Source organism: Leucoraja erinacea, chromosome 35 (assembly GCF_028641065.1).
Source record: "Leucoraja erinacea ecotype New England chromosome 35, Leri_hhj_1, whole genome shotgun sequence".
Classification (NCBI taxonomy): domain Eukaryota; kingdom Metazoa; phylum Chordata; class Chondrichthyes; order Rajiformes; family Rajidae; genus Leucoraja; species Leucoraja erinaceus.
The window spans coordinates 15,104,577-15,176,665 of NC_073411.1; the positions used below are offsets into that span (position 1 = coordinate 15,104,577).

The window sequence follows — 72,089 nt, forward strand, 5'->3', positions numbered from 1 at the left end:
AAAAGAGTAACTGTTGGGTCTGTATTCCTGCGACTAATGTTTATTTTATTTAACAAAACAAAATGAGGCAAATATGTGAAAACATAAAAGCATCTGTTTAGGAATTGATTAGTCCCATACCCTTACTTCAACACAAATATCTGCTGGTAATCCCATTCTACAGGGTCAGGTGGTAGCACATGGTGGAAACACAAGTGCAGCCATTCAGATGTTAGTATCTATGTGGAGAGAAACCCAGGCTGATCAAAAAGTATTATTTATTTCCTAGGAAGAGGATAATCTTCTCCAGGGGCAGCGATGCTATCAGTAAACTGATGTGACCATGATGCCATGTGCCATGTGACTGAGATGCCATGTGACTGAGATGTCATGTGACCATGATGTCATGTGACCATGATGCCATGTGACCATGATGTCATGTGACTGAGATGCCATGTGACCATGATGTCATGTGACCACGATGCCATGTGACCATGATGCCATGTGACCATGATGCCATGTGACCATGATGCCATGTGACCATGATGTCATGTGACTGAGATGCCATGTAACCATGATGTCATGTGACCATGATGCCATGTGACCATGACCATGATGCCATGTGACCATGATGCCATGACCATGATGTCATGTGACTGAGATGCCATGTAACCATGATGTCATGTGACCATGATGCCATGTGACCATGATGCCATGTGACCATGATGCCATGTGACCATGATGACATGTAACCATGATGTCATGTAACCATGATGCCATGTGACCATGATGACATGTAACCATGATGTCATGTGACCATGATGACATGTGATTGAGATGCCATGTAACCATGATGTCATGTGACCATGATGACATGTGATTGAGATGCCAGGACAGGTGACGGTTGAATAACAGAGACTCTTCGAATCAACATCATCTATTTTTAATTGGAAATGTTGTGAAAAATCATATTGAGTAGATAGACATCATTAAGTTTCTGTTCCATAATACGATATCCCAATTGGAAATGCCTGATCCAATTTCCAGAGTGGCAAGCAAGAAAGAGGCAATGCCACAACACTCCTGGTTAAACCCATTTTCAGTCACAAGGAGCTGCGTCTGCGTGCAATCTAATTTTTGGGCCATTATGGATAAATTCCTCTCTAAATTCTGAAGGAAAGAAATGAAAAATCTTGGGAAAAATCTATAGGTTTTAAGCCTCCCACCTAGCTATTATTATTCCAGTTGGGTTCTGAAAGTAAATTCAAACTGCTGCTAACGTTTGTTGACTTGTGAATTCCTCTTTGTTAATTAAGTTAAAAAATCATTGTCACTTTTCATTAGCTAAGCTGCGTCAAGTAACATGACAGACCTCCCATGCCTTGTTTTATTTGAAACCTGATTTTTTAATGACATGTGATGCAATATATTGTTCCTCATACCTAATTAGTCTGCAAACACAAAGGACAAACACAGTAATATCAGTGGTGTGTAACATGGCTCAGAGCAATTGCTTAGTGGTCCTTAGAAAAGGTAACTATTAAAAGGACAGGAAAAAAACTTGTTGTTTAGAATCCTGACTGCCTGTGTGTAGGAGCTGGACAAAGAAATCAATGTGGCATCACCAACTTGTCTAAATGTTTATGGCATTTGTATAAAACGCTGTCTCTGCATCAGCAGAATGTACCCAAACTGCTCCTAATTAGGAATGGGAGTATGCTTTCCAAGTCTAATGGCCATCCCATTAATCTACAGAATGTGTGTGTATACATCATTATTGGTCTATGGCCTTACCAATTATAGACTTACAATAACCAATCAAATAATGATTTCTGGGATATAATAATATTGTAAATATATTTCTACCAGTCTTTCATCAAGCGCAACTACACATTTGATAATTTCATTGCATTTTTGAAGACTCCTACACCCATTTTTAAAATGATATTTCTCATTTCATTAAGTCCTTCACAACAATTCAATGAACATGAGAACAGACAGATGAATGTTCAGTATTGGTACTCATTGCCCATGAATAAAGTTTACACACCATTTTGATTGAACTGTCTGACAGGTTTTCTTCTTTCCTTAAAGAGAAATATCCTGAGTTTAGACAAAAGTGCTGGAGAAACTCAGCGGGTGCAGCAGCATCTATGGAGCGAAGGAAAATAGGCAACGTTTTGGGCCGAAACCCTTCTTCAGAATATCCTGAGTTTGTTCACTGGCACTCTTTAATGGATCAGCCAAATAGGGATCATTATTTCAAAAAATCATTAGCATGATGCCATTACTCTTTGTTTTTTTAAATATTTAATACTGGCAGCCCCTTAAACTATCGGGTACATCACAATCAAGTCTAATGGCATTACCTTGTGACCTCTTCCCAACGTTATCTCAGCAATGGGACTATTGTTTGATCTCTCCACTCTCACAGCCATGAACACTAAAGAAGACTGTGGTTTCCTTTCCACCAATGTGGATGAGTACAGTTGACAATGTGGGCTCAAAGTAAAAACTGGGAGTTTGGTGACCTGGATGAATTCAACGATTCACAGGATTTTACTAAATAAAATATTCCTTTCAAAGATGTAGCATCAATGAAAGGCCACCATTCATTTTCCTTGAACTGAGTAGCTTGCTGGGACTTTTTGGAGGGCAATTAAGGGACAAGCATTTGCAATTCTTCTGTGACATTGCACCTTGCAAATCAATTCATAAGCTATTTCACAATTACTTTATGAACTAATAAAAGGTGCAACGTATTACAACACCAGGCAAAATGGAATGGAATTGTGTTTTATCTGCTTTATCAATTATGGCTAAAAATTATAATCACAAAAATGGGGCAAATCAAGTAGTTTTGGAAGCTTACACATTGGAAAGCACCTGGAAGTTGTTATCCTTGATCAAAATGATGAAAAAACAGAAGCTTATCAAAACCTCTGCATAAACAGATTATTTTTGCATTGCCCTGAGTAGTTAGTGGTACACTGTAAAGGACACGGGTAACATTTATATTGTGAAATATTTGTAAAGAAATGACATTGCGTGATTAGGTTAGACCCTTGAAGAACAAAGAGAGAATGGAAGGGATCAAGAGGTGGCAGAAACCTGTGAAATGTGTGGACCGTTGAAGATTCTAACACAAATAGTTAAAAATGGAATGCAGCCAAAAATGTAATCACAACAAACAGCTGAAGGGGTGGCTTGTAGTGTGACTGGAAACGGGTAGGACTAATTGGAGAATGCATTCACAGAGCCAGCTAAATATGATGAACTGAATAGCCTCCTCTGTGCTGTACCATTCACCAAAGAAATAGGGAACTAAACTCCAATTAAATGTTCAAAATAAAGTTGAGGATTTTTGTTATAAAAGTAGTTCCTAACAAAATATTTTTCAGGCAATTATACCATCAAACCAAAGGACAATAATGCTTCTCATAGAGTGTCATCTGTGGGTCAATCCTAGCCTGAGTCAGTAGATTACAGCTTTGACCCACTTGGGAGACTAGAGAACATCTAGACTGTACTCCAATGCAGTACATCATCAGAGGGGTTTGTTTTGAATAAGAAACTAAACCAAAGCCCTTTCTGATGATCTCAGAAAATGTCATGGCATTTGGAAGTGCGGGATATCTAGTCAACAGACTATTTGGTCATTCTCACGCAGTTATACCAACTTGCTGCCATGTTTACTATAAGGCTCTTTCATTGTCCTGAAGAGAATGTGACATGTACCATTTGTAAGGTGCTATGTAAAACCACAAACAGAAGTGCGTTCTCTCATTGTGCAGGTGATTAGTAAGAGCAATCCCAGTTAGCTAGTTCCGACACTTTCCCTGTAGGCATGTTATTCTTTTTAAGTACTTACCCAATCCCTAATATAAGTCATGGTTCAATCTGCTTCCACCAGTACATTTTACTAATTAAGAACCTGTCATGAAAAGGAAAATACTCACATCTTATTTGACCTCTTTGCCAATCACCTTAAATATGTGTGGCCAGGTTCTAACCCTTCCCCAATGGGAACAGTTTCTTTACCTTGTCTTGAATGTTTCTACCGTATCTTCCCACAGTCTTCTATGATCTAGCTTTTTAATTGAACTCTCTTGACCTTGTTGCCAAACAGGTACATTTTTCTGCGCCCATTCTAAGGCTCCTGCATCTTCCTAAAGTACATTCACTTGCTGAACTTTCCTAAAGAGGAAGAGAACATTGCCAAGCTTAAATAAAACTATAAAATGCTGAAAATATTCAACTGGTTAGGCAGCATGAAGAAAGAAGAAAGAGTAATGTAGGTCATTTGGTCACTGAGCCAGTTGCTATGAATCCTATAATCCTATACTTCATGTTCAGTCTTATTCCTACAGTTTAAATTGTTCCCATTCAGAGCTCAGGAGGTTCACATTTATCACAGTGGTCGTGGGGTTCCATTCTTGGGGAATATCGTAGCTGGACTAGATACCCTGCATCATGAGATCTCACACCAGTTTAGCCAAACAGCAAAATGTAACCAACATTTCCACGCTCAGTTCCGATATGTTTAGCGGTGATGTTGTATTTCATATTTTACAGAATTGGCTATTTGTACTTTTATTTAGGGAGATTCTATCGGAAATCTTGAGTTACAGAAGTCTCTGCTGGATGATGTCCAGTCTCCATGGATTCTCCCATGAGGCACTCTGCTTCATAAGTATCCAATCAAAAGTGACAGAAAACAAATGTGGCTTGACCCACACACTCCAGGAGGGCGGTTATGTCAGGACATCACGCAGATGAGATGACAACCGTTGTTTTGACACTTTCTTTGGGCTGTCTTAGATCCACATCAGACAACACAGTGTTACACAGGGTCTGAATAAATCAACAATCCTATCGTTCAGTGTCCGCATCAAATATTCTCCCTCGGCCCCTCAACCATCTTACTGGGCGTCGTGTATTACAGCCAATCCCTGTTTGCTCTCATCACCTGTCAGTTTTGTTCGATATTTTGCTCAAATGTTAAATGTGAGGTCGTTAGTCTTTGCTTCCTGCAGCGTAGGTAACAATGCACCCTGCACAAAACATTTAGTTTTAATTAAATCACATAGCAAAGATTGGAGTCTTAACAGGTGAATAATTTTAAATAAACCTTCATGATAATTTTGAGTTATGCTTATTGATGGTCACGTCTAACCTTGCTTTTCCATTAATGTTTTTATTATAAAAATATAAAAATTAGAAATAAGGATGACGTTGCATTGAACCATAAAGAGAAGAAGATCTCAGTCGTGTCAGCTGTAAGACCAAAGTTTAGGAAGTCACTACCATATAGAATGGTTAATTTGTGGAATTCCCTGCCACAGAGGGCAGTGGAGGCCAAGTCACTGGATGGATTTAAGAGAGAGTTAGATAGAGCTCTAGGAACTAGTGGAGTCAAGGGATATGGGGAGAAGGCAGGCACGGGTTATTGATAGGGGAGGATCAGCCGTGATCCCTATGAATGGCGGTGCTGGCTCGAAGGGTCGAATGGCCTCCTCCTGCACCTATTTTCTATGTTAACACAAATAGCAGAGAAATGTTGAAGGAACAGTTAGAACAGCAGAAATAGTCAAAGCAATAGTAAGATATGGAGATACAAGGAACTGCAGATGCTGGTTTACAAAAAAAAGGCATGATGCTGGAGTAACTCAGTATGGAATGGAAGTTGAGTTTGGTTATTTTGAATGGGATCAGGCTTATGTGAAAACCAACTAGCGGCATGGTTGAATCATATAGATGATTTCTATTCTGTATGCAAGATAGGCGACATCAGTAATGAGAAAGACAGAATTAAAGATTCAGGTTAACGTCAGGTCAGCAAAACTGACTTTTGATTTTCAACTATCTCTCTCTGTTAGCTGTGCACCATCAGTTGTCTCTGTAATTCAGCCAGAGTTTGGGGACTCGGGCATTTTTACACAGTTAAACACGACAGAGTTGAGCAACACTAGTAAGTTTCCACCAGTCCTGTAGCCAAAGTTGCAACCATCAAGGCTTTGGTTACACTCCTTTAAAGAGTGAGACCATGAAGTGTCGTGAAGTATTAGACCCACGTGACTCAGGCATAACATACTCACTCACTGGGCAGAATGTTTTCCTAATGATAGGACAGATCTTGTTGTCTGCATAACTCCAGTGCACTGATTGTTTCATTTTCCACTCCTTTGCTTCCTTAAGGAGGCTCCAAGTGTTATTTTCCTGTGGGTCAGGAGTACGTACTTGTTAACTCACTTAGCATCTGAAATAAAGGCTATGCTTCTGGTGTTCAGACCAGCTCAACCTTATAAAAACTCTCTTCTTTGAAAATGTCACCTGCATCTTGAACTGCCAGGCATGAAAGGGTAAGTGTAGCAACTTTTATAAACACAAAAATGAAGGGAAAGTTACTGTTTTTACATTGCAAGTAGTCAAAGGATTAACTGATCATTCACTTCATCAGGGAAACTCCTGTGATAAATAATAGGGCATCTCCCTTTGACAATAAATGTATTTCAGAGATCAGATCAGATCAAATTTATTTCAGCTCAGATTAGTTTGTTATCAGATATACCAAGGTGCAATTAAATTCATGTGTTGCACACAATAAACAGGCATACAGTATTGATAAATACATGGGTGTACAGGGGGCAGGGCAAGGGGTTGAGCAAACAACCGTGACAGGTGGCTGTGTTGAGGGTCAGGGTGGAGGAAACATTGTGGGCAATTCTAATCAACTGAGGTCTGTCAGTCAGGAAGTTCAGAAGCCAATTGCAGTACATGGATAGGACAAGTTTGCAGGGATATGGACCAAACACAGGCAGGTGGGACTAGTGTAGCTGGGTCATGTTGGCCAGTGTGGGCAAGTTGGACCAAAGGGCCTGTTTCCACACTGTATCACTCTAACTCTGTGGATACTCCCTTTGATTCCCCCCCCAAGGTTCAGAGGTTTAGAGATGAGTTTGTCAGTTATATGATGTTGAACGCTGAGCTGAAGTCATGTTGACGTAGCTGTTCTTGTTGTCAAGATGATCCAGAGCGGAATGTAGTGCAAGAGAGATGGCATCTCCCATTCCCTATTCTTCCTCTAGGCAAATCACAGGGGAATTAGACTAGTGTTCGATGGTCAACATGAACTCAGTGAGCCGAAGGGCCTGTTTCCACGCTGTATCTCTAAAACTAAACCTAATGCAAGGTTTCTGATTAGTTTTGGCCTTTATTGTCTTTGTTGGAATGTAGCGATCACTGCAGTTCTTGATGAAACTGGTTACTGGCGAGGTATAGCGTACTCATTCAGGCTGGATGAGGTTCTCTTGAACATGTTTCATTCCACCGACTCAAGGCAGTCCCGAAGTGGAGCCTCGTTCTCCTCAGACCACTGAGTTAATACTCTTTTTTTCTGCAAAGGTATTATAAAATGGTGTATAAATATAAATGTTATGCTTTGCCTGCATGAGCTCAAATGGGACAAAAGACTTCCTCCAAACTGATGTTTCTAGCAGCTGTTTGTAGACATGAAACATGTTTGTGAATCACAGCATGGTGGGAGACATTTGGCCCATTGTGTGTATTCCAGCAACTGCAAGGCAGTCTAATGGTCCCATTCCCCCATCCTCTCTTCATAATCTAGCATGTTAACAAACTTATTCAAGTACTTAAGTTATTTTTAGTTTAGTTTAGTTTAGAGATACAGCGCGTAAACAGGCCCTTCGGCCCACCGAGTCCGCGCCGACCAGCGATCCCCGCACACTAACAATATCCTGCACACACTAGGGACAATTTACAATTTTACCAAAGCCAATTAACCTACAAACCCACACGTTTTTGAACTGTGGGAGGAAACTGGAGCACCCGGAGAAAACTCCCGCAGGTCACGGGAGAATGTGCAAACTCCGTACAGACAGCACCCGTGGTCAGGATTGAACCCGGGTCTCTGGCGCTGTAAGGCAGCAGCTCTACCCGCTGTTGCCACCAAGTTCCTGTCGTGATAATCTGCCTCATGCTCTTCCTTCCTCTGGTAGTTCATGCCATATTGTCACCATACAAATATTTGTTTTGTGCCACCACTGGTTCTTTTGGCAATTACCTGGTCCTTGGCTCCTCCACCAAATGTTTGTGTCCAGTTGCTCCATCCATGTCCTTCAGGATTGTAAATACCTCTCACGTGCTTGAAATCTCTGCTCTGGGAAGAAGAACAACCCTGCATCTCTATTCTGTTCTCAGTCCAGAATTAAAATCCTTCATCCCTGGAATCAATGCTACTCATCATTTTCTGAAAATAGACACTAAATGCTGGAGTAACTCAGCAAGACAGGCAGCATCTCTGGAGAGAAAGAATGGGTGGCGTTTCGGGTTGAGACCTTTCTTCAGACTGAGTTTTTCTGTATCCTTTTCTAAACTGTGGTGCCCAGAATTGGACTTGTGCTGTGGCTGAAGCAGTGTTTTATAAAGGTTCCTCATTACTTCCTTGATCTTGTACTCTCTGTCTTTGTAACAAAGCCAGGATTTCACATACCCATTTTAGCCGGCATATTTTAGGAGCATTTTCTTTGAATTGTTCATGATGACATGGTATTGGTTTGAATGGCTAGTTCCACATTGTATGATTTATGTGAAACAGTTTGGAGGAAATAATTTAGTTTAGGCTGCAATCATTCCTGGTAGTTCTGAAAATGATCCAGATATGGACCAATATGCTGTCTGGACTGGAGTCAGTCCCATGTTCATACTTGTATAAGTGCTGCTACTCCAATCACTTCATTAATAGTTTTCACAGTATGACCAGCCAGCGTGACTTAAAATCCTGCAAAAAGTGCTGCTGTGTGTATTCGATGGCTTTTAAGTGATTGTTCACTTTATTCACCTAACCATTACTTTGTGCAGCGAGAATGAGCACGCAAACTGCTGACAAAAGTTCTAAATCCCTTTTTAAGAGTTTCTAGCTGTCTCCTTTTGAGTATCTCTGAAGCTAATCTTTGAATAAGAGAGAGTGGAGTGGAGCCTGGAGTGTTACTCCTGCCGGGTTAATAGGGGCTAATGAAGTTTGGGTTCCACTGTTTGTTTTCTTAATGAGTCTAACGCAGAAACAAAGGTTACCGGGAAGCACAGTGCTGAAGTGATGGGCCCCTGTTGTGAATGCATTTTGTATTGCTTTGGTTGATGGGTTTATATCACTAACTATAATAGATGTTTTGAGTTTGTATATCAGTGAAATGATCTTTAAAATATTGTCTCACTTCCTATTAAAATGTATTGTCCACATGGGGTTTTAATAGTGCTCTGTGATGGTATGTGATCTACAGACTTCAAAATATTCCTGATAGACTCATCTTTCTGGCCCTTTTCACCCATTGTTGTCCTGCACAGATTATAAAGAATGTGAAGAAGGGTCTCGAACAGAAACGTCACCCATTCCTTCTCTCCAGAGATGCTGCCTGTCCTGCTGAGTTACTCCAGCATTTTGTTTCTATCTTCACAATGTGTTGAGTAACAATTTGGCATGAGAAATGAAGGAGTAGAAAATCTTATCACATTCTGAGCCATCATACATTAAACATAACAGTGGTTTAGATACAGTCATCTAACAGTTAATTAGTATTTCCAAGATTTTGATTTAGGGAAGAATGTTTGTCAAGGCCCCAGGAGAGGTTTCATAAAACATGGAGACTTTAACATAAATTAATCTAATATGGAAAAGGACATGAGATGACTTGAAAATAAAACATGGCAGTAATATTAAAAGGAGTTTCATCCAAGGATTGAAAATATAGAATCAATGTGTGCGTACAAAGTAATAAAGGGCTGTTGTAAGATTCTCTCGCGGAATAAAGATAAAAGACAAAAAGTGGTGAAGTGGTGGCTCACTGGAGCAGTTAATGATGACGGAGATTCAAAGGAAACTCTTAGATCTGATCTAGAGCTACTTAAAATCTACATTGATTATTTTATTGAGGGCAATGTTAAATTCACCCATTCTGATATTGATTTGATGCTAGCCGAGATGTTAAGGTGTGAGAAAAACGTAAAGATCTGCAAAGAGTTAAAATTGGTTATGTGCTTGTCTAAGTAAATGCCAAATGAAGGATAATGTGGGTACGTGTGAAATGATGCTGTGATATGGAGAATGGAACAGTTGAATAATGTTAGAAGATGCTTGGGCAGGATTTCAGCATCAGCAAAGGGTAACCAGGAACTGAATAAGGAGATAGTTATGCATGAGAAGAAATATTAAACCCAATTGCAAAAGACGACACATGTGGAAAGGAAGAGATTACTGAAAGTAAACTGGGTTCCCATAGAATCTAGTAAGAAGAAAAATAAACTACAATGAAGATTCAAGAAAGGATAGAGATAGATCTACTTTCAGAGAAGATAACAACAAAGGAGGAATTGTGGGAACCAAGTGTATACGAGAGTGAGGAAGTAGTGTACATTAGTTAAAAAAATACTTGAGCTAAAAGCTGGTAACCGCAGACTTAACGGCCCCTCACTATCGTTTTAAATGAGAGTCTGCAGTCAGGGTTAGTAAAGGATTTCATCTTTCTAAACCCTCTTGATTCTAGAGTGGACCTCACGTATTGAAAGATAGGAAGTGTAACCTTGCTAAATAAGATCAAAGAGAGTGATGGAATATAACTAAAATAAGTTTGACCAAAAGGAAGAAAAATGTCAAAATGTTTTATTAAGGACATAGTAACAGGCCCGGGAAAGGTCAGGTAGGTCAGTATGGTTTTGTGAAAGGAAAATTGGCGAGGGAAAAATCTAATAGAGATTTTACTGGCTAAAGATCGTAGAGTAATAAGCCGTAGATACAGCGGCTTGCAAAAGTATTCATACCCCTTGAACATTTCCACATTTTGTCACGTTACAACCACAAACGTAAATGTATTTTATTGGGATTTTATGTGATAGACCAACACAAAGTGGTGCATAATTGTGAAGTGGAAGGAAAATGATACATGGTTTTCATTTTTTTACAAATAAAAAACTGAAAAGTGTGGCGTGCAAAAGTATTCAGCCCCCCTGAGTCAATACTTTGTAGAACCACCTTTCGCTGCAATTACAGCTGCAAGTCTTTTGGGGGTATGTCTCTACCAGCTTTGCACATCTAGAGACTGAAATATTTGCCCATTCTTCTTTGCAAAATAGCTCAAGCTCAGTCAGATTGGATGGAGAGCGTCTGTGAACAGCAATTTTCAAGTCTTGCCAGAGATTCTCAATTGGATTTAGGTCTGGACTTTGACTGGGCCATTCTAACACATGAATATGCTTTGATCTAAACCATTCCATTGTAGCTCTGGCTGTATGTTTAGGGTCGTTGTCCTGCTGGAAGGTGAACCTCTGCCCCAGTCTCAAGTCTTTTGCAGACTCTAACAGGTTTTCTTCCAAGATTGCCGTGTATTTGGCTCCATCCATCTTCCCATCAACTCTGACCAGCTTCCCTGTCCCTGCTGAAGAAAAGCATCCCCACAGCATGATGCTGCCACCACCATGTTTCACAGTGGGGGTGGTGTGTTCAGGGTGATGTGCAGTGTTAGTTTTCCGCCACACATAGCGTTTTGCATTTAGGCCAAAAACTTCAATTTTGGTCTCAATTGACCAGAGTACCTTCCTCCACATGTTTGCTGTGTCCCCCACATGGCTTGTGGCAAACTGCAAACGGGACTTCTTAAAGCTTTTTTTCAACAATGGCTTTCTTCTTGCCACTCTTCCATAAAGGCCCGATTTGTGGAGTGCATGACTAATAGTTGTCCTGTGGACAGATTCTCCCACCTGAGCTGTGGATCTCTGCAGCTCCTCCAGAGTTACCATGGGCCTCTTGGCTGCTTCTCTGATCAATGCTCTCCTTGCCCGGCCTGTCAGTTTAGGTGGACGGCCATGTCTTGGTAGGTTTGCAGTTGTGCCATACTCTTTCCATTTTCGGATGATGGATTGAACAGTGCTCCGTGAGATGTTCAAAGCTTGGGATATTTTTTTATAACCTAACCCGGCTTTAAACTTCTCCACAACTTTATCCCTGACCTGTCTGGTGTGTTCCTTGGGCTTCATGATGCTGTTTGTTCACTAATGTTCTCTAACAAACCTCTGAGGCCTTCACAGAACAGCTGTATTTATACTGAGATTAGATTACACACAAGTGGGTAATTAAGTGACTTCTGAAGGCAATTGGTTGCACTGGATTTTATTTAGGGGTATCAGAGTAAAGGGGGCTGAATACTTTTGCAAGCCACTGTAAGTAGGAACTAGTGAATATTGACTATTTGTATTTTTAGAAAGAATCTGATGAGTAATCATAACAGGATGAAATTGTATGATTTTATAGAACAGTACAGCACAAGAACAGGCCCTTCAGCCCACAATGTCTGTGCCAAACATGATGCCATGACCATATCTTGTCTATCTGCACATAATCCATATCCCTCCATTCCCTGCATATCCATGTGCCGATCCAAACGTTTCTTAAATTGTTAAAAGGGTCATGCCATTATTGTATACTTTTCCTTATATTTGACCTCCTAAATTACGACACCTCACACTTGCACAGATTAAACTCCATCTGCCATTTATCTACCTGTTTCTGCAGCTGATCTATATCTCACTGGTCCATTGACCCCAGCAATCTTGGTGTTGTCTGCAAACTTTAAAAGATTACATATGGAAGTTGTACACAGGTTAGGTCTTATCTAAAAGAAGATATTTATCTTTAGAAGTGTTGGAAATAGGAGGTTATACTGGATTGAATCTTATGGTGAGAGGGCAATTTGGAAAGTCTATATTTTTTTCAGTTTAGAAAAATGAATAATAATGATATTGTAGACACAAAAAGCTGGAGTATCTCAGCGGGACAGGCAGCATCTGTGGAGAGAAGGATTGGGTGACGTTTCGGGTCATTACCCTTTTTGGCTATCTTCTGTTTAAACCAGCAGCTTGCAGCTCCTTCTTACACAATAAACATATTGAATTATATATTTTAAAATCCATTTTGACAGGGTGGATCATGATACTGACTCCCTTGACTGGAAAGTCCAAGAGTAGGAACTATGATATCAGATTGAAGGTTTGGTCATATAGATTAGAAGTACATAATAGCAACAACATTATGCTTGACCATGAAGTGTTTGATGCATGTATTGAAAACTGGGATTAATAGAGCGTGTGATCACATGATGCAGGAAGAGGATGGGAATGTGGAGTTGATGAAGAGCCTTTCCCATATTGGAATTGTGGAGTAGGATAAGAGATGAATGAATGGTCTTCTATTATCGGGAACCAAGAGAGCTCTCTTGGCAATATCACATCTTCATACTGAACCGCAATGCTGACACACATTTCACATTCCTAGAGACGCAAGAAACTGGAGATACTGGAATCTTGAGCAATACACAAAGTACTTTGGAACTCAGCAGGACAGGCAGCATCTGTGGAAATAATGGACAGATTCGGTTTGGGACTCTTCTTCAAAATGATTTAATATTGCTAAGTGTTTACTGCGGAAAGAAAAAACAATTGGCAAGACAGATCTACGGAAATGTTTATGCTTCACGTAAGCTTTCTCCAATCCTTCTTCACTAGCGTTCTCTTTGATCCTCTGCAAAACTGAAAAGGGAAGTAAGTGCAGGGCCATTTAAAATCACCCTTGGCACCACTTCAACCATTTAGGTTTTAATTAAAACAGTTCATATTTGCAGCCATGGAACTTGAGTTGTATAAATCCTCAATGTAGAAAGGCTTTATACTTTTTAAAGTAAGATCCATTATGTCAGGTATACCTACAATACAGGCTGAAGTAAAAATGTTGCCAGGCTATGGTTAACCTTTAAATCAGCAATTGTCACAATGCCACACTACCGTCTGCATTGAATCCCATCGTGGCAGAAAGAGAAATAGTGAGATCTTCAAAGACTCAGTGTTAACTGGTCTCCAATTTCTTTCATGTACAGAAATGTTTTTGTACATAACATAAATTACATTTTAAAATGCAATCACTAAATGGGATTGAATCTTTTGTTACCTAAATTAGCTCTGGGCCCTAACATATATGTGTACAGTGATGATAAACAACATGGTTTGAGGCTCTGTACAAAATTCTTCAGTGCATTCGAAGTCTGTGAATAATTATAACTCTTGTTAATTAAGGCTTTAAGCAGACAATTGAGGCTGGCTTTACGTTGTGTGATACAGTGTGGAAACAGGCCCTTCGGCCCAACTCGCCCACACCGACCAACAATGTCCCAGTTACACTAGTCCCACCTGCCTGCGCTTGGTCCATATCCCTCCAAACCTGTTCTATCCTTGTACCTGTCTAACTGTTTCTTAAACAATGGGATAGTCCCAGCCTCAACTACCTCCTCTGGCAGCTTGTTCCATACACTCACCACCCTCTGTGTGAAAAAGTTACCCGTCAGATTCCTATTGAATCTTTTCCCCTTCACCTTAAACCTATGTCCTCTGGTCCTCAATTCCCCTACTCTGGGCAAGAGACTCTGTGCATCTACCCGATCTATTCCTCTCATGATTTTATACACCTCAATAAGATCTCCCCTCATCCTCCTGCGCTCCATGGAATACAGACCCGAGCTACTCAACGTCTCCCTATAGCTCACACCCTCTAGTCCTGGCAACATCCTCATAAATCTTTTCTGAACCCTTTCAAGCTTGACAATATCTTTCCTATAATACGGTGAACTGAACACAATATTCTAACCGAGGTCTCACCGACGTCTTATACAACTGCAAGATGACCTCCCAACTTACTATACTCAAAAGGCTTGAGTAACCCAGCGGGACAGGCAGCATCTCTGGAGAAAAGGAATAGGTTGCAATTTGGGTCGAGACCCTTCCTCAGTTCTTTCTCCTTTCTACTCTCAGTCTGAGGAAGGGTCTTGACCCAAACGTCACCTATTCCTTTTCTCCAGAGACGCTGCCTGTCCAGCTGAGTAACTCCAGCACTTTGTGTCTATCTTTGGTTTAAACAAGCACCTGCAGTTCCTCACGACACTTCCTTTCCCTTCATGTTGCTGTGGAGTCTGAGGCATCCGTTGACTTAGGGAGCCGCACAGTCATATAGCATCAAAACAGGCCCATGCTGATTTGTGGGTAGATTTTCCTTTAACTGTGTTTCTTAATGTTCATCCCATCCATCCCCACCTCACTCCCACACAGCTGCTCACCACCTTACTCCACCACCTCACTCCCACACAGCTGCTCACCACCTTACTCCACCACCTCACTCCCACACAACAGCTCACCACCTGCTCACCACCTTACTCCACCACCACCACCACCTCACTCCCATCCCACACAGCTGCTCACCACCTTACTCCACCACCTCACTCCCACACAGCTGCTCACCACCTTACTCCACCACCTTACTCCCACACAGCTGCTCACCACCTTACTCCACCACCTCACTCCCATACAGCTGCTCACCACCTTACTCCACCACCTCACTCCCACACAGCTGCTCACCTTACTCCACCACCTCACTCCCACACAACAGCTCACCACCTTACTCCAACATCTTACTCCCACACAGCTGCTCACCACCTTACTCCACCACCTCACTCCCACACAGCTGCTCACCACCTTACTCCACCACCTTACTCCCACACAGCTGCTCACCACCTTACTCCACCACCTCACTCCCACACAGCTGCTCACCACCTTACTCCACCACCTCACTCCCACACAGCTGCTCACCTTACTCCACCACCTCACTCCCACACAACAGCTCACCACCTTACTCCAACATCTTACTCCAACACAGCTGCTCACCACCTTACTCCAACATCTTACTCCAACACAGCTGCTCACCACCTTACTCCACCACCTCACTCCCATACAGCTGCTCACCACCTCACTCCACCACCTCACTCCCATACAGCTGCTCACCTCACTCCACCACCTCACTCCAACACAGCTGCTCACCACCTTACTCCCACACAACAGCTCACCACCTTACTCCACCACCTCACTCCAACACAGCTGCTCACCACCTCACTCCAACATCTTACTCCAACACAGCTGCTCTTTGCATATCAAGGATCTTCAAACTAACCAGTTCATTTTGTTTATATTATTTTGGAAAAATGATGTTTGCCACGCAAAGGTTGCATTGTCCAACTGCTTGGCTGGAATTTAAAGATTTACAAATAATATACCAGTCTTTTATGAAAATACACAAATGTAGAAATCATTTCAATTTATTTAACAGCTTTAGGCTACAAAAACAGCTTTAAAAACAATTAATATTATATAGACATCTTGTTAAAGAACTCTCATATAACACCTTAAGGCACAATTATTTACTAAAATAGCACACAATTATTTTTCGCTCAATTGAAAAAATAGACCTTTTTTAGAAATGTTATATCACAGCTCTATGTTCTGTATATTACATAGGGCATTATATATTCAGCATTCCTTGACCTGAGTTGCAGATATGCACAATAAAACAAGAACATGCTCACATGACAGTGATTTACCGAGTTAACACACACATCAGATTTTCTCTCAGTGCTAGAAATCAGTTTCCAATTCTGATGTAAGATCTGCAGATAAATATTCATTGGATTTTTTTTTAAAGTGTACTTCCAGCATTTTCTGTCCCTATTTCAGATTTCTAGGGACATTTGAATTTAAGAGTGGCATCATCTGAACAGACTAACAGGCAGAGGCTGCCCCCTGGTGGCTTTGTTAACCAAGGATTGTTTTTGAGATTACTGTATAGTGCCAATGTACAGATATCACAATATAACTGCTTTGATTCAGCAGTTCTGCAGCCAAGCTCACCTTACGCCCTGCAAATGGACAACATCAAAATCCCCTAATTTCAAAATACGATTTGCTCCTTTATTTTCACCATCTTTCTACTAGATAGATAATGAGTTGAGAAAAAAAGTTGTTGAATAGTCATTGTTTGACCAAAAACAACCTCATTAATTGCAGTTAAACCTGTGGAAGTGAACAAGTTGAGATCTGTTAAAAAATATTCACCCAAAAATATTCACTGCTGCTGCCGTATCTAGGTATCTAGCTCCTGTATGTATCTAGCTCCTGTATGTATCTAGCACTATAGGTATCTAGCACTATAGGTATCTAGCTCCTGTATGTATCTAGCACTATAGGTATCTAGCACTATAGGTATCTAGCACTATAGGTATCTAGCTACTACAGGATGGGTGACACTGGCCATCCTGTGAAATCATTCTAACTGTGTTTGGGATCGATTGGGTTCATTTGTCAATAGCAGATTTGGGGCAATATTTGGGTTTTAAAAGGGAAATGTGAGGAAATAAACATAACCCTCATTATAACGGGATAAAGTGCCATAATAACTATAAGCTTTCACTGTTTTATTATCTGATACTGGCTAAGTGAGGAGAGTTGGATCGATGTGTCTGTACAATCAATATGTTGGCTTTCATTGCAAGAACATTTGCGTTCATTTGAGGCATCTTGCTCTAATTAGCTAGAGTCCGAGTGCAGCTAGACCTTGTGTTTAAGTCTGATGTCCTTACTTAAGGAAGGATAAACCTACCAGATTGATGCCTGGGATAAGCAGACTGAGCCCCACTGCAACTCTGTGCATTTCATTTAGATTACCTCTCGCAGTTGCAGTGGGGCAACAGGGTAGATATGTGGCTGTGATGATCAAGAACCAGAGGTCACAGTCTAAAGGGATCGGCCATTTGGGTCATAAATGTCTTCATGCAGAGGTGAATTAATCTTTGGAATTTGCTACACAATGGGCTCAATTTGTTTTCTGTAGCTGTTACACCATATTCTGTACTGTTAATTTTCCCTTTTGCACTACCTGTTGTACTCATCATGTATGGCATGAGCTGCCTGGGCAACATACAAAACAATGTTTTTCACTGTATTTTGGTACATGTGACACAATAAATCAAATAGCAATTCCAATTGTTAGGTATATTTAGAGCAGAGAGATGACATTATCATCATCAATGACCCACACTACCCTAGTCATGCTCTCATTTCACTCCTGCCATTGGGTAGAAGGTACAGGAGTCTGAAAACCATGAGTTCCAGGTTCAGGAACAGCTTCTTCTCAACAACCATCTGGCTATTGAACACGACAACTAAACATCAACTAAACATCAAACTATGAACTGTCTTGGTTGCACTCGAGACTTCTGGCCTTTGTTTTGTTTTACACTGATATTGGGTCTTTTTTAAGTTATTGAACATTATTTGCCTGTTTATCGTATTATCTATTAAATACTGTGTTTACAGACCTGTTATGCAGCTGCAAGTAAAAAAATCCATTGTGCTGTTTTGGTACATATGACAATCAAACACTCTTTCTCTCTCTCTGTCTCTTGAGATGGGATATGGGCTTTTTTTTTTAGGACAGGCATTTCACAGGGTATTTCTCATCATAAAAAATCTTTAAAGAACTTGAAACTGCAGAAATAATTCCAGTTTTGAAATGAAATCCTCTGTGTGGTTAACGCTTAGAGTAATTCACATATTCACTTTAGCTTTTTATTTCTCTTTGTTCTAGTTTGTGGAGTGATGTCCAGTAACACACCAATAAAAACCTGCTAATTTCTGCCCAAACTTATGTGGCAATAACTACAGTGCATTTCCTGAGAAATTCTGAAATCTATTTCATTTTGCTAACAGTGAATATTTCATTAAAATTAATGATAGGTTTTGGTTCCAGTGCAAACACTTACATTCCATCGCTGGAGTGATACACTCATTGTAATCAGATTACAATTTGGTTCCAGTGCAAAAGCTGTCCTACTCTCAGTCAGCCTGTCAATGCAAAGTTGATGGAGAAGTTATGATTGGTCTAAAAGTTGGGAACTCCCTATTTGCACTCCCATTATGAGTGACCACATTAATCCCCATCGTTACTTTGAATCACCAACTAAATGCCTTAAAATAAATCTCCACACAGCTTCCTTCTGTGTGTACATTAGCTCCAATTGACAGACTAACAAGGCTTGTCAGAGGCTCATTGGCCTTATCCATTCAGTAGCTACATCATTTAGACGATGATAACCTCTGGTTTCTGCCTTAAATAAAAAGGAAAGAAAGTAAAAATGCAGCATGTGCAGGGATTGTTTGGATTTTATGCAGTCGTATAAAACAGATGTTGAATTTGCAGCCCATTTTACATCATTCCTATAATTATTTCCATGGAAGTTGTTGAGTATAAAATGGGCTGTTGACTAACATTATTGTGCAAAGTTGAGATATCTCTTCTGACCTGCTTTTGATAAAATGCAAGCATCACAAAGAGTAATTGTAAAATAATGGAGAACTGGACCAAAAGCAAAGAAAAAGCACAACCTGCTTTGTTATTGCATTGTTCCTTTTCCATTCTAATAATGATCTTTAAACCCAGTGGAGGTCTATGAAAAGGAGCCAATTTATGACAATATTTCAACTGTAGTCCTGTGCTCTGCCTTGCAACATCTGCTTGGCTTTTCATAGCGGTTTATTTTTAATTTAGATTTTCTTCCTCTTTTTTTACTCTTTATGCAAATATTCACTAGAGTGGAGATTGTAGTTGACTACAGTTGCTTTTCATAATGACTAAATCTTTGGAGGTCTGCTAATATGTCAAAATATAGAGGGTTTACCCAAAGCCTGTCTATAGATGGAACTTCCAGCACAGAAACAGGCCATTTGCTTCAACTCATCTGTGATATTTATGCTCAACAGGAATTGTCTTCCATCTGACTTTGTCTAGACACATATATGACCAGAGCAGGGGTGGTCTTTCATCAATTTCTCATCATAGTTTGCCACAAAAAAAACATACATTTTCCAGCAGGTTTGTAACCAACAATCACCAGCTGAAATCCTTGCTACATTAGTTCGATACTTCCATTCATTCCATACAGATCATGATGCACTAGGCAGTGTATCGCTAGGCAGTGTTTTCACCCTAAACCTCTGCTGAATTATGAAGAAGTTTCTTTTGAAGTCTTCTACTTAGATTGTGGACGCAGCCAGATCATCACTCAGACCAACCCCCCTTCCAATGACCATCTACACTTCACAAGGCTAAAAGCATCATCAAGGACCAATCTCACCTCGGTCACTCCCTCTTCTCCCCTCTCTGATCGGGCAAGAGGTACAAAAGTGTGAAAACGCACACCTCCAGATTCAGGGACGTTTCTTCCCAGCTGTTATCAGCAACTGAATCATCCTCTCACCAACTAGAGAGCGGTCGGTCCTGACCAACTCTCTGCCTCACTGGAGACTATCGGACTCTATTTAATCGGACTTTACCATGCACTAAATGTTATTTATTCATCATGTATCTGTACACAATGGATATTGTAATCATGTACAGTCTTTCCGCTGACTAGTTAGCACACAACAAAAGCTTTTCACTGTACCTCGGTACACGTGACAATAATAAACTAACACATGACTGAGCCAGGAGGCTCCAAATGTGGAATGTGCAACATAATAAAATGACCTTTAAAATTCATAAAAGAGATTACAAAAATAAAATACCTCCCCGCCCCCACCCCCCATCTCCCCATGTTGGTTCCTACCATTTTACCTCATATTTTCTTGACCATTTTCTTCATGTATTTGCTTACCGGAGTCAGATTTCCACAGGTCACTCAATCCTTTTATATCAATGTATTTTATATACGATAATTTTTATATTAATTTTCTATGCCTGCTCGGAATAATTTTCCTGTAGGTCCTTCGCTCTGATACATTTCTCTTCACTTTGACAACCGGTACCTGTTCTTGGTTGAGAGATGGACTGGAATATGATTTTTTTAAGTTGCATCCTTCTCCTTCCAAGGTGTTAAACAGCTGTGCTTCCAATTTGTCCAGATCGTCAGTGCCTTCATTCAGCTTAATTTTTAAAAGCTTCACATAAGTTTCAATTCGACACTTCTGCAAAAATTAAATGGATTTAAATCATCAAGCGTAGGTTGGTGGATCAAAGCACATTGTGCATCACACAAGAGTAGCCAAAACACCATGTACAGTTTGATTTCCACATTGGACGATGGTTAGATAACGCTGAAGAGGGTGCAGAAAAGATTTGAGGATTCAAAAGCTTCCCGCTATTAAAAACTACCCCTAAAACAGCTCTTCCATTTTTCCCTATCCAATTCTCTCCATTCCTCTTTTCCTGAAGTTAAACACTCTAATATTAATTTCACTATCAATGCAAGTTGCAGATTAACCAGATGATGTAATTCTGATGTAAAATCCCACACCTGTTTTTTACTCTCTCCTGATGCGACATGATCTGCTCAGTATTATCACCAACTGCTCCCTTTGGCATCTCACAGTCACCAACTGTTCTCATTCATCTCCCTCTATTTACAGTACCCAGGTCAGATCAGCAATTCTGATCAGCAATCCAGGACAAGAAGGCTCTGCAGAGAGTAGTGCGTTCAGCTGAATGCACTATGGGAACTTCACTCGCCCCCCTGCAGGAACTATACATCAGGAGGTGCAACTCCAGAGCAAACAAAATCATGGGAGACCCCTTCCACCCCTGCAACGGACTGTTCCAGCTGCTACGGTCAGGCAAATGCCTCCGTTGCCATGCGGTGAGAACGGAGAGGTTGAGAAGGAGTTTCTTCCCAGAAGCCATTCGGACTGTAAATCTCACCAGGGACTAACTTTACTGAACGTTTTTCCTTCCAATATTTAATATGTAAAATAATATGTGTGTTATGATTGTGTTTATAGTTTGTTTGGTTGTTTGTCTGTTTGTCTTTTTGCACAAAGTCCGCGAGCATCGCCACTTTTAATTTCACTGCACATCTCGTATGTGCATGTGACGAATAAACTTGACTTGACAATGATGAAACATCTCTCGCTCTCTCTCACGTGGAGAATTCAATGTTCATACTTTTAGTTTGTAAATGCATCTGCCATTTCTCTGCCCGTATTTGTAACTGATCTATATCCTGCTTATCCTGTGACAGCCTTCTTCAGTGTCCACGACTCCACCAGGTTTTGTGTTGTCTGCCCAACCAATCCGTCATTGTTATGGATCACAAACCCAGCTCATGCCCACATTTTAAAACCTTACCTCATATTCAAAATATTCCTGCTTCATTTTGTACTCCTCAAACTCCTTTGCTTTGCTTTTCTTGTCTGGAACATTCAGCTGGTGATCATCAAGATCGTCCAATATCGACTGCAACATGGAGTCATGAGATTCAAGCTGTGCCTCCTGAAACAAAGCATGAAGTTCATCGATGAGACAAGTGGGTGCCTCGGGATACAGGGAGGACAACCAGGGTGGGGGCAGGAGGGGGGAGAGAGGGCTTATTTGAAATTAGGGAAATCAATGTTCATACTGCTGGGCTGTAAGTTGCCCAAACGAAATATGAGATGTTCCTCCAATTTGTGTGTGTCCTGAGCCCAGGACAGAAAGCTCAGTATGGGAATGTTTGGCAACCGGGAGATTGAGTGGGCCAAGGCGGACTGAGTGTAAGTGTTCAGCCAAACGATCGCCCAACCGAAGCTTGGTCTCTCTGAAATAAAGGAGCCCATTCTACGGGCAGGGTAGATGAGGATACTGTCAACTTTCGGAGTGCTTTGTCGTCTTTAACTGTATTAGTTTAGTTTATTTTATTGTCACGTGTACCGAAGTACAGCTTTTTGTTGCATGCTAAGCAGTCAGTGGACTCTACATGATCACAATTGAGCCATCCGCATACATGTACATGATAGAGGGAATAATGCTTTGTGCAAGATAACATCCAGTAAAGTACGATTAAAGATAGTCCAAGGGTCTTCAATGAGGTAGATAACAGCTCAGGACCGCTCTCTAGTTGGTGAGAGGACGGTTCAGTTGCCTGATAACAGCTGGGAAGAAAATGTCCCTGAATCTGGAGTTGTGCGTTTTCATACTTCCGTACCTCTTGCCTGAGGGGAGAGGGGGGAAGAGGGAGTGAGACTGGTCCTTGATGATGCTGCTGGCCTTGCCGAGGCAGCTTATTAAAAGTAGTAATACTGATGTTGTAGAGATTTTTGACTTCTGTGTGATCCCAGTACCGGTAATCCTTGTGTTGTGAGTGTTCAGGTAGCGAAAATTCACCCTTGCAGAATTCACTAACTCAGATTCCTACAGAATTTATTTGATAAAAAGTAATTAAGTAAATACCAAATTTATTTTATTCAGCTTGCATTTCTTGATGCACATGCCGAAGACGTGACTTTGCGTTGTGGAAATTCATGATCCAAACCATCCATAATGCTGGGGGCACCTGCAAATGAGCTAACCCGTACAATAGGTTTGCTGAAGATTGCTTCAGCTCCACTCACAAAGCATCAACAAGAATGAAGCCAAATTATGGAAGAAGAATTTGTATACTAGTGATCCTAACTCATTAATGTCAGAAGCTGAAACATTTTTACTACAGGTACCTGTGTTTGAAGAATAAATATCGACCAGGATATTGGGGATAACTCCCCAAATACTATCTCAAAAGTGGTGTTGGATCTTTTTACATCCAACTGTCGGATTTTAATCTCAGCACCATGATGGTCCCCGAAAGTGATCTCCTTAATTTACACTAGCTTATGATTCAGAGTTCAGATTCTGCCTGGCTCTGGAGCCAGAAACAGGAAGACAACTAAACAAAGAACGGAAGAGGGCGATCTGTAGTGACCAAGAGCAATGCAATATGTCAAAAGCATACACATAAAAAATAAACTAACCTAAGGGAAGAAATAATTGAGGGTCAAAGATATATCTATTAATAGCAAGCATCTTGTAATGGATGATAAAAAAAAGTGGGAAAGGTGACATTTTACAGAGAGATGTCCTCTAGGAGGGAAAGTCAACATGTTTGTACCCGACCAATGTTACCCAATTGACCAGTTATTACCAGATCTCAGTGGATTTTTATAGCTACTATTATTGTTTTGGAAGGAGATATTTTGGTAGAAATAACACAGTGGAACTAAAATACGTCAATGTACCTCTTTCTGTTTAGAGACAGTGGCTGGGTATATTGGTCGACTAAACTTCCTCTTTGAACCAATAGCTGCTGGGAATGGAGGTGAAGAAAACATGGCGGCCACGAGATTGACCCGGGTGATCCACGAGTTCATCTGTTCCGCACTTCTGTTGGAGTTAAGAAACAGCATTATTGATGTACTTTGAGGAACTGAAGTCTGATTACTTTCAAATTATTGTTGCCTAGCTGCTTGGTTGGGGAGCAAACACTAAGTGAGAGGATCGAACTGGTGCAATGACTTTATTCAGGAAGTCCACAATGATAAGGTAGCAGGACATGTTATTTTTCTCAGTTTAAGGAAGTCTGGATAGGCTGGGTTTGTTTTCCTTAGAGTGGAGAAGACCAATGGGGACTGATGAAGAGGTAACATGAGGGGCATAGTGGGGTGGGGACAGACGTGAACTTTTTGCCAGATAAATGGTGCAACGAGAAAGACACAGATTTAAGGTAAAGTTTAGAGGAGGTCAAATTAAGCATTTTTTGCACCCGGGGGCATAATTCTTGGCACATTTAAAACTGAGATGAAGAGAAAGTTATTATTTCCAGATGAGGTAACTCTCCACCCTTGAGGCCCGTGGAGACCCAGTCATCGAGCAGATTGAAGGTAGGTTGTTAAACGTTTTGGGCACGGAATCAAAGGATGTGGATATGAGGAAGGTGAACCTGATGTAGTGGAACAGTCATGCTATTCCTGAATGACGGAGACTCAAGCATTAGATTTGAAGCTTTTGGCATTGTTACAGAGCTCTAGGGGCATCTGGTGGATGTGAGAATATGGCAACATAGTGCTTAATTTACCAGATTAGCATCCAGAGTTCTAGACGCTAATTTTGAGACATAGAAATATGAATCTCACCGTGTCATAGAACGTAGAACATGTCAGCTGGGAAATTTAAATTCAAGCAGTTAACTTAGCCAGCGATAAAAACTAATCCCAATTAAGAACTGTGATTCTGTTTACAGTAGAATATTTTTACTGTCACCAGTTTGTCATAAAATCCCATCTTGTACTGTTGGTACTATTTGTCATTCTAAGTTTTTATTACAGTAAAGTTTAGATGATACTTACTGAGCCTGGAATAAAAAGATTCGCCAGTCAGCAGTCTGTAGACGGAAAACGTGAGGGCGTTTGTTATATTCAGCAGCTTTGGTTGCCAGTGAGTGGTGAACGCTGATCGCCTCCTCTGACGACTGTTTATCAGGCATGTATTCATCCTAGGAAGAGTAATGACATATTACATTTCATTGCTTCTTGAATGACTAGCTGGTTATTTCGACTTTAAAGATACAGCCTGGAAACAGACCACGCCCACCAGTCCACTAGCACTTTCCTACACACTGGGGGCAATTTACAATTTACACAAGCCAAATAACCAACAAACCTGAATGTCTTTGGAGTGTGGAAGGAAACTGGAGCACTTGGGGAAAACCCATGCACACAGGGAATATGTAAAACTCTGTACAGACAGCACCCATAGTCAGCATTGACCCGGGTCTCTGATGCTGTAAGGCAGCAACTCTACAGCTGCGCCACCGTGTGGCCCTTTCCCATTGCCAGACGATGGTACTGGGATAGGGATGAGATGAGAGCACCTTGTCAACAGAACAAAGTAGATGCAAATTGTATCTAATGACTCAGAGGCATGTTACCTGAACTTATAGGTGTGAGTTATAGCGAGAGGCTGAATAGGCTGGTATCTTTTTGCCAGCTGGTGCATAGTTGGCTGAGGGATGACCTTGTTGAGGTGTACAAGATCATAATGGGCATGGATCAAGTGAATGCTCAAGGTCCTTTTCCCACTGCAGAGGATTTTAAGCAAAGGCTTAAGATGAGACGGGTGAGATTTAAGAGGGACCTCGGGCAACTTTTTCACTCATATCTGGAATGAGCTGCCAGAGAAAGCTATAGAAATGGAAACATTTATGACTTTCAAAATACATTTAGAAAGCTTTATTGAAAGGAAGGGTTTTGAGAAATCAAACCAAATGTGGGCAAATGGGACTAGCCCAGAATGGCAATTCGACTGGCATGGACAGAGGGTGCTGAAGGGCCTGTTTCCATGTTGTATAGTTCTTTGACTTTAAACCCCTTGGATCAAGTATGGTTGAAAATAACATTATTTAGTCTACCGTTTTTAAATGTTCATTCTCGTTTATTATTGATTAGTTTAAGTACACTACAAAATGGTGTTAGTGAGTGTGATGTGTGTAAGATCTATGTCTGCTGAAACGTCACCGATTCCTTCTCTCCTGAGATGCTGTCTGACCCGCTAAGTTACTCCACCATTTTGTGTCTATCTTTAATTAACCTTGGGTCCAGTCAGAAAATCATACCAGCCCCTGTTCAATTCTCAAATATTACCTGTACAATAGAACTTGTTTTAAAATAACAATAGTGGAGAAGTTTATAGATCTGTGAGCTCCTCCTAATGATCCAACTGTATGTTGAAAGGATTTGCAGTTATAATATAGTTTTCTGTTGGTCCCAAAAAGACACTAGGTGGTGCTCATGGAACGCTAGAATGCCAAGGGCTGTCTATTTCACATCAGGCAGCAAAATGAGGACATGTTTAGTTAAGACCACTAGAGACCATACAGATTTGGAGTTTGCTCGGGTGCAAGAGTTGCCAAAAAGTTTCCTCCTCCTTTCTCTTTACATCCCTTCAAGGTTTTAGAGTTACCGTGATGTCATCCATTGACTTTAAATCCGATGCAAACTTTTCTGTCAAGTAGTACTCAGGCCTCAGTTCAAACTGTATCAAAGTCTTGATGTAATAGGATCCAATTAACATAAATCTTCAGGTCTTATTTCAGGCGATTGCACCAGCTGTCTACAAAAACCCCGAATAGCACTTGAAATCAGGGGCGGAAAACCCGGGGGGGGCCAGAGAGGACACGTACCAATATCAGAGTTTCTGACGTTCCCAAATTAATTTGTTCCTGTTGATTGGGATTTATTTTATTGAATAGATGGAACAAATTACTTTCTTAGATTAAGGTATTTTAGGGGATGATTGATTTTATCCGTATAGATTTGTAGAAAGAAAACTAGCAGAGAGCAGCATTATTTGAGCACCATTACTCCATGTTGATATATTTATTTTCCTCTTGCATGAGATTTGTCATCCCAACTGGCCAGAGAATGTACACTAAATCTGAATGGCTAGAACCTAGATATAATCAATATGATTTGGATCATTCATAACTAACAATTCAAATATACCAACAACTTGCAATTGAATTTTGTATTTAATCTATGTTTTTGGATTGATTTATACGTTGCTTACTCCTTGAGAAAGATAGACACGACTTGTCTTTTCCTTGCTTTAAGTACAGATTTTAACAATTATGGCAAGAAGGAGCAGGAGAAGATAAAGAGTTTTATGGATGAAACTAAGAAGGAATGTTAGGAGCAAATGTGGTGATTTGAACATTTAGAATACAGAAAAGCGGAATATTAATGAAATGCTCAAGGCCAGATTTGTGAGTTTACCTTCAGCAGATAGATGATAGTTCCCTTTAACACAGCGTAAAAGGTTTTCCAGCTTCTCTTTCCCCATGGTGCTATGGAACATAGGAAAGCAAGAATTAGAAATAGCTACTGCACTGGAACAAATGTTACTGTACTAGAAATTGCATAGGATCTAAAAAAGGCATGTTAAAATGGTGCTGCTCTCTAACACACTAGTTTTACAGAGGCCCTGTGGAATACAAACCAAGGCTCAGCCTTTGGCCATAAAAAGGCATTACTTCAGCTACCCCTGCCATCGTCGCATTAGTGGCAGAATTCAGTTGGGTGTGGGGATGCATGATCAGGTTTGAGGACATTAATGATTAGACAAAAGACAATAGGTACAGGAGTAGGCCATTCGGCCCTTCGAGCCAGCACCACCATTCAATGTGATCATGGCTGATCATCCATGAAGATGGGTAAGGAATTCTAAATATATATATCCATATACGAAAAGTCCTTTTTAACACCACCTTCCTATCTCCATCAGAAAACCCCTCTCATACGCTGCTGTGTCACAATTGCCTTTGACTAACTTTGTGCAAGCAATCATTCTCTGACTGCAAGCTCCCTGAGAGGGAGTCAAATTGTCACCGTGCATGCAACCACCCATTAACCCACATCCTTCCTCTATAACTTGTAGATTCTTAATGTTGCCATGCCAAGGACTTGGAGAACTCAGAGGTAAATTTGTTTGGCTATCTGCAACTATAGTTCTCAAATTGTTATTAAAAGTAATTGTTGATTGCTAATATTTCTGCAGACGGCACAGTGGCAACTAATTATGTAAGTCCTGGGATGTTTAAATTATGATAGTAATTTGATCCAACTCAAGAGGTTGATTAAAATAACCCATAAGTGCTGGAATAACCCAGCGGGTCAGGCAGCATCGCTGGAAAAGATTGACAGATGATGTTTTGAGTGGGTTGATCAGCTAGGTTATTATGCCGAGAAGTGGCAAATGGTGTTCAATTGGGATAAGTGTGAGTATTGTATTTCAGCAAGTCAAAGCTTGGTGCAAGGCTCACAGCGAACAGATGGGGCATAGAGTATGTTGCAGAACAGAGAACAAATATATAGCTCCCTGAAAGCTACGTCACAGGTAGACAGGGTGGTGAAGAATGCATTTGGCAGGCTGGCCTTCATCGGTTAGGGCAATGAGCAAAGGAGTTGGGATGTTATGTGGCAGTTGTACAAGATCTTGGTGAGGGAGCATTTGTAGAATTTAGTTTTGGTTACTCTGCTATAGGAAAGATGGCATTAGACTGGAAAGGTGAGATGGGAACATTTTAAAAGGGACCTGTGTGACAAGTCTTTAACAGAGGATATTTGGAATGAGCTGCCAGAAGAAATGTTTGAGCAGGTACAATAACAACATGTAAAAGACTTTTGGGCGGTACATGGATAAGATAGGTCTAAGGGATATGGGTCAAACACAGGCAAATGGGAACAGTGTAGATGGGGCATCTTGGATGACATGGGGGTGAATTGGGCTGGTGCCTGTTTCTCAGCTGTAATACTCAATGACTCTAGTACATTACACCTGACCTATACTATAACAACTGTGTTGTACTCTGGTGCCACTTATAGTAGAGCATGCATCATTCTTTCCTCTCTGCCCATTGCCCCATTTTAATCTCTGTGATTTGCTTAACTAAGACCTTGCCCCATCATGCACAAAGTTTTGTCTCCTTCATAAACCTTGGGATTTATGTGTTTGCTTTCTCTCCCTCACAGCTATCAGGTGTAGCACACTGATTCCAACTTTATGTTGTAGGTTGAGACATGAGCACAAAGTATGGACTATCACCAGTGCAGTACAGACACACATGTCACAATGTTAACTGAAGCATCTTTCTGATTTCTCCCTCTGTTTTGTTTTCCCTTTCTTTTTTATTTTTTCCTTATTCTCCCTTCACTCTGTTCTCTGAAAGAGAGAATGTGATAGTCCATAGTCCCAGGATGCCTGCAATTGGAAATGCAGTGGGAGAGATAACTAACTTTTTTTGCCATCAATGTCAGCGTGGAATTTGCGACTAAGAAATCCTTGCTTGTAGGTGGGGGCTTTGTGATCATGCAGAACCTCCAGGAAAGGGCTGCCTTTGTCCGTCGTGCCTGATATGTTGATGGTATCTTCAGACATTGGCATGATAGATCTCTGCAGCTCTTCATCATCCCTGGAATAATTAATAGCAAAGAGGATGGATATTAATCTAATTTCTGTTTTAAGTTAGATTTTTAATATTAATTAGTGTGGCTTGTTATCATTCAGACCCACCAGGATGCTGCCATATTAACTAGCATGAAGATATGTTCTGCATAATTCCAATGGTGGTCGGACTGCACTATTCCTCCTGTCCCCAAGTCCGCAGGCTAGAAGTTTCTCACTAGATTCTGGATACATTTTTAAAACTTTACTGGGTGGATTTTGTATTAACTGGATATCCCTTACTGCATTCTCTCTAGACTCATGGCTCAATACTGAGTTCTACATAAATGTGATGTCCAACACCATGTAGACGGAGCTTGATGGAGACATAATGTTCCAATCTAGGCTCGCTATGGCCCTGATGCCCAACATCAGATTCTCTGTGAACCTGATCCCCTCTTGGCCCCAATATGGATCAATTGCCCCTTTGTTCTGTATTGATACAAGTGGAGTGACTGTCCAGATCTCATGTCCACATGAACCCCACTATCTGATGTTCCCCATTGGCTCCTGTATACAACTCATGTTTCCCAGTATTTCCTGATTGATCTGATGTCCTTCTTTTCACTTTCTCCATGTATCCAGTCAGACAAGGAAGCTTTTATTATGAAATAAGTAACACAATTGCTGGGGTTAAGTGTTAGGTACTTACACGGCCCATTCGAGCTTCTTACTTTTTATTGAATGGTACAGAGCCTGGAAACCAGAAACAGGGAATGCTTTGAATGTTCAATAAAGACAGCCAGTGAACAGATAGTTTGGAATGAATACAGCATTGACTATGGTTTATTCATAAGCAGCAGTTACAAGTCCAGTTTGCATTGTTAGCCAGTACATTTATTTGATATTTACTTTGTTTATGGTTTCAATGGAAAATTTACTTCAAGGTCAGGTTAACTTAGATATCAGTTATTCAAGATATTATACATGGTGCATGTAGATTTTTGTTACAGAGTTTTTCTTCATACCCCGGAGTGGCAAGGATCAAATCAGGCGAGGTTTACCATCACTGTCCCGTTACCTTTGCTGGAAAGAACTTTTATTGGATAAGTACTTGCTACCTTGAGTTCATACACACAAAATATTTGCCAGAAGATGATTGTAATACAAATCGTATCCCAACAGGGTCAAGATCATCAATTAAAGGGAAGAAAAGATTGTTGAAGGGGAAAAGTAATTTAAATTGGTACCTTTAGAAAGTCTTTTGGAAAATCCTTCCCATCATTCATGCCTTCCAAGTTAGTTATGAAATCTTGACTAGACATACTTTTCCCAATGTTCTAAAGTGCCAAAATAAACAACGATGAAAAAGTACAGTAATAAGGAAATTGGGGTAAGGATGAATTCACATGTTGATTTTCACAGGTACAATGTGAGCACACATTTCAAGTAAAGCCAAGACTAAACATAGCTGAATATATTATGGCTATGCACACACTTCAGTTTTCCATGTGTTTAGTGGTCTGTGAATGCCAAGCACAGCAAACAGCATCTAATTGAGTTCCTACTATGTCTCAATGCATTGTGGTAGCTAATCATCACAATAAAACAGCAGAAAGGCTGTAATGGTTCCTACTCACTCTGGACTTGCCAGAATCAAATAGAGAAAGCTGCCTGGGTCAGATTACTGTTGGTTACACAAAAAAGCTGGAGAAACTCAGCGGGTGCAGCAGCATCTATGGAGCGAAGGAGATAGGCAACGTTTCGGGCCGAAACCCTTCTTCAGAGGTCAGATTACTGTCGGGTGTCTGTTTATGCAAATGTCCGGAAAGATCAGGATTGTTCTCTTAAAACGTCTGACATTGTCAAAGTAAAAAGCGGAATACTATCAACAGGATGACTTGCATTTAGCTAGTTAGCTACTTGTATTATTCAAGCTTAAAGGAAGTACACACTACTCGGTAGTGTATGAATCATCATCACAGGCATCATTATGTTGTCTTCCACTTTCAGGATCATTTATCATACTTTTCAATACCACACCTTTGATTAATGTACACATCAATCTAACTCGTTTTGTAATAAGAGTGAATTCTTAAGTCACCCAATGACATGTCAGAAACCCAGCAAAGGTTCTGAAAAGGTTGTGAGTTTGTGTGAGAACAAATGCAACACAACATGAACAAAATTGGTTCTTCATGCAAATAGAAAATAGCTTTGCTTGTACATAGGCAGATTGCTCTAACTTCTGTGGCCTGCTGACAAATTTTGCATTTTGCAGCAAATTCCAGTCTGTTGTCTGATTGTACATGTACAGCACTCAAATTCTCATATAGTAAGTTACGTACACTTCTAGTGCTTGTAAAGTGTACTATTATTTGTTTAAGTATCGATAATATAGTTATGTTTAATTGAATTATTTAGGATTAACTGTTCATGAATTGATTCTCATCAGATTGATGATTATTCTGTTAAAATCAGTCACTAAACAAAATGGCCAGATTACAACTTGCTTCTCAGTAGGTGGGCACCATACTACATTTTTGATATATATTTGATGACTTTGGTTTCCATTATCCACAGGCAGTTTGCAGAACCAGTGGCAGCCTCAGTATGTTTATGCCATTAGACACCTTGGGAAAGATTAAAAACTATTTCAACACTTCCTGCAAAGACTTGGGGCACCGGTCGTGTGAGATTCTTTACAGATATCTGTTTAGTGGAAACGTCTGATTTTTGAACAATGTTGTGAACTTTCCGCAAACGGCAGTCTATATTTTAAACTGCCATAGCTATGTTGTACTTATTATCATAAAAGTAGCCAGCCATCATATTTATATATTACACGTTTAATTCACCTTGTTTCTAACTTCAGCCAGGATCCGAGGAAACTTACCTTGCCATGAAGATCTGAATTTAAAAGCATAATTGCACAGATGAGGGTGTGGACAGCATCTACAGAGAATAAGGAGCAAACGTTATAAGATCAGACAAGTTCTTTTCTTTGTTTTAACTATCATTGTCCTTTTTAATTTCAAGTTAAAATGCAATATAATTGGAAACCGAAACAACAATTAACAACTGATCAATTGTTTATATTGCTGGCATTGCCTTGTCACATCTAGAATATACAGGGATTAAATGGAACTACAATCCCAGACTGCTGAAACTACACGGATATGGAGATGGTTTTGCACCATAATGCTCAGTAAAACTGGACATGGAAAGCATCGTGTGTACTTTCATCGTCAGACTCAATTAATAATGGGTCTTAGCTGGGTCATAAACTCAAGGTCTCCAGACTTGTATAGTTGTCCATGGACTGCTTTGTCTAGTGCTGGAGAAGCAGCTGTAAAGGCCCATGGTGTTCCTGCTGAGGAAGCAGTTCTATTCCTTCTGACTGCAGATTAAACAATGTTCATTGTTACCTTGTCATTGACAGTTTTCAGTGGGTATATAATGACAAAATAAAATTTGAATAGGACAAATTACAAAAAGGATATTGAAACTGGCAATTGGGCCTTTTTGTCATTTTGACGGATCTTGTTTTATTTTATTGTCAAAAACACCTGTATAATGTGAGCACATGTTGAATGTTTTCCAAGTGGGGCGGGTCCGAGCCCTAGACTGACCACTGGCCCTATTTTCTATCTAGATACCAGTCATAGATATGTGCTAATTTTACCTTCATGTTTCTTATTGATAGATTAGGTTTAAAAGAATGACTGCTCTTTTTGTCCACTACAAAGTAAACAAAAACAAGATACACTTGCCTGCTGTTTTTAAATTAGATGGGAATAAATTACATATAATACAAATAATAGATGATAACCTTCTGTTAAGTTATTGGAAAGTATATTTATTGGACAGACACGTGATCTCATTCTGGGCCCATATGGATAACATAGTAAAGCTGGTGTGCAGTGAGGCTGCTCCAGATAGTTGCTCGTACCTCGACTGTGAACAATGTCCGGATTACAATGCTGGAAACGATTGGAGAAGCAATGCAACACTCGCTCCCGTTCCTGCGTCTCTCCCGTCAGTGCTAAGGACAACAGGAATTTTCTGTGGACAAAATCAGAAAAGAACCTCACAAAAGATGCACATTAATATTGTCATTAATAGCTTATTAAATATTTTTTTACAAAATAATATTCGACCCATAACAAATTCAAAAGATATCCAAGACTACCTTAGTGCCTGATCAAGGGTCATCTCTCGGAAGTCAAATAGTTGCAGATATTCCTCAGCTACCATCTGACTGAATTCATTACTAAAGGATAAAAAAGGAGAGAAATCTGAAAAGATTGCTTCTGCTTCTTCCGAGAAGGGTTAGTTTGGCAAATAGTCTTAATAGTTTTGTTAATTTAGCCAAAGAATATTTATGCAGACCAACATTGTCAATGATGGTAGAGTAGTGAATATATTTCTGCAATTCCATCAGACATATTAATAGAAACATTAGCTGACATTTTAAAGGAGATCAATTCAATGAAATTCAACCAAACTTGCAGAAAAAAAGAGTAAACATGAAAATGTTAAGAATCTGACCCTAAATGTGGCTTTTTATATGTTTCAATAACTTTGAGTTTAAACTGACATTAGGGACAGAAACGGGCATTTGACCCACCGCGTCCATGCCAACCATTTTGCCCATTTACATCAATCCCATTTGCCAGTATTATGTAGTGTCTTTCTATGTCTTGTCTACTTGGGTATCTGTCTAAATAATTACAGGTAGTAGGTGAATCTGATTCCATACATCCTCTGGCAGCATGTTCCAGATATCAGCTGCCTTCTGTTTAAAAAATGACTGCCCCTACACCCCCCCCCCCCCTTTAAATCTCCTACTTTCCACCTTAAAACGATGTTCCCTTGTGTTTAAGGACCCCCACTGTGGAATAAAGATTTATGACCATCTAGTCTCTTTCTGGCACATATAATCGTATGTACTTCTATCATGTCACCTCTCAGCTTCCTGCACTCCATGGGAAAACAAACCCAATCATCCCTGTAACTAAAGTCCCACAGTTTAGGCAACACCCTAATAATCCATCGAGAGCCTGCTGACATACTGCATTACAGCATGGTATGGCAGCTGCACCATGGCAGACAGGGAGAGGCTTCAGAGGGTAACCAGGACAGCGCAGAGGATCATTGGCTGCCCTCTCCCCTCCCTGATGGACATCTACACCTCCCGCTGCCTTAGCAGGGCAAAGAAGATCATCAAAGACAGCTCCCATCCTGCGTTTGGACTGTTCGACCTGCTGCCCTCTGGAAGGCGCTATAGGTGCATCAAATCCAGGACAAACAGACTCAAGAATAGTTGCTTTCCGAGAATTATATCTACTATAAATTCAAATTCACACATGCACTGACTACACCGCCCAACATGGACTTCCATCTGTATATATGTATATATGTATGTAGCGCCGCAGAATTTGTGCACCTATTCCCCCCCCCATCTCCTTTCTGTTTTTTTGTTTTTTCTGTTTCTTGTTTTTTGTGCTAAATTGTATGTATGCACTGAGTACGAGCAGCTTTCAGTTTCACTGTACATGTATAGTGACAATAAATGGCATATCTATTCTCTATACTGCGTCCCAGGGCTGTCAGACTATAGTTCGGCAATTAGTTGTGAAGACATTGTGATTCACGGGACCTGGCTGTGATCAGGCATGGTCTCTGAATTGCAATATTGTACTTGGGAGCATATCACAAGAATTTGGTGCATGATTCGGACGACTACACTAAATCAGTTTGTAATTGTTATCAGTGTCATTGCTAACAGTCTGCATCTTATAATTTTATTTAAGCTTTAAATGAGCAGATTTGAGAACTAATTATTTACCAGCCTGGCTATAAACCATGTCTTCAGCAGAAGTAATGGCATGTCTTGTAAAACTGAAAAATGTGCAAGACAGACGAGGTCAGACACGTGGAGTGAGGAGGCCACTGCTGAGGGAATGAACAAAGGAGGATCCGGTGTAGGGAGACCAGCGTGAGGTTGGGGGAGAACAATGGACAATGGAGACCTGGTGTGTGGGATTGGTGTGGGTGGGTGGGGGAAGGGGAGAACAAAGGGGGACCTGCCACAGATACTGTGTATAGTTTGTAACTTTGCCAGCACCCTTATATGGCGACTTTTGCATACCTTGCGTATGCAAGGAAAGAATTTCACTGACTTCACTAAACATTATTGTGGAAATGATTGTGTAACGGACGTACTTCTTTTCTATGTAGGGTGCAATATCCGTCTTCTTAAATCCATCCAGATGGTAGAGTTTGTAAGCCAAGCTAATGGCAACTTCTTGGTCTGGTTTATCCCCATTAGCCAGTAGAGCTTCAAAGTCCATTGGCTTACTTGTGATGCTTGTTTCTGGCAGAATTTGAGGTTGTTGCTTGCTCTGAATGACATCACTGTATCAAGGCAAATAAAATAACAGTCTGTTAAGAATACAAAGCGCTGTAATCACGTGGTATTCTCCTCTTCCACCATCATTTCAGCACGGGACTGGAATAACCCCACAACACTTCAGGCCCTGAACATTCTAGGAATAGGAAACATCTTTTAGGCCTAACAAACCTATCCTTTTGAAATATCAGCTGCATATTCTGTAATTCCTTTCTTCCCACAATAAGATCACTAAGGTTGCTTTAAGCCACCCCCTTCATTACCTTCTCATCAGTATCCTTACTTCCCATCTGCAGATTGGATCTGATGTGAATGGATCACAGCTCGTCATTCTCCCACTCAATATTCATGCAGAAAATAGACACAAAAAGCTGGAGTAACTCAGCGGACAGGTAGTATCTCTGGAGAGAAGGAATGGGTGACATTTCGGGTCGAGACTCTAATTCAGACTGAGTCTGAAAAGGGATCTCGACCCACAATGTCATCCATTCCTTCTTTCCAGAAATGCTGCCCGTTCACTGAGTTACTCCAGCTTTTTGTGTCTAGCTTTGGTTTAAACCAACATCTGCAGTTCCTTCTTACACAGTATTCATGCAGAATAACTAGCAGTAAGTAGCCTTGCATTGGCTCCAATGGGCTAGCATATAAGTAGCTGAGACTATTTGATTATTATTAAGGTTTTGACATGATCCTTACTTTGGTTTCTGACTCTGACACGAAGGCTAGTCCTGAAGCACCGTGCTGAAAGAACAGCTGCCCAGAGCAGAGTGAAGCAACTGCTTTAATTGCTGTTTTTGTAAATCGCTGCTGTATTATACGTTAAAAGTAACATCTATGACGACTATTTTATTGATACAAAATAGCATTGTAATTAGATCATCAAATATTTTAAGATTAAAAACGGAATGACTACACACTGAGTCACATATCCTTGCATGACATCTGGCATCATGTGCCAAATACTATTAACAGGAATACCACAGCTTTATTTAATGTGAGTAGATGTAACAGAAGTCCAAGCAGTTGTAGAAGCTTGGACCTTTGCAGCTTTGTGGTTGGCAACCTATTGATTGCACTAGATGCAGTCAAGCAAATTAATAGGAAACCTCACTGTTTGTCTTCAAATGGCCCTCTGGCAGCAAGATCAATGAGAGCAAGATAAATGGCACAACACCAACATGAGAACAGTGCCCAAAAGCTTCCATATAAAGGTTGTGGAAGCCGCTGCTATGATCTTAAGATTTCTATGCCCAAGAAAAAAGTAATGACTTCAAAGCTGTTGGGGGGGGGGGGGGGGAGAGGTGGGGGGGGGGCAGTAAGGCTAGAAAGCACCAATTGGACAAGCAGCTGAGCATATAGGTGCCAGCAGAGCAATAGATAGATAGGACATTGCATACTGTAATTGCTTCAGATTTAGGAAATCCTGGCTGTTTTAAATGCAAAGCCAGATAATTCAATGTGCAACTTGGAGCATTGCTGAGGACATTTTGTTTAGTGAAGAATGGGTGGTAGCCAAATGGCCTTAAAAATAAAACACAACCTAATTTTTCATGAAGCTCAATTAAAGATAAATCATAAAAGTAACTTTTAAGAATAAAACAAAACTAAAAGATATCATTGGTCTATTTGCATCGATAAATAGGAGTACCCCTGTACTGAATATTATTTGAGGTAAAGATTTTTCCTTTCGTTGGACATGTATGAATTGGACTAATGCCAATGTCTATATGCCTATCCTATTATCCTTGAGAACATGACGTTGAGCCACTTTCTTCAACACTGTGATGAAGATATTATAGACAATAGACAATAGGTGCAGGAGTAGGCCATTCGGCCCTTCGAGCCAGCAACGCCATTTAATGTGATCATGGCTGATCATCCACAATCAGTACCCCCTTCCTGCTTTCTCTCCATATCCCCTGACTCCGCTATCTTTAAGAGCTATTCCCGCTATGTTGTGAACTCAACCTTTGGTCTAAATGATGGTGAAGGGATGGCATTGTATTCCTGGTCACACTGATATGTGATGTGGGAAGCTGCAATGCTGCAGGTGTTATAATTTGTCTTCTGTGTCATAGAGGTTGGACATTTATTGTGTGGCATCCATCAAGCTTTGGTGAGCTGCTGCAGTTTAATTTGTGGAAATTGCACACTGCAGTTCATGGTACAACAGTGATAGATAGATTGATTGTTTGAAATAGTGGATGGGGTGCTAATCAACTGGACTCTTTTTTCTAGATGTTGCCAGACTTGAGTGCTGCCAATTGGAGAGTATTCCATAACATAGTATATCAATGGTTGACAAACATTGCCAAGTTAGGAGATGAATCATTCACTGTAGAACACCTGCCCCAACCTGCTCTTATAACCACACTGCGTGTGCCTTTTCTGATCAGTGATGCAAGAATGTTAATAGAGGAGATGGTACCTCCTCTTGTCCGTATCCCATCAGTCAAGATGATGGAGGAGTTCGAGGCTTTGGCTGATCATTGTGCTTTTGAGCGCATGGCTATGTCAGCAGATTTGTACTTGTCTGAGGAATAACTAGTTCCATTTTTGGACAAGTCCTTATCTAACAGAACTATAAACTTGTCAGGAAACTCTTCTGCAACAAGTTAGAATCCAATATCAAATAGGTTGATGGACTCGGATTCAGTGAAGCCCACAATATACATTTAGATTGATATTTAATGGAGAAAAATAAAGTGCAATTACATGAATCTAACTCACAAAGAGCTGGGATAGACCCAGTGGGTGAAATGATTTCCATCTATTATGTGTAGGAAGGAACTGCAGATGCCCTTATGGCTAAAGGGATCGGGGGTATGGAGAGAAGGCAGGTACAGGATACCGAGTTGGATGATCAGCCATGATCATATTGAATGGCAAATGGTGCAGGCTCGAAGGACCGAATGGCCTACTCCTGCACCTATTTTCTATGTTTCTATGTTGGTTTAAACCAAAGGTATACACAACATTCTGGAGTAACTCAGCGGGACAGGCAGCATCTTTGTGAAAAGGAATGGGTGACGTTTTGGGTTGAGTAATTATAAGTTCTATGAAGAAGAGTCTCGACCCGAAACGTCACCCATTCCTTCTCTCCAGAGATGCTGCCTGTCTGTCCCACTCAGTTACTCCAGCACTTTGTGAAACGTCACCCATTCCTTCTCTCCAGAGATGCTGCCTGCCTGTCCCACTGAGTTACTCCAGCACTTTGTGAAACGTCACCCATTCCTTCTCTCCAGAGATGCTGCCTGCCTGTGCCACTGAGTTACTCCAGCACTCTGTGAAACGTCACCCATTCCTTCTCTCCAGAGATGCTGCCTGCCTGCCTGTCCCACAGAGTTACTCCAGCACTCTGTGAAACGTCACCCATTCCTTCTCTCCAGAGATGCTGCCTGCCTGCCTGTCCCACTGAGTTACTCCAGCATCTTGTATCCTCCTTCTATTATGTACTGTTCTACATTCTCAATTTATGGTTATAATTTATGTTAAATTATTCATACCTTCAGACATATATTGTTTGTTACTCAGCTCATTTCACAATAGTAAAAGGTAATTATTTTGTGCTGATCACTAATTATCCAGCATTGCTAAGTGCTACCATGCTAAACAAGTCAGCTTGAGTGAGAACATACTTACTTTTCAATGATCAGGTCTGTGATTTCTTCATTCTCATCTTTCTCCTGTTGTCGAGGTGAGTCACTCAGTTCCATCCCTTCAACGTTTGGATCAACATTATCATAGATGTTATTAATTGGTCCTTTCTTTCCAGTTATTGTGCATTCCAAATGTTTTTGGTCTATGTGCAACACTGTATGATTGTTCATGGTTTTGTTCCATATCTCCCGATCGGCCATAGGAGCTGCTTGGTTTATTACCTGGCAATCGCGGAATGATGATTTGGTATTCACTGAGTTCTCCGTCTGGCTGGCTTTTTCTGTCTCAGTAGAAGCTTCTTGTTCTTGGTAGACATCATCTATGTGATCCCTGAAAGTTTCTATCATTGATGTATGCTGATTGTCAGAGAAAAGCACTGCTTCAGAGATCGCTGTGATGCAGCTGGTCCCAATAGTCTCTTTTATATCTGGAGAGAACAAAGAAATAATTACAGGCTGCTGGGAAGAACAAGGAGTATGAAAATAGTTCAGATGAAAAAATAAGAACCAGCGGGGTGGGATGCAAATACTTACCAGGAAAGAATGCTTCCTTGGCATTGAAATAATTGGGCAAGGATTCTTCATTGCTTGTTATTTTCAGCTGTTTGGAGGGCGATTGATTTCCAAATGAAAGGTAGCTGGAGTCCTACAACAAGAGAAAAGGCCATCAGTTACATGTGACCAAGTTGTATCTGTGAATTAACAAGCTCCAGAATCCTGTGCTGTACATGTTCTCTTTATGGACAATCGATCAACTGTTGTAAAAGAGTAAGGTGTCAATTGACATAAATATTTAGAGAAGGCTCTGATAATTTAGTGAACTGAACCACAAAGACCTGGAATGACCCAGGTGGATCATCTATCTGTGCTGTTGTACAGGGCCGACTCTGGCCATTAAGTGGGGGGAGGACCTTTGATTGTTTTCCTTTATCTCCTGGTGAAACGAGTTTCCACCAGGACACTTGCAGATACATTTCACTTAATCGTCTAGTTTCATGATCCATACTTAGCTAAGACACAAAATAAGAATTGGTTCTAAGAATGGGCAGATTGGGATTATTGACTCAAGGCGAGTTTCCGTTAGAGAATGGCACAGATGAGTTGATTTCCTGCCTGAGCAGGTGGAAGGTGGGGGGAATTTTAATCACTGACTGATTCACGTCTTGGACGGCATGGAGAATCAATAGGATAAATAACATTATTTGTGAGGAAATTAGAGTTTGTAACATTTCCAACCATGTTTGAAATTATTCTGTTCTTCCTGAAGACCTGCAATCATGCAAGTGATGGCCTATCTTAAACCCAGAAACATATTTGCTTCTGACTAGTTCGAGAGCCATCTGGTCTCACCTTAATAGAAATATTTCCTTCATTCTATCCATCTCTCTTCCACCTTTTCAGCTACGTAAAAATAAAGTTTTCTCTCTCCCTAGTTCTGATAAAACTTTAACTGGTTCCCTCTTTACAGATGCTGCCCAACGTGCTGAGCATTTCCCTTTTGTTAAATAAATGTAATTTGCTACTTTATGCTTTAATTGTTATTTTCTGACGCATATTATCTCTTAAATAGGAAAACAGGCCAATCGAGGTTTTCATTACATGAAATATGTGCTTTTAAAGTATATTTTGGCAACAAAAGCAGAAATGTTCAGGCATAACCCTCCCGCCATATGGTCTGCCTGTTCCCGTTTCTCGTATCTCATTGGCTTTAATTGGTCACGTTCTGTGCAAACAAACACTTACCCCATGGTGTATTTTACCAACAAGGTCTTTATGTAAAATGAACCATGATGATTTGTGTTTGATCAAATGTTACATTTTGTCACTTCTTTACAAATATAGTTAAAGAACAAAACACTGAATGCTGAGGTACTGAGAGGCCCAAGGGTGAAATCTCACTCCAACCTGTTTACCTACAATGTTGAGCAAGACTGCTCTAAACTGTGGTTATGGTGCTTAGTGGTTTCTGGATCACAGTTACACAATTCCTTTCATTCCTTCATATACATCCTTCACGATGATAACATTCTAAGCCCAGCACATTTATTTGGCACAAATTACACACAACACTGATTTAGACACAAAATGCTGGAGTAACTCAGTGGGACAGGCAGCATCTCTGGAGAGAAGGAATGGGTGACGTTTCGAGTCCAGACCCATCTTCAGACTGAATCTTTCCCATTCTTTTTTTTAATATAGGACCACCTATAATCATAATACACAAATTAAAAATAGCTGATCCAGTTCCTGAAATGTCTCACTCCAAACTGCTTTTTTTGTAGTTGATCTATCTTGTGAGGATGTGAAATTTGTCTGTGATGGAATGAGTGAGGATTCTCGAGTCTGGAGGAGATGCTGGGGCCACTTCCTACAGGGGCCCCAGTGGATTTCCTGTCCCTCCATTCCCCTAGTGAACAGGGCTGCCACCCTGGTGTTTCTCCCAGCGATCAAACGCTCACCAAAGTTTATATTTCACTAAAGGGGCCAGCTAGAACAAAGTGGGACCCGGCATGAGGGACTGGGGGGTGGGAGGAGGAAGAGTAATTTTTGAATACTTTAGTAACTTAGTAGGCGCTCCTTACGTGACAACTCTTGCCTACTTGTTCTGTGTGCAAACAAAGAATCTCACTGTACCAAGTACACATGACAATAAAGTATCAATCAATCAAATCTGGGGACCCTCTCCATCTCTCCTGGATCCTCTTTCTCCTACACACTGGTGTCAGGTTGCCACATAGAATGTGCTTTAAAACTAACTTATTATAAACTGCATGCAATTGAGTCTATTCCTGTTAACAACGCCACAGATCCTATTTTTAACAAGCACATTGTAAATGTAACTCTCTCGCCACTTTTCAACGTATTTTGGCCAAATAAATTACTTTTTGTGAAGGATCAGATTGCGTGACAATGCTGCAAGCACATGTTCAGGATTAAGTCTGATTTCTAGTCAGTGGTTTATAAACCTCACGCCTCGTAGACCTCTGCTGTAAATATTCTCATTGACAAACCACAACATGAAGAACTATTTGTTTTAATCATCTGCTTCCTTCAGAATAATCTCAGAATATTCAACGTTTTTGCAACATTAAAAGCTCTTTAGCCAGAAACAGATTGGGAGCAGCTTGATGTTATTTTTGACCACAATGAGCTTTGATCAAACTCTGTGCCTTCACTCAACCACCTGTAGACTGGGGAGGCCCGACAGGAGTGGAGAAACATTTATGGTACAGGGAGGGGGTACTTTTAAATTAAATTAGGAGGCAAAGAGGGTCATGGATTATCACTGGCAGACAAGATTAGGGAAAATATGCAAGTATTTTACGTACATTAAGAGAAAGAGACTAACCATGAAAAGAGTAAGAGCTACGTTGACAAAGGAACAAACGACATGGAGCCAGAGAGTGCATGTGAATACTTCACATCTGCTGAGCAGCTTTGCAACATTAAAAACTCTATACAAATGGAAATAGTCATTGTAACGTGACTATAGTGAAATAGAAATAGTCAGCCTATTTACAAAGAAGCTGAAAGTTTTAAAATAACAAAAACAGGTTACCCAGTCCATTAAGTCTTGGATGATGTTTTACAAGTTGGAGATCTAATTCTATCACCCATTCTTCAACCCATTTTACTTCATGGCTACCTATGATCTATTCAGTTCATCCTTAGATACTGATATCTCTGCTTCAAACACAAAATATGTATTCAAGACCTCACACCTTTGTGAAGAGGTTTCTGCAGTTCTGATTCATCTATTATTTTTGTTCCCGATCCCCCAGCCTCAACAGTCTATATCTATCGCCCCTTCATTATTTCAAAATTCTTCTTTCATAATCTTTCACTACTTGAACTCCCCATAATCTGTGTCAGTGATGATCACCCAAGGTTTCAAGGTTTTCGTTGCATTAATCTTTCCTCAGTATTATCTCTGTTCTGTGTTCTCGATAACACCTCAACATCCTTCCTATGATGTTGAGACTAAAATGCACTGCCTCTGTGGTTTTACATTGATGTAGGTTCACCGTTGCATCTCGATTCTCAATCATTTCCTGCATCTATTTCTCCATTTTGCTTTTGGCTGGCAAATAAGAACTGAAGAAGTAAGGAAGTAAAGAATTGAACATGAGCAATGTGGTTAGAATATTACAAAATGGAAACTATCAAGGGGGTGAAATCAACCAAACCTGCTCGACCAGTCTGTAGGGTTTACCACTACATTTTCCAAGACATAAGCTGATCAGAACACTTTAAATGATTTGTTTAACAAAATGTTCCATTCTGAATTATCAATAAAGAGATAAATAATGAACAATTCACTAACTGGAGTTCATGCTGAGCAGGTTTGGGGTATTGGTCAGCAAATCTAAAATCTTCCCTCCAAATGGGTGCCAGCTACCTCTGCAACAGCAGGGTCCAAAGCAAAAGCATATTATCATCTTAACAAAGTTGCATAAAATTCAGTAAGTGCAGTTTAAAGTTCTATAAATGTGTAAGAGTAACGCATAGCCAGTAACAGAAAGCAGTGAAAATACCCCCAGGGACTGGGTAGTCTGGGACTTCCCGAATGGTAAGAAACTCACAATTATGAATCTTTGACAGCTTGTTCATTAGGGATTATGTGCCTGTTTAATTCAGAAGCTGCTGGTGTGAGAATCATGTCCATATTTACTCTTGCTGCGTTGGATTATGTTTCTGACAGATGGTGTCCAGGTTCATGTTGTGGTCTTGGGGCTTTTGCAGTTTATTGGGGAGATTATTCAAGTGGCTGTTGTCAAATGCTAGTCCCACTATCAGGCTACCGCAAAACCGTGCAACACTGGCTGCTGCCTGAACCCAGTACAGACCGCTTTGTGCTGCTACAAATCCACACTAACATCAGCTTGTAGCCCCAAACACACGCTGCCAGAAATTAGCACCAATTTTTGTTTTCTGACAAATAAGTACAGCATTGTTCAGATGTCACAGAACCCCAACACTGACAGATGCTCCCAGCACCAACCCTTGGTACAGTTTCTCGCTGCATGCCCACTGGTACAGTTTCTCCCTGCATGCCCCCTGGTACAGTTTCTCGAAGCATGCCCACTGGTGCAGTTTCTCCCTGCATGCCCCCTGGTACAGTTTCTCCCTGCATGCCCACTGGTGCAGTTTCTCCCTGCATGCCCCCTGGTACAGTTTCTCGAAGCATGCCCACTGGTGCAGTTTCTCCCAGGACTGACCCCTGGTGCAGTTTCTCCCTGCATGCCCACTGGTACAGTTTCTCCCTGCATGCCCCTGGTACAGTTTCTCCCTGCATGCCCACTGGTACAGTTTCTCCCTGCATGTCCACTGGTACAGTTTCTCCCTGCATGCCCACTGGTACAGTTTCTCCCTGCATGCCCACTGGTACAGTTTCTCCCTGCATGCCCCCTGGTACAGTTTCTCCCTGCATGCCCACTGGTACAGTTTCTCCCAGGACTGATCCCTGGTGCAGGACTGACCCCTGGTGCAGTTTCTCCCTGCATGCCCACTGGTACAGTTTCTCCCAGGACTGACCCCTGGTACAGTTTCTCCCTGCATGTCCACTGGTGCAGTTTCTCCCTGCATGCCCACTGGTACAGTTTCTCCCAGGACTGACCCCTGGTACAGTTTCTCCCTGCATGTCCACTGGTGCAGTTTCTCCCTGCATGCCCACTGGTACAGTTTCTCCCTGCATGCCCACTGGTACAGTTTCTCCCAGGACTGACCCCTGGTACAGTTTCTCCCTGCATGCCCACTGGTACAGTTTCTCCCAGGACTGACCCCTGGTACAGTTTCTCCCTGCATGCCCACTGGTGCAGTTTCTCCCTGCATGCCCACTGGTACAGTTTCTCCCTGCATGCCCACTGGTACAGTTTCTCCCAGGACTGACCCCTGGTACAGTTTCTCCCTGCATGCCCACTGGTACAGTTTCTCCCTGCATGCCCACTGGTACAGTTTCTCCCTGCATGCCCACTGGTACGGTTGAATTGAATTGAATACTTTATTGTCATGTCACAAGTCACAGTGAAATTGTTTGCTAAGTTTGCATTACCAAGGTATGCAAATAGCCACAACATAAAGGGCGTTGACAAAATTACAAAGTATCCTGTGCCAGGTCAACCCTTGACCCCCTTCCCCCCCTTCACAGCCGTCCCCTCACACCGGGTCCTCTATTGTTCCCAGCGGCACGTCCACCGTCTCCCACGTCGCCCGTCCTCAACCGTAAGCGCCCTCAACAATCGACCTGGACGACCATCTCTCCCCGGCAGAGACCCCTGACACAGTCTCTCCCCGGCAGAGACCCCGACACAGTCTGTCACCAGCACCAGCCCCTGGTACAGTCTGTCACAAGCACCAACCCTGGCGCCAGCCAGCAGAGGATAATTTTCAGTCACCTACTAATACTCAATCCACCAATGATAATTCTAAATTACCAATTGATAAAAACATAAACTCCAAAGTTTGAGGAGCAGTTGTTCAGGTGGACCGTCACTCATGCTTATATTTTCTGGCACCTACAATCTGCAAACTTCAACTATACTTTAATTCCCACTATACTTTGGTCCAATATCACCAGAGCTCTAATAGCAAGAAACAACATATGGAACGTTGGGCTCAGTTGAGAAGGGATGGTATGGTACTCAGTGGTCAATGTCCATCTTTGTGTCTCCAATTATAAAAAGATTCCCATTACCTCACTCTCCGTTAGTTGGTTATTCCATCCCACAAGCTCCTTGTGCACTGAAGGAATGTATGAGGGTAACATGGATACAGAATCCTCTGTGCTTATTGCACTGTAACTCTCTGCAATTACTTCCTCGACCATATGGATTTTCAGTTCACTGCTCGATGGCTCACAGTTCATGGGCATTACCACTGGATCAGCGTTACTCCTTTCACCCAACTCCTCCGCAGTCGTAGCAATATCTGTGGTCAAAATTGGAATAAATGCTTGGTTCTGATGCCACACATCTTGTTGCAAAAAAACAACATCTGATGGATCCATAATAATTTCATCAGGAGTTGTGGCTGCATCAGATACCTGGGCGAAATCTTCAGATTTATCCCTCAGCATTTCATCATCCGTTTGTTCATGGACAGAGGGTGTTAAAGGCTCCAACAGACCAGGACTCTCAATCGTCATCCCATCAGAATTATTAAATAGATATTCAGTACTTTCCTCAGCACAGTTTCCTGTTTCATTGGTCGTTTTGGTCAGTAATACTGCTTGCACCCATGGTGTAGATCCATTACTTTCCAATGAACTTGCACTCTCTGATCGATTAGAAGCATCCAATTTGTTTACATCCTCAATAAACACCATATTTGTTAGCTCAGTAGAAAATGTTTCAATTTGTCCTGAATCTAAATTCTCATTCGAGGCAAATGTGCTTTTGTTTTCCAAACTAAAACTCAAGAATGAACCTTCGGCAATAACATTATGAGTTTTATGTTCTTCATCAGCATCCTCCGCATATCTGATGTTACCTGGCTCCATTTCATTACCCAGATTGTCTGAGATCTGAAATAGGTTTCTTGCAAAGACTGTATTGTGATCTTGTGTATTTGGCTCTGAAATCCTTAATAAGTCAGAGTTATCGCTATGGAGAGGAGCGACATCTTCTGCACTGATTCCAGTGTCTTCTTCAATGTCGTCATCGCCTTCTGCAGCGTCTAAACCTTTTGAGCAAGATGTTTGTTCCATGTCAATCAGGAAATCAAAATGATCCATCTTCAAATATTAAAGGGAAGTTACAACAGATCCGTTCTAATTTCAATGGATTCCACAAAGTTGTAGTCAGCTATTTGCCATGATGATCTGTGAAAAAAATAATTTGAATGATTGCAAAATGACTGGTAAATGTTTCAATTTGTCCTGAATTATAGTTGCATAAATTCTGCCAAACATTCTCACATTTTAAGATTTTGCACAGGTTCTACTAATAAGATCTGCATAATAAAGCCTGGTTAAAATGGAAGCTCAGAGGATTCTGAGGGTGTAGGGTTCTAAAACTTAATTCGGCTCATCGAGTCGACTCCGCCATTCAACCTTGGTTGATCTATCTTTCCCTCTCAACCCCATTCTCCTGCTTTCTCCCCGTAACCTTTGACCCCTTATTAATCATGATCTAGTCAATCTCTGCTTCAAAGATACCCAAGGACGGCCTCTACAACCATCTATGGTGTTGAATCCACAGATTCACCACCCTCTGGCCAAAGTACTTCCCCACATCTTCTTTCTTTACATCTTTTTATTCTGAGACTGTGCCCGCTGGGCCTAGTGGAAAACATCCCCTCCACATCTACTCTAGTGAGGCCTTTCATTATTCAGTGGGGTAAGATTTAAGAGGGACATCAGTGGCAACTTTTTCATTGCATATTTGGAATTTAGCTGTTATGATGTTTGAACAAATCTATGGATAAAAGGGGTTTAATGGACAATGAGCAAATGGCACAAGCCCAATATGTCAACTTGATCGGCGTGGATAAGGTGGGCTGAATTACTTTAAAGATCTATCATTCTATGAGAAAAATGATAAAGGACAACTATCATATTGTTGTGTGAGTCTTTCGTGAATGAAATTTGAGTTTAAACTTGTTCTATTTAGTGCAATTCAAGATAAAGGCCACATTTTACCTGACCTTGTGATTAAATAACTCCCTTCTTAAGGCAATGACTGTTTGTACCTATATATAATCTGATGAAAATAGCCTTGGGAGGACACACAGCTATTTTATTTATTTGCTCAGTAAATGGTACATATTAAGTGACTTTCTGTCTAGTGTTAAATAGGTGGGCCACAAAGCTTAGTGCCAACTCATCAGCATCTAAACATCTGCTCCTTCAAACACATTTTACATCAGTCGTTGAATATTTTAATTTAAAAATTAATGTATGACAAGCACAAAATGAGTTCCAGCATTTGACTGCAGGCTGGGTCCAAACTGCACAGAAAGAAGTCACAAATAATGTGGAGATCAATAATGCCAGTAAAATAGTGAGGTAAAAGTAGATGCCTTTCTGCTGACTGGATAGCATCTGACAAAAGCTTGTCACTGTACCACGGTATACGTGACAATAAACTAAGCTAGTTTAGTTAATTTAGAGATATGGCACTGAAACAGGCCCTTCGGCCCACAGAGTCTGCACTGGCCAGCGACCCCCGCACATTAACACTATCCTACTACTGGGGACAATTTACGCATACACCAAGCCAATTCTTGTATGCTTTAAGGGAATGGTAACATCTTTGTTGATGAATGATTTATGCTCAGTTAAGAAATACAAGTACAGATGACAGAAAGGCAACATTGGATCTGAGGTATTAAGACCATATCTGACCTGGTTCATCTTGTTGATATTGTATTGAACAGTTTTTATTTTTTATCAGACAGAGTTAGTGCTAGATAGTGTAAAGTTGTAGTAAATTAAAAATACAACAAGCTACAGAATATTTAATTTAATTGTGGTATGGAATGCTCAAATAAAAATATTATATCATCCATTTCCTTCAGGAATTCAAATAATGTCGATAAATCTTACAGCACAGAATTCCTTGCACCTTCTTCACCTGATGAGCTCTGCTCTCATCCTATCTCCCTGCCCTTGCCCCTTACCTTTCGGTATTCTTTCATTTCAAATATTTATCCAGTTTTTGTTCAAATGACGTCAACCTTTGCTGCAATAGCATTTTATGATGAAACATTCTGTCCCTCTAGAGAAAATTCTACTAACTGTTGTTTATTTATTGTTAACTCAGTCTCTGCCTTGTTACTGATTCATCAGTCTGTGGAATTGCCTTTCAGTTTTCATCTCCTCAAAAATTATAATACCCCCTATTAAATAATCCCCCTAATTTTTATTTTAAGAGTTCTGACTTTTATGTTATCTTTGTACTTACCACTAATATTTATATTCTCAATATTGTGTTTAGTTGGGGTTATATTTTAATTTTAGTTAATCTTATTGATCAATAATATAATTGTAAATTAGAGAAAGAATGTTGCTGATACAAGTACGTAAAGTTAATGCTTTATGAAGATTCAATGAATGTAGGGTATTTGGGCCTTTGCTTGTATTATCAGTAGCAATGGGCAGGAAGGTTTAGGGGAATATGTGCCAAACTGAGGCACATGAAATGAGCTGAATAATCAAACTTGATCAGCATGGATGAATTGGGCCGAAGTGCCTGTTTCCGTGCTGAGTGTCTCTGACTTCATGATTCTGGCATTAGAAGTAAAAGTGCTGCTCACTTGATGGATGATGTGGACCTGTTTTAGGAACAGGGGTAATAAAGTTCCCATTGTTGAGGTACCGTGACTTTCTTGCAAGTTCCTCTAACAAGGTAAAAAATTGCAAGAGTACTAGTAATAACATCACTTCCCACAATATAAAATAATCTAAAATCACACCCCTTTATAAATGATAGGAAATTATAAAAAAACTTATTTTCAGTCTACACCACATATATCCTCTCATTTGGTGTTGACAAGGTGTAATTTCTCTTCCTGTTGAAGGTAGCCTCCATTTCTGTGCATTGCTTCAATATCGCCATTAATACCAGAACAAGTTAAGATTGCACTTGGATTGCAAATGCAGTAAAGTTAAGGTTACTGTGTTAGTTATATTTTCTCGGTCTGAAGAATAGATGAAATGTTTTTTATACAATGGTCATTTCTAATTATTGTATCAAAATATTAATTAAATGTCTGATTTAATAACGTCATTTTTAGTTTGATAGCGTTGTCTTTATGCTTGAGAATTTTAAGAAACACAGAAAACATTTAACTGAGAATCCCAGACAGAAACTGGACTGTGCTCTGTAATTAAGACATAATATTTGACCATTATGTGTTTGAGAAGTACTTGAATGGCAAGGGCTTGTTTCAGTTCTGACTGTGTTACACGGGGATTTACTGAGCCTGAGCCTGCATACATTCAGCCTCCTGACATGGCACCTGTACATAGGGACCACCTGTCTCAAAGGATTAACCCACATGCTTGGTGAAAAGTGGCGTGGAGAATGCCTCTCTGTTTGCAATAAGCCAACTTGAACACAAATGAATTCTATTTTTACATCTAACGTCATCTGTGTTCGGTCCACAAGGAATTGGATGAGATACGTTTTATTAACATTGATACAGACTCCACAAAGAGTATTTAAGCTGAGACTTCCTAAAATAAGCAAGACAACTAAACCAACTATAGCAAACAGGCCTTGCTTTTGCATGAACTCACTGATTCGATCAGGTTTGAAGTAAAGTTTGTGAACTTACCATATGTCACTGCCTGTGAATGAAGCCAGTTCCTTGAGAAGTTGGCCAGTGTTGTTGTCCACAGGGGGCGTGGGTGGGGTGGTGGGGGTGGCCTGAGTTAGGACACGAGAGCTTTTTATTCTGCCATATTTTCCAACAAACTCTATTTTCTTCAAAGCCTCTGCTCAAGTTGACACATGCTCACTTCCTTCCGCAAGTTCAACGTTTGACAGAAAATGAGTGAAGTGGGAGGATCCACAGTAACCAATAAAGATAAAGGAAAGTTAAAATGATTTATTTCTGCTGCTGAACAACAACCAGGAAGAGGAGATTCAAAGGGAAATTTGAACGGGTGAAATGCTGTGTTATGTGTTGTCCTTCAATCCATGCTCCAGAGCACGTACATTCTCCTAAACAATTCTGCAGCTCCCCCATTTAAAAATGGTTCTTACCAGCAGTGACAATCTAAGAGGCTTCCGTTGTCCTGATATGATCAAATGCCCTTGTATGAAAGACATAGGAGAGTGAATGCAACTCTGACAACCCAACACCTGCTGCAGTAGAACATTACACTACTTCAAACAAAATGTATTTAAATGAATCAGCACCCTCGTCATTTGCCTTGAGTTGACATGTCAACTCAGCATTTAACTCTTTCAAACCTAGTGCCAAATATTGTGCAGAATAGTTCATCTTGTTACTGTTTTGCAGATATTTAAATATGTAAGAATCGTAATGTTGGGTGCAATTCTGAATGGATGATTGTTGCAAATGATAAGTCCTGTGGTCGTACTTTATTTTAAATTTAGCCAGTAAAAATGTGAAATAAAAACTTAGGAATTGCATCAGTACTTGAAAAGAGAAATGAAAATTAATCTTTTATGGTTGGATTCTTTGTTGGAACTTCAGTTTTCACATAATTAAATCGATGACCATGCTATGGAAATTTCCTACTGTAATTTCTAGCTCCTATTAACTCCTTAAAATCTGCCACTTTCACTTAGCCTGGACCCAGTGTCCACATTACTATCATCGGAACCTTGGAACAGCACAGTACAGAAACAGGCCCTTCGGCTGATACTGTCTGTGCCAGACATGATGCCAAGTTAACCTAATCTCCTCTGTCTGGACATAGTCCATATCCCTCATACCCTGCATATCCACAGCCTCCTAAATGCTACTTTCATTATCAACCTCCTCTGACAGCACATTCCCATGCACCCACCATTCTCTGTGTAAAAAAAAACAACTTGCCCTGTACATCTCCTTTAAATGTCACCTTACAGCTATGCCCTCTATTCTTTGATACTTCCACCATGGGAAGAACGTTCATGCCTCTCATCATTTTATATACTTCTATTACACCTCCTGTCAGCCTCCGATGCTCTAGAAAAAAGAGTCCAAATTTGTGCAATCTCTCTTTTGAGTTCATCCTCTCTAATCCAAGAAACATTCTGTAAAGCTCCTCTGCTCCCTCTCCAAAGCCTCCACATCGATCTGTAACGGGGAAACCAGAACTACACACAATACTCCATATACAACCTGATCAATGTGACCTCCCGACTCAATTCCCTTACCTATGAACATATGACAGAGTAGGAGATAGAGCGTTATGCCAATAGATTTAGTTGAAGACAGACAGGAATATCTTTGTAGGAAGGAACTGTAGATGCTGGTTTATATTGAAACTAGAAACACAATGCTGCAGTAACTCAGCGAGACAGGCAGCATCTCTGGAGAGAAGGAAAGGGTGAGGCTTCGAAGGGTCTCGACCTGAAACGTCACCCATTCCTTCTCTCCAGAGATGCTGCCTGTCCCGCTGAGTTACTCCAGCATTTTGGATCTTTGAGTGGGGAGACAGTTTCTGCCACATATGCTGTGAGTAGTGGACTGTGCAGTGAGTTGGGCTACTATTGATTAGTTGGGGAATGATGGTGAGTGTTGTCCAGTCCAGATAACCAATGCCATTTGTGAGGAGTTTTCAGGGGGAATGGCTCCAGTCCAATTTAAAACTTTCCCTTCTCGCCTTAAAAATATGCCCTCTAGTTTTCGGTTCCATACCAGCATGTTCAAGAGCAGCTACTTTACACAATTATCAGGTTCTTGAATCAACCTGCATAAGTGTAATCCTACCTGGACAATGGAACATTATTGACCACAGTTTAAGCTGAGAGAGGAAAGATTTAGTAGGGACCTGAGGGGTAGTGAGTATATGGAATAATCTGCTAAAGAAGGTAGTTGAGGCAGTTACAATAATAACATTTATAAAACATTTGGACAGGTGCATGGGGAGGGATATGGGTAAAATACAGGCAAATAGGACTAGCTTAGATGGGGCATTTTGGTCAGCATGGATGAGTTGGGCTGAAGGGCCTGTTTCCATGCTGTATGGCACTATGTACTACCATGGACATGTATGCTGTTGTACTACTAACATGATATTTTTGCGGAAGTTCTTATTTCTTTTTACTGTCTTGCAGAATTTGAACGTGTGCTTTATACATAATTTATGTTCTCATATGTTTGTCTGAATCTATGTTGCTATGATGCTGCTGCAAGCAAGATTTTAATTGTACCTGTATCTCAGTGTATGTGCATGTGGCTAGGGATTCGACTCTTTATTCTGGGCCCTGGATAATGAAAGCAAATATCCAATATGCTTTCTTTACCGTCTTATTTAGATCTGCTGCCACCTTCAGGATTTCTCTGATTTGTACATCAGTGTCCACAATTATACAAATGACAAATGACAAATATAGACACAAAGTGCTGGAGTAACTCAGCGGGTCAGGCAGCATCTGTGGAGAACATGGATAGGTGATGTTTCACAGAATGCTGGAGTAACTCAGCGGGACAGGCAGCATCTGTGGAGAAAAAGGATGAGTGATGTTTCGAGTCGGGACCCTTCGTCAGCCGTGTCTGACCCGAAACATCACCCATCCATTTTCTCCAGGGTTGCTGCCTGACCCGCTGAGTTACTCCAGCACTTTGTGTCTATCTTTGGTATAAACCAGTTCCTTGGTTCTATAAAAAAGACGATCCCCACTGACAGTCATATAAACTCCAGCCCCCGCCCTAATTATTAAAACTTCATTTTTTATGCACCACTCACCCCCAACTAACTGATCGCAATAACGTTCTTATGCCAAATGACTCAAACCCAGTGGCTCCTGGCACCATCCACAGCAAATCACATTGGCAAGCCTTCACTGCCAACAGCTCAGCCTCTGGTCCCCACCAGCAATGACACAAATCAACTCTCCCTCACGATTCAGAAACCACAACCGCACACACAACTATCTAACCCACACCCCACAGTACAAAGGACGCCTCAATAATCCTAATGTTATTCGGGGATACAAAATTAAAATTCGGATAGATAAGGGAAAAAGTAGGAATCTAGAGTGAGAACCACTTTTTAGGACTGTTTAAAGCAAGGCTAAGATATAGCATGAGTCAGGAGGTTTAAAGAGGACCTGAGAGGGTCCATATAGTGGTTGGAGCCTTGAATACATTGCCCAATGCGGTGAGGGACATGTAAGAAGCATCTGGAAAATCAAGAACTGGAGTCGGTGAGAGGAAAAGATTTAGTAGGAACCTGAAGTGCAATTTTTCCACACAGTGGGTGGTGTTTATGTGGAACAAGCTGCCAGATGGAGGATTTGAGACGGGTATAAGAACAACATTTGAAAGACACTTGAACAGGTTATGGATAGGAATAATTTAGAGATAAGGGTGAAACATGGGCGAATGAGACTAGCTTAGATGGTGCATTTTGGTCAGCATGGACAAGTTGGGCTGAAGGGCCTGTTTCTATGTAGTATGGCTCTATGACACTAAGGTATAGAAAGCTATGGAGCAAATGCAGGTAAATGGGAGTTGTATAGATAAGTATAATGATGGGCGGAAGAGCTGTTTCTGTGACTGCCTCTTGCCCCCCAGTGACCACAGTTCAGGAACCATCTCACAACGATACAAACTCGAGGCATCCACCAAACCTGAGCCTCTCACTCAACAATTGAAACTTAAGACCTCACCCCCAATAAACAACTTTAACCCACCCACCCCAACTAAACAAAAGTTAATCTCCACCAACAGTCTCAAAATGTAACCCCCACTGTCATGATTTACTCTTCAACCGAGAGAGGAGAACTTCTTCATAAGAGAAAGGAGAGATCGACCTCTCTCCGACGAGGGTCTGAGAGTGAGATTCCCCTCTTATCCTTCAGCGAGTACAAACCCAGAGCCATCAAACATTCCTCATACGTTAAACCAATCATCCCCGGGACCATTGTCGTAAACTTCCTCTGGTCCCTCTCCAATGGCAGCAGGTCCTTCCTCAATATATTAGACCCAAAGCTGCTCACAATTATCCAAATGTGGCCTGACCAATTCCCTATAAAGCCTCAGCATTACATCCTTGCTTTTACATAGCAGCAGAGGTCAAGGAAAGAGTGTTCAAGTTGCAGCCATGTTTCCACTAATCTTTCCATCACTATGCACAAGTACAAGAAGCTCAAGACGCCATTGTCTGCAGATGCCGAGAAGTGTGTTCAGCTCCGGCTGAATAATTTCAAATCTTATGATGTGGACTCGATAAGAAGAAGATATAGCAGCATTTCATATTTCACTTGGGCAGCTTACAGCCCAGTGGTATAAATACTGAAGGTAGACACAAGATGCTAGAGTAACTCAGTGGGTGAGGCAGCATCTCTGGAGAGAAGGAATGGGTAATGTTTTGAGTCGAGACCCTTCTTCAGACTGAATATTGATATGAATATTGATTTCTCTCACTTCAGGGAGCCCCGGCATTCCTTCTCTCTCTATGCCTCCCCCACCCAAGTCACATTAGCTTCTCATTTTCACCCTACAAACAGCTAACAATGGCCTGTTTCCTTCATCATTGTTACTTTTTTGCATATCTTTAATTCATTGTTCCTTATATCTCCACATTACCGTCTATATCTCTCGTTTCCCTTATCTCTAACCAGTTTGAAGAAGGGTCTCGACCCGAAACGTCACGCATTCCTACACATGTAGATATGAGTTCTTATTTCTGCACAGCAATAGACTGGACACCTATTCAGTGATAAATGTAATATTTCTGCTGTGGAGCAGACAAAATGTGTAGGAAGGAACTGCAGATGCTGATTAATACCGAAGATATACACAAAATGCTGGAGTAACTCAGCAGGTCAGCCAGCATCTTTGGAGAAAAGGAATAGATGACTTTTCGGTTTGAAATCCTTTTTCTTTCTGCTGTTGTGTTACACATTTGTACACTTCTTAAATAACAGAGCTTGTGACCATAATGTGAGTTTGCTTTGTTGGAATTAATTAAAGTTACCCAAGCATCAGAGAAGGCAACAATTGAAAGTAATGTTGAGGTAGGTATAAGCCACAGATGATAAATCGAGACATAACTTCATTTGCGTAGAAATTGCTTCACGGTATTTCCCCTCTGTTTTACGTGATTGGAAATCGATATACTTCTAACAATTCTATGTGCCCTAGTTATCACCCTACCAAGGAAAACATGTCCTTCCTGTCCACCCTCTCATAATTACAGTCACGTCAGACAAGGCAGTCTCTCTACATAACTGTAACATACATTGCATTTGCATTCATTCCAGTGTCAAATCATGTCAGTTGAGTAACTCCAGCAGGCACATCCTGCCATGAGTCACACATGCAATTCCAACGTAGCTCATTGTGGAGGCTGCAGCTGATGATGACACTTCCTGGGCAAGACTCACTTGGAACATTTCAGCAGAGTTGAGACCATGTTATCCTGGGATGCCTGATGATGTGGGCACAACCAGGACAAAATGTACAGTGCTGGAAGAACTCAGCAGTTCAGGTGATGAGAACGTGGGTTGCAGTAAATATAAGCAAGGAGAATACAACGATCTGCCCCAAACTACTCTCCAGCAGAGTGCAGCAGTGAAATCATTGAGTAATAAATAAATATTGTGAGCTAAGTAAATACAAAGAATTTATTAATGAACAAATCAGTATTCATCACAGAAATTATCCCTTCAGTCCCCCTCCTACCCCCACCATCCATCAGGCATTGTTATACTTTAATCCCATTTCCTTTTGGTGTTATATTCTCTGCCACGACTAATGAAGGCAAATATCCCACACACGTTCTTTACCATCTTAACAACCTCTGCTGCCACCTTCAGGAATCCTTAAATCAGTGTCCTTTTGTTTCACCATGTATCAATACCCTAACATTCATCCCTTACCCTTATTAATCCTCCTGTATCACCTTACACTTACCAGGATTAAATTCTACTTGTCATTGCACTGTTCATTTTATCAATCAATCATTCTTTAACCTAGCTGAAGAAGGGTCTCGACCCGAAACGTCACCTATTCCTGCAACGGTTACTCCAGCAATTTGTGTCTACCATTCTTTAACCCACGACTACTCTCCTCATTGTCAGCAGCATCAACAATCTTCATGCCATTTACAAAGTTATTAATTTTACTTCGGAGTCACGTGAGTGACTTCGTGAAGAAGCCCGCTCAGGGCGCAGGCGCGGCATTACGCCCAGCAGTGCAACAGCGGCGGCAGCTGGAGTCAGGCTCTCCAGCTGCACTTTAAAACGGACCGTCAGGTAAGTGGACGGTGCGTTGGGAAACCGGAGAGAGTTGGCGTTTGTATTTTTGCGCAGCAAAATGTCCCAACGTAGAAAACTTTCTCAGAAAACTGCCCGGGCTCCAACTCCACCGGAGGAGCCAATTCCAGCGTGTCCTCCCCAAAACGGAGGAGAGACAACCGCCTGAGTTGCATACAGCAGCTCTTGGAGGGGATGGTCTACCGAGAACAGCAGCGTTCTCGGGCAGACAGGACAGGCGCCTCCTCCATAGTGTCAAGCATGGCACTTCCCTTTGCAACCTCAGACCTAGAATTGGAGGTTAGCATTGGTGACCAGGGCAGGGCTGGTCTGGAAAAGGGGCAGGTGGAGGAGTCGAGAGTGTGCAGGGTGTGCAGGAAGAACAGCTGCTGGGTGTTGTGGAGCGTTTTGTCGCTACCCCACGGGTTGGAGCACCTTTGGAGCCGAGGATGGCGGCCAGTATAAATCACCTGTCGAACAAACCTCTTCAGGAGAAGGTGCTCGCCCAAGTGCTGGAGGAACACACAGCACCAGATAACTGCGAGGCTCTTAAGGTTAAGAGTCTCAATAGTCAAATCTGGGGTAACGTGGGGGGACCAATGCGGGCACAAGAAGTAAAACTCCAGCGGATACTTCGCCTCCTCACGTCGGCCATCACAGCTTATGCCCGGTGCGTACAGACGGAGGAGATGACTACACACCAGCAGGATGTGCTCGCATTAATGTGCACAACTCAGTTTGAGTTGAATAACCTTCGGAGAGAAAACATCAGACCTGCCCTCAACCCAAAGTTTGCCGGCTTGTGTAAAACTCCATCTATGGAATCCGACTCATTATTATTTGGGAATGACCTCAATAAACAACTTAAGGATATGGAGGAGGCATCCAAAACCTTTAGCCTCATGAGGGCAGGCCCAGCGACAAACAAGCCGAGAACATTTCTCACACCCAGGCGGCAGCACACCACTGCATCCACCAGTCGGCGTCCGGAACATGGGACTGGTGAAAGCTTGGGGCCGCACTATCCCCAGAGACCTTTTTTAGGTCAGGGCCCGCCACGGACCCCCTGGAAAATGCGCCTCCCCCCAACATCGCTAGCACGTCGACAAGGCAAGGCACAACGGAAGAAAAAATCACAAAGCCGTCAATAACCATGGAGGTAGGTGGATCTGGTTCCTACCCGCATACAGAGAATAAGGGTGCCTTACTAACAGGGGGAAGGTTACACTTGTTTAAAGAAGCATGGGGAATGATCACTGATGACAAATATATACTCAATAGCATTGGAGGGTACAAAATTGAATTTATTTCAAAAATACCGCCAGTTCAACACCGGCCCGAAAGGGTATTTTTTCTCTCCAAAAAAGAACAACAGGAGGGACAAGCTGAACTGGTGAGACTTATAAACAAAGGGGTCATAGAAAAAACCAAACATGAGCCCTTGGAATTTGTTTCCAACATATTTACAAAAACTAAAAAGGATGGTGGATGTCGCATCATCATTGACTTAACATCCCTGAATGATTTTGTTAAGTATATACATTTCAAAATGGAAACATTTGTGACTGCTAGACAACCGATTTCCAAAGGATACTATATGGCAAGCATTGATCTCAAAGATGCTTACTATCTGGTACCTATACATAAGGATTATAGCAGATACCTTAAATTTATCTGGATGGGGGAGCTGTGGCAGTATAAAGCACTGCCTAATGGGCTTACGTCAGCCCCAAGACTATTCACTAAAATATTAAAACCAGCCATGGCAACGTTAAGGAAACTTAATCATATAGTCATGGCATATTTGGACGACATCCTCATAGTTGGGAAAACTATGGAATTGGCTGTAGCAGCAGTATCAGCTACTAAACAGCTCCTAGAAGCTCTAGGATTCGTCTTACATCCAGATAAATCGAAGTTAAATCCATCCACGATAATGGACTACCTGGGGTTCACCATTAACTCAGTCCAAATGACTATTACCCTGCCAAGGGAAAAGATGATTGCATTAGTACAATCATGTAATAACTTAAAGATTAACAAAAAACCAACTATTCGACAAGTGGCAGCAGTAATTGGCAAAATGGTAGCAGCATTTCCAGCTATCCAATTTGGACCTTTGCACTATCAAAATTTACAAAGAGCAAAGGTAAAGGCACTAAAACAACATAAAGGTCATTATGACCGAGTCATGAGTTTACCCCCTGAAGCAATATCAGAGCTACAGTGGTGGATACAAAACATTTGGCATAGTTGTAGTCCTATTGTTATTACTAATGCTACTTTAGTACTCCAAACAGATGCCAGTGCTAAAGGCTGGGGAGCAACTAACTCCATATCCAGCACAGGTGGTAGATGGACTAACTTAGAATCATCATTACTATCTACACTGGGCATTAATTATTTGGAAATGTTGGGCGCCTTTTATGGTTTGAAAGCATATGTATCCAATATGCATCACTTGCATGTTAGATTACAAATAGACAATACTACGGTGGTGGCTTACATTAACCATATGGGCGGCATAAAATCTTTATCATGCGACAAATTGGTCAATACGATTTGGCAATGGTGTGTCGAAAGACATATTTGGCTTTCAGCTACCTATCTACCAGGTAAGCTAAATACAGTGGCGGACACCAGGTCACGCAAATTTAATGACAACATCGAATGGATGTTAAATCCTAAAGCATTTGCTAAAATTGTAAAGCAATATGGGAAGCCAGATATCGATTTATTTGCATCAAGACTGAATCACCAATTACCTACGTATGTCGCGTGGGAACCAGATCCAGAGGCAGCAGCGGTAGATGCATTCACGCTGGATTGGTGAAAGTTCTTTTTTCTATGCCTTTCCTCCCTTCTGCCTCATCAGTCGGGTACTTCGCAAAATCCAGATGGATTCAGCATCTGGAATTTTGGTGGTGCCCGACTGGCCTACACAGCCATGGTTCCCAATACTCCATGACATGGTAGTGGAATCACCAATGGTGTTTCGCAGTCATCCAGGGTTATTGACTCACCCAGTGTCCGGCATCAGCCATCCATGCCATCAAGACATGAATCTCCTGGGTTGCAGATTTTAAACCGACCCTATCTGGACCTGGGATTATCGCAACAAACCATCACCACCATGTCAGCATCCCTGAGAACATCTACAAAGAGGCAGTACCTAACCAACATCAAGAAATGGGAGAGGTACTGCCAAGAAACGGGGACTGCTTACAAAACAGCCACAGTAGCCAATGTTCTCGAGTTCCTGGCCTACTTACATCATCATGAGGATATGAGCTACAGTGCCATCAACACGGCGCGTAGTGCCCTCTCCAACTACCTCAAACCTGCAGGACATCAGCCCATGGGGTCCCATCCGCTGGTGGTCAAACTGATGAGGGGCATATTTAACATCAAGCCCCCCAAGCCTAGATATACTCAAATTTGGGACATCAGTATTGTGCTCACATACCTTCGGGACAGACCACCAGCAAGATCCCTCAGCCTAGAGCAATTGACATTAAAAACGCTCATGCTGATGGCTCTAGTATCTGCACAGAGGGTCCAGTCATTGCATAAACTTCGACTGGACAGCATGGAAACAACGTCAGACCAGGTAACCTTCACTATACAAGGTCTGATAAAGCAAAGCAGGCCAGGAACATCCAACACGCTAGTGGTATTCCGGGCTTACCCACAAGAGCCACGATTGTGTATGGTGACCCACATAAAAATTTATATTGACACAACCCATAATATCCGAGGAAGTGAAAGAGCCTTATGGGTCAGCCACAAAAAACCACATGGCAGGGTAACAAGCCAGACCATTTCAAGATGGTTAAAACAGGTATTGGAAGCTGCTGGGATAGACATTAATGTATATAAATCTCATTCCACCAGGGCAGCATCCACATCATCGGCAGCAAGGATGGATGTGCCTATTGACCTTATCCTAAACAAAGCAGGATGGTCGAGGGAATCCACATTCCGGACGTTCTATCACAAGCCGTTGGTGAAGCCTGATTTATTTGCAGAAAAAATTTTAGAAACTGCAAATATTTAATTTAAAGCCCGGGGGAGCTATTTGTTTTGTTATTGTTAATAAATACCGTTTTGTTTTGAAAACAGATTCATTGGTTGATTACAATAACACTTCCTTCCTCAAGAGCTTTCGGCAGTGAGTGAGTAAAACTGTTACACGGTTTGAAATCACAGAGCTTTGAAATCTTCACGAAGTCACTCACGTGACTCCGAAGTAAAATAGTAAGATTAAACGAGAATTTACCAGTTTGAAGTTTGATCTGTATTTTATGAGGAGTTACGATGAGGGATTACGTGCCCTCCGCTCCCACCCTCATTACATGGATCAAACTGATAATTGATGTCTCTTTATTCTTCACTATGTTACTTCAAATCGTGTGTCTGTCTGTGATTCCACACCGCTGCTTGGAAGCATGCCGCGCCTGCGCCCTGAGCGGGCTTCTTCATGTAATCCCTCATCGTAACTCCTCATAAAATACAGATCAAACTTCAAACTGGTAAGTTCTCGTTTAATCTTACTATTATAACTCCTACATTTACATCCAAGGCATTAATCCAATTAAATCCAAGATGGCGGCGCTGGCTTAACAGCTGCGGCCCACCTGCAGTCCGTCTGTTTTTTTTTTCTTTCGTTTTGTTCCTTGTTATGTTTTAGTTAATTTTGTTTTATTAAGTTGTGTATGTGTGTGGGTGGGGTGGGAGAAACATGCTTTGGCCTCTTCCTTTGGGGGATGCGACTTTTTCTTCGGTCGTGTCCCCCGTCTCCGTCTGCGCCGAGGCCTAGTGGCGGGGTTGGCGGCAGCGGAGCTGTGGCGGCGGCAGCAGCGGCGGAGACCTGACCCGGCACCCAAGCTGTGGCGGCGGCGGCAGCGGAGGCCTGGACCGGCCCTGGAGCTGTGGCGGCGGCGGCGGCAGCGGCAGCGGAGGCCTGGCTCAGCACCGAGGCAGCGGAGACCTGGCTCGGCCCTGGAGCTGTGGCGGCAGCGGCGGCAGCAGCAGCGGAGACCTGGACCGGCACCGGGGCTATGGCGGCGGCAGCGGAGACCTGGCTCGGCCCTGGAGCTGTGGCGGAGGCAGCGGCAGCGGAGACCTGACTCGGCCTCTGAGCTGTGGCGAGGCAGCGACCACCCGCGGAGTCTGAACCGTCGCCTCGGCGCAGAGGGAGAACAAAGAGGGAAGAGCCAGAGACTTTAAGATTTTGCCTTCCACCACAGTGAGGAGGTGTTTGGTGAACTCACTGTGGTGGATGTTAAATTTGTGTTGACTATGTGTTTTGTCATTTTTTTAAATTATATGTATGACTGCAGGGAAACAGAATTTCGTTCAGACCGAAAGGTCTGAATGACAATAAACAAATCTAATCTAATCTAATCTAATTAATGTACATAACAAACTATTAAGATCCAAACACCACTCCCTGTGGTGATCCAAAGTTCACGGAATTAATCCTACACCATCACTCTCTGCCTCCTTTTCTCAAGACTACAGCATTCTCTCCATTACCTTCCATAACAGCCTGTAATACATCTCATTAAATGCTGGGATTTATTCACGTTTAAACTTGTTAAAACATCAATTGTAAACCTCCTCATTTTTGATGGGAATTGATTGTAATATTTCACTAATTTTAAATCCTCCAGCCACAATGACCTTCTTCTTAGTGAATAAAAGCCAGCAAGTATTTAATTAAGCTTGTGTTCTCTGGCTCCTTTGTGAGTCTCTAATGGCTCTGTACTTTTCCTGGTTACTCTCTTGCCCTTAATATACATAAAATGTTTTGGAATTTTCCTTATCATAACCACCAATCCTCTTTTGTGCAGCCCTCTTTGTCCATATTGGTACACCTGCACATTCTACATTGCTGGAAGGCACCTCCAGTTTTAAACTTTCTAAACATGACATAAGCCACCATTTATTAAAATCCAATCCTCGATATCTCTTGCTATCCTGGGTTCTGACCCCTCACTGTTTCATTTTTGATTGAATATGAGAGGATGCGGAATTGGAGACACTGCTCAAACCTTCCCACTTCTCAGCACATTGTCCTCCCCCATCCCTCCCCCAAAACCTAATCACCATCCCACATAGTATCAATGCCATTCATTATTTTTACATATACAGCAATTGTGGGAAGAATTGAGATTGCAATTGAAACCCTTTTATGAAAGAGTATCGTCGTGACACATGAGTTCAGTTTCCATCGTCATGCAAATTCCATTGGCACCACCATTAACCAATTCCATTTCAGCATTTACATCAGGGTTTTTTGTTGGGAAAGACATTGGAAATAAGATTAGGGTCATGTTGAACCTGTATTAATTGTTCATTGGGCCACAATTAGTTTTTGTCGTCCTACTCACAACACGACAGGAAGGGTGTGGTAGTTCCAGAGAGAAAGCAGAGATTTATGAGGATAATGAAGGATGCGAGACTTACAGTTATGATGAGAGACTGTCTTCTCATCATAACTTTAAGTCCGGACAGGAGGGACATGTTTTCCTTGGTAGGGTGATAACTAGGGCACATGGAATTGTTAGTTAGAAGGAAGAAATCGTTTTCACTGAATAAATCAGGGCAGGGTTGAAACCTGACTGCTTGAAAGAGTTGTGGAGGCAGAAACTAATAAATGTACAGTGCCTTCCATAATGTTTGGGACAAAGACCCATCATTTATTTATTTAGTCTCCACAATTTGAGATTTGTAATAAAAAAATGACATGTGGTTAAAGTGCAAATTTGTCAGATTTTATTAAAGGGTATTTTTATACATTTTGGTTTCACCATGACATTCACCGACATTTACTACAAAGCTACTGACTCCCGTGGTTATCTTGACCACACTTCTTCTCACCCTGCTTCCTGTAAAGACACTATCCCCTGCTCCCAATTTCTCCGTCTACGCCGCATCTGCGCCCAGGATGAGGTGTTCCATACCAGGGCATCGGAGATGTCCTCATTCTTTAGGAAACGGGGGTTCCCCTCTTCCATTATAGATGAGGCTCTCACAAGGGTCTCCTCGATATCCCACAGCTCCGCTCCTACTCCCCCTCTCCCCATTCGCAACAAGGACAGAGTCCCCCTTGTCCCCACCTTCCACCCTATCAGCCGTCGCATACAGCATATAATCCTCCAATATTTTCACCACCTCCAACGGGATCCCACTACAGGCCACATCTTCCCATCTCCACCTCTTTCTGCTTTCCACAGAGACGGTTCCCTCAGAAACTCCCTGGACAACTCATCCCTTTCTTGCTGTTCTATGTGTTATTCACTTGTTTGCACTGTTTGTGTTCTATGTTATTCCCTGGTTTGCACAATGTGTTTGTGCTGTACTTGTGTCTGCAGTCAGTGCTTGCTACTCTGCAACATGTGATTTTTGTACTTCAGTCAGTTGTTCTCTGTTTTCTTCCCACATTAACTCACTGTTTTGTGATGTGCACTTGCTGTTTGACATTTTTTATTCTACATTTCTTCATGTTTTAGGGTTTTCTGCGTTTTTGAATCCTCCGCCTGACTTCAGCTACCAATGCATTGTGACGGATCTTATGATTAGCCTGCTGTCTCTTATGACTCTCCTACAATTAAACAGATTGATTTCATCACCAGAGAATAGTTGGGCAGATCGCCAAAGCCTGCTAGGAAGATAATATGAGCTGCATGTGATGTATTTCCAGAGGATGTGGAGAGAACAGGATATTAAAAAACATGACAATAAATGTGGAAAGCCCTTCTATTGAGCAATGTAGTGACAATAATTAACCTCTTGTTAAACAGCTGATGTGTAGTGTTATTCTCATTCCTTCTGAAGTTAGTCAATGAAAGAATGAATGGATAAGTTTATTGGCCAAGTATGTTCACATACAAGGAATTTGCCTTGGTGCTCCGCTCGCAAGTAACAACATGACAATACAATAAACAATTAAGAATAAAACATAAAACATTAAAAATAAAGCATTATAGTTTAAACATGTAAATGAAATGAAATACCAGAGCAAAAGGAGGCTACATTTGGTTATTGAGTAGAGCTACTGCTCGTGGATAAAAGCTGTTTTTATGTCTGGCTGTGGCAGCTTTGACAGTCCGGAGTCGCCTTCCAGAGTGAAGTGCTTCAAAGAGTTTGTGGCCAGGGTGAGAGGGGTCAGAGATGATCCTACCCGCTGGCTTCCTGGCCCTTGCAGTGTAGTTCGTCAATGGGGGGAAGGTTGCAGCCAACAACCTTCTGAGCTGATCGAACAATTCACTGCAGCCTCCGGATGTCGTGCCTGGTGAATATTGTTGACTACAATTTTATAGGGCCTACCAGTCTATCTTAACAATAAAAGCTGGTTAATCTTGCCATGATGGCCCCGAAGGCACCCCCGGGCGGGTGCTCAGGGCATGGGCTGGACAACTATCCCTGGTCTTCACTGACATTTTCAATCTGTCACTGGCCCAGGGTGTTGTCCCCACTTGCCTCAAGACATCAACCATTGTGCCAGTGCCCAAACAATCAGCTACAGGGAGTCTCAACGATTTCCGCCCAGTGGCCCTTACCCCTGTCATTGCAAAGTGCTTTGAGCGGCTGATCTTGGCTCACCTCAAAGCCTGCCTCCCCCCCACACTGGACCCCCATCAGTTTGCCTACCGGACCAACAGGACTACAGAGGACGCCATATCGGCAGCCCTACACTCTGCCCTGACCCACCTGGACTTCAACAACTCCTACATCAGGCTGCTGTTCATTGATTTCAGCTCTGCTTTTAACACCGTCATCCCCGCCAGCTTGATCACCAAACTCAGCGGACTTAACATCTCCACCTCCCTCTGCAATTGGACACTGGACTTCCTCACTAACAGACCACAGTCTGTTAGGGTCAACAACCTCACCTCCTCCACTATAACACTGAACACCGGCGTGCCACAGGGCTGTGTGCTCAGCCCTCTCCTCTACTCCCTCTTCACCCATGACTGCATCCCTAAGAATAGCTCCAACGCCATCATTAAGTTTGCCGATGACACCACGGTAGTAGGACTGATCAGTGACAACGACGAGTCAGCCTACAGGGATGAGATCCAGCACCTGACAACCTGGTGTGCGAACAATAACCTCGTCCTCAACTCCAAGAAGACGAAGGAAATTATTGTTGACTTCAGGAAGAACAGAGGGGGCAGACATACCGCCATCCATATAAACGGGACTGAGGTGGAGCGCGTCTCCAGCTATAAATTCCTCGGGGTACACATCTCGGAGGATCTGTCCTGGTCCCTCAACACCTCCAAGCTGATCAAAAAGGCGCAGCAGCGCCTTTACTTCCTGAGGAGGCTCAAGAAATCTCACCTGTCCGCCCAGATCCTGACCAACTTTTACCGCTGTACCATCGAAAGCATCCTGACCACCTGCTTCACGGTATGGTACAGCAGTTGCACCGTTGCGGACAGGAAGGCACTACAATGGGTGCTGAAAACCGCTCAGTACATCATCGGTGCCCCGCTCCCTGCCATGGATGCCCTCCACCGAAAACGGTGTCTGAGACGGGCCGGGAAGATCATCAAAGACCCCTCCCACCCCAACCATGGACTGTTTGCCTTCCTCCCATTAGGGAGGTGGTACAGGAGCCTCAGGTCTCGTACTAGTAGGATGAGGAACAGCTTCTACAACAACACTATCACATTGTTTAAGAAGGAACTGCAGATGCTGGAGAACATCTATCAAATTGCTGAACTCGGAGTCCCACCGATAGATTTCTCCAGTCTCTCCGTCCACATTGTTTGCATATTCTGTATTTTTAATTCCATATTGCACTATTACTACGGACTGACGCTAAACTGCATTTCGTTGTACCCATACTTGTATTTGTGCAATGACATTAAAGTTGAATTGAATTAAATTGAATTGAGTGAGCTGGTACCAAATTATTGTAAACCCCCAGGTAGTTTACTAATATCCCATGAATTAGAATGTACCAGGCCTAGCCCAACAGCTGGCATCAGAAGGTTGAACCAGCACTCTCGAGGCAATACTTACTTCTATTCCAGCAGATCATCTTCCAGGAACAAATCAAGCTCAAATGGCAGGCAGTGGAATCAGTGGTATATGTCAGTCTGGAGAATTCACTGTCCGAGCCCGACTGATCCACAGCTGATGTACACGAGGAAGGGGGACCCTGCATGCCAGCCTTTTTTTTAATTGAAAAAAAGAGCATTTTTTAAAATTGAGAAATAAAGAACCTACAAACCTGCACATCTTTGGGATGTGTGAGTAAACATGGAGGAAAATACGCGGTCACAGGGAGAAAGTGCAAACTCCACATAGACAGCACCCAAGGTCAGGGTGGAACCCAGGTCTCTGACGCTGTGCGGCAGGACACTACCCACTGCCTCATTGTGCTGGCCCATGTTGTAGCATTTGATTTTGAAGCTTTTTCTCTTTGTGTTTCATGTGGGGGGTGAACTTCTTCATTGAGCTAGCAGATTATATAAAATACCAGCAGACTCTATTCTGTGGAGCGCAGACGGATGAAGGGTGTCCTTAAAGATGTGTACAAAATCATAAGTGGAATAGATCGGGTAAATGCACAGTTTCTTGCCCTGTTTTAAGCCTAAGAAACTGGCATAGCATGACTAAAGTTCTCGGTCTTGTCATAAAATGAAAGCTGTGGATGTTACGTAGCCTACCAAAACATCCTGAGTAATTTTCCCGTTTCTGAGTTCACTTTCACTGTATATGAGCTGCTCCAACTCGACACATCATTCTAATTATACAATAAAGATGTCAATAAGGATTACATAGCTCACTACATCAATAATCTCTTGTCCTAATTGCAATGTTGTAACTCGTAGGCGTTTTAAATTGCTGTCACAGCTTGCCTTCCGATGTTTTCCATTTACTTCCTCTTAATTCTGAGATTGAATTTTCTTGCAGAAAGTTCAATTGAATCCATATTCTCTGCCATCAGTTTAAGGGGAACGAAAGTTTCTGCCCAATATATCCTACTCAGGTACAAAATCTTAATTACTGAAGAAGATCAATTATTAATCGGGATGGTATGGCAACAGTCTATTGGACTGTTTGTAAGAAACTAATTTCACTGCGCATCGCACACTGCACATCGCACATGTGACAATAAAGCACATTGAACCATTGAATACGGCAGATGAGCTAAGTGTAGAAAAATGAAAGTACAATATCTGAATGATTATTGTGGAAGGTAAGCACTAGGGGGACTCTGTCTCTGTTGCGACTAGGGGGAGAGGGAGCAAGGGCGGAGCTGTGGTGTACTGAGGAGAAGCGAGTGAGGGCCTCATCTATGAAACTTTTAAAGTTAATGCCTTTGAGTCCGAAAGACATATGGGATTTAGTGTTTATTTGCTATTTTCTGCTGCCATTTATTTGAGTTTTCATTGTTGCTTTAACTGAAGTTGTATTGCTATCTTCTCTGTCATTGGTTGGTGCTTTAACGTTGCTTCAATTACTTCTTGTGCTTTAAATTTTATATTGTCTGAGTTTTCATCCTCCGTCATTAATCTGAATCATTGAAACCTGTTATTATACCGTTACAGACCTTGAAACAATTATTTAAATCCCTGCCCACCTTCTGCAACTCTTATTTGGATTCTTCTTGCCTGGAGCTTCAGACTACCTTTTCATGGTGACACTTTTTTCCACTCTGGCCCTGTGGTTGCCACAGCTCATTGGCTGCTGAAGCTTTAATCCATGTCTTTGTTTCCTCTTGATTATCCCAATGTCCTCCTGGCAATCGTCCCCAGTTCTATAGTTCAACAACTTGACATCTTCAGAACACTGTTGTTTCTGATCACCATCATCACCTCTGCTCGCAGTTACGGCCTTCATGAGCTGCAAATTAACTATTTAAAAATGTTTGTCCTTGATTCCAAATCCCTCTTTGGCCTAACCTGACCGTATCTCTCTAATAACGTCCAGGCTTACAACTCTGTAAGTTATCTTCACTCCCCCAGTTCTAGAAACCTGACTGCCACTAAATTAATCCGTTCACCCAAGATAGAACTGTGGAATTTCTTGCCTAAATCTCAACACCTCACATTCCTCCTGTAATTCCTCCTTGATAAAAATTTGAATCAACTGCTCATATAAGAACTTAAAGAGCACTATGTTTAGCTTTGTTCACTTTGTTTAAAAATAAAACCAGAAGGTGCTGGGAATGTTCATCACAACATACAACAGCAGCGGTGGGATTCAAAATTGATATTTCAGATCTAAACTGTTAACTTTCTCTCTCCACAAAACATGACCTGGCTCATGTTTTTCCAGTATTTTATGTTTAATTTTAAATGTCTAGAATTTTCCATAAGTTTTTACATTTGCATAATGAAATGGAAATTATTATTTTTATTGTGCAACTGATGACATGCCTCTATTTAAGGTGAATCAATTTTTTACAATAACATTCAAAAGTTGCATTCAAGAAGTATCCTGATTTGGGCAGAAAATGAGGATGTGAGAGGCAAACCTCATTTCCTCTTGATGCTTTGCTGGACTTTACGTAGGTTTCACTTCCTTTTGATTTGTTTTGTCAAAGGAGGTTAACTGCTCACCCTACCATCAAAAACGTGATTAATCCATCAGTAAGCTGCTTGTTTGTACCATTTGAGCTGTGATACAAATTCCCTTTGTGTCTTCATCTCTAACCGTCAAATCCCCTTCCTATCAAGAACTGTTTCAAAACTACTGGAATTACCCAGATTCTTAAAATGCAGATTTTATAGGCAACAAAATGGGAGCAGGAGCAGGCCCGCATTCAGTACTATCATGGCTGATCTGCCCCAGCTTGCATCTGAAGAAGGGTTTCTGCCCGAAACGTTGCCTATCTCCTTCGCTCCACAGATGCTGCTGCACCCGCTGAGGATTTTTGTGTACCTTTGCTTCTGTTCCAGTTGCACATCCTCACCATTCCATAATATTTAAAAAATACAACTATGTACTGTATTTTGATACCTTCTGAAGTCAACCCTCAATATGCATGAAATCTTAATGTCATACCCAATGTTCAATTGAATTCTAACTAATTTCCATTTCATTATGCAAAACGTAGACTAAAATCTCATATACTGTAATGGCTACTATAACTGACATCCACATATTTGACAGCTGGCTACACCATGGAGGTGAAGTTGGACACATAAGCATCAGGTGAGCTCTGAAATGGTCAGTAGTCGCATGAGTCACCTGTATAACATGTTAATGAGGTCATTAGCCAACCATTAAACTAGCCATCCATTCTATAAGATCAATGGAAGTTTGCAGAGAAGGTAGATCATGACATTATTTGACACAACTTCAGTGCTCCGTGACCACTAATATTCCTGCCTGGGCTGATGCACAGAACTCATCAAGACATGATTCCAGAAGACACAAAGAACTGCAGATGCTGCTTTACAAACAAAAAAAACCCAACAAAATGCTGGAGTAACTCAGCAGGTCAGGCTTCAAGATTCAAGAATCAATTCAATTGTCACATGCTCCAATTAAGGTACAGTGAGTTACCATGCAGCAATTATATACTAAGTAAAAAGCAGAAATACAATAAAATTTAACATAAACATCCACCACAGTGGAATCCACATTCCTCACTGTGATGGAAGGCAATAAAGTTCAGTCATCTTCCTCCTTTGTTCACCCGTGGTCGAGGCCTTTGAACAGGGCCATTGCCGATGGTCCACTATCAGGCCCTATCGTCGGGATGATCGAAACTCTGACTTTGGAACTGATCAGAGCACTCGGCGGCATGGAGCACCCGAGTGGGCCGCATCTTACCAGCGACCGCTGCTTCACGGTGTTAAAGTCCACAGGCCCCGCGGTCGGAGCACTAACACTGGCAATCTTTGGCAATACACAATAGACAATTGGCAAAAGATCGCAGGCTCCGCGATGGTAAGTCCGTGCCGCACCACACCCGCGGTTCAATGCTCCGGGCCGGTCTCTCGGAAAGGCTGCACCCACCACTCCACGTTGTAGGTCGCAAGGGGGGGGCGCGGAGATGCAACATGGAGAAAAATCACAAGTTTCCCCCGAGCCCCCCCTCCCCACACACACATAAAACATACCAAGAGACATTAAAACAAACATTCAAGACATACTTAAAATAAAAACAGAGAAGGGACAAGACAGACTGCTGGCGAGGCGGCCATTATGGGCGCCACCGGGTGGTGAAATTCAAGGGGATCTATAGGAAGTGCTGTCTCAAGGAGGACTCTCTCTAACATCTACAGGTTCACAGTAGAGAGCATGCTGACCGGTTACATCGTGGCTTGGTTCGGCAATTTGAGCGCCCTGGAGAGTAAAAGACTACAAAAGGCAGTAAACACTGCCCAGTCCATCATCGGCTCTGACCTTCCTTCCATCGAGGGGATTTATCGCAGTCGCTGCCTCAAAAAGGCTGGCAGTATCATCAAAGACCCACACCATCCTGGCCACACACTCATCTCCCTGCTACCTTCAGGTAGAAGGTA

At 41.7% G+C, this 72,089-nt stretch overlaps 1 protein-coding gene across 3 annotated transcripts; it reads right to left on the reverse strand.

The window, feature by feature from the left end:
• Nucleotides 1-5,300: 5,300 nt before the first annotated feature.
• LOC129713421 (uncharacterized) lies at nucleotides 5,301-52,101 on the reverse strand. 3 transcript variants are annotated; one of them, XM_055662464.1, is made up of 18 exons: nucleotides 50,984-52,101; nucleotides 46,401-47,525; nucleotides 40,241-40,352; nucleotides 39,690-40,134; nucleotides 35,861-36,052; nucleotides 33,825-33,905; nucleotides 33,585-33,697; nucleotides 32,529-32,587; nucleotides 30,883-30,972; nucleotides 30,345-30,388; nucleotides 29,485-29,660; nucleotides 27,466-27,536; nucleotides 25,042-25,187; nucleotides 23,935-24,079; nucleotides 22,034-22,177; nucleotides 20,719-20,877; nucleotides 8,063-8,158; nucleotides 5,301-7,375 (listed from the first exon to the last, which is right to left on the reverse strand). In XM_055662464.1, exons 2-18 carry the CDS (start codon nucleotides 47,436-47,438, stop codon nucleotides 7,301-7,303), a joined length of 3,186 nt encoding a protein of 1,061 aa, XP_055518439.1. In that variant the 5' UTR covers nucleotides 47,439-47,525; nucleotides 50,984-52,101; the 3' UTR covers nucleotides 5,301-7,300. The 3 variants fall into 3 exon arrangements, with proteins under 3 accessions (XP_055518439.1, XP_055518440.1, XP_055518441.1); XM_055662465.1 differs by lacking the exon at nucleotides 50,984-52,101 and having other exon boundaries at nucleotides 46,401-47,671; XM_055662466.1 differs by lacking the exon at nucleotides 5,301-7,375 and having other exon boundaries at nucleotides 7,390-8,158.
• Nucleotides 52,102-72,089: the final 19,988 nt, after the last annotated feature.

Excerpts from the sequence above, each read along its gene's own strand:
- LOC129713421 (XM_055662464.1), bottom strand. The coding sequence starts at position 47,438 with ATGGATCATTTTGATTTCCTGATTGACATGGAACAAACATCTTGCTCA. Across the intron at positions 25,188-27,465 it reads CTATCATCTATCTGCTGAAG|GATGAATACATGCCTGATAA; the intron begins GTAAACTCACAA and ends TACTCTTCCTAG. Across the intron at positions 8,159-20,718 it reads CATCTCTCAACCAAGAACAG|AGCAGAGATTTCAAGCACGT; the intron begins GTACCGGTTGTC and ends TCTTCTTCCCAG.